Source organism: Mesitornis unicolor, unplaced genomic scaffold, assembly GCF_000695765.1.
Source record: "Mesitornis unicolor isolate BGI_N332 unplaced genomic scaffold, ASM69576v1 scaffold11582, whole genome shotgun sequence".
Lineage (NCBI taxonomy): Eukaryota > Metazoa > Chordata > Aves > Mesitornithiformes > Mesitornithidae > Mesitornis > Mesitornis unicolor.
In genome coordinates this window covers 1-50,811 of record NW_010167151.1, presented here as the reverse complement: position 1 = coordinate 50,811, position 50,811 = coordinate 1, and the positions used below count along the sequence as shown (strand labels likewise).

The following is a 50,811-nucleotide window of genomic DNA, read 5'->3' as shown; positions in this document are numbered from 1 at the left end:
GATACGTAATAATAAAATAATAAAGATAAATAATTAATAAATAAATAATAAACAATAATACCTTAACTGCATCTGCATCTCAGAAGCTCATGGTATGACACCCAAACGAGCTTCAGACCACCCAAGATGCCAGCAGGATTGTCAGCTCCTTTCAGAAAGGAAAGCAAACCAGAATTATGCTCACATATCCTCAGCATTCAGAAATCAGTAATTCAAAGTAAGACAAGCCTGAAAAGATGGATCATCCTTAACCTACTGCTTTGTGAATGCATATGCTAGAGACACAGAAGAGTTCTTTATCTTAACAAAAAAACCACATGATTTTCAACCAGGGATCTGTGGAGTGTGCATGTGTGTGTGTGAATGTATGTGTGCTTCTCAGGGCTCCTGAAATGATGACCAAGATGGGAAACCCATATATGTTATTTATCTCTTTACATATATATGACATTTCTAAGGGTCTGTACTCATTCAGAAAAAAGAATGTAAAGGTCTGTGCATTAAAACAGGCTGAAATAAAGGGACTGGCTGACTTCCCATTAGGGGAAAGGCCATGAGCTGGACAGGATTTCAAATGCCATCCAGTATTCACGGCTTTGCCTTGGTGTAGAACTGCTGGTCTGTAATTGGGCTTGCAACTTGAAAACTTCAATTCCTGATGGTTTATCTGTATCCCAGGGAAGTTCTGAGTACAGGAAAGTGCTACTGAGTGAAAGTGGAGGTCTTTTTGCTTTCCTATATTTTGTGGCTTGAACCCAAATCCCCATTGGGAGTTACTTTATCCTGCTATAACCACTGTAAGACCCATTGCCTTTCAACTTAGCTCAATACCAAACAGGTACAAAGAACAGCCTGTGAAATGATTGCACTGGATTAGGGCTCAACCATGTTGTTAAGTGTATTCAAAATATCCCTCTGCCAAGAACCATTCTTTATTTATTCTTTTGGTATATGTAAAACTTCACACTCCAGAGGCAGCCTGTAACATGCACTGCATCTAATGGAGAAGGCATGATTTGTGTGTATTGTTTTAATGAATTTTTTAAAGGCAGAGTTTAACTGTTTAATTTTCTGGTCTTTACTTAAGTTGAACCTTCTGTAGTATCTTAATCTATATGGCATATCTTCATACCATGCAGGTAGATTGAAAAATCATTGGATGCTTTCAGACACAGTACTATGAAATAACGCCTTCTCAAGTGTTATCCAGTGCTTTTTAAAAGTCATTAATTCCCTTTCCCCAAAGCTTTGATCTGAAGACACAACTATGCAACTGGATGACTCTTTAGAGAGTATGTTTGATATATATGCCAAGTCTCTACTTTACAGAAACTTTGCTTCAGAGATCATGGGAGTGATATGAACAAGTCTGAAGCTTCTTAAATCTTGATGTGGTATTTAGCCAATATTGAAGCAGGTCACAATGAGTTTAGTGTAACCAAATAAATGTATTTTTCAAAGGAAAGGAAAACAGCCTGTGTAAAGTATGTGTCAACTTCCAGCTGGCACCTTCATGCACAACCAGTGTTTTTTAATATATAGCATTTCATTTCATATAAACAAGAGTCCTTCAAAAACACAGCAATCTGAAATACTGGGTTTTTTCATGGGAAAAAGGACACTGTACCTTTTCCTACCATTCTGGAAAAAAATTGGGGTATTAAATGAACTACCAGATTCTGAAGACTTTGTGAGTCACCAGCTAGAAGTCATGTTGGCCTTTTGTAGGTCAGGATTTCTCTTTTCCACTTCAGATCTTCTGCTGGCCTACTTTATAGTGGCTAATTGTGAACCCAGGAGAAGCCTCCTTCCCCTGCCTGACTGCTGGCTGATACATTTTTTGAGTTGTCTGGTTTTTCTTTCAACTTCAGTAGTTATAATGTTTGACATCACACTGGTAGAAATTTGATTCACGTTATTTTATATTTATAAGGATTATTACTTTCATGCTTGCTATTTGTGCCATTGGAAGTGAATGATGCATATGTGGCAAGTAATATTAACCAAAACAACTATGCAGAAAGTTTGGATAATGTTATTACCTAAGCAAATTCAAACAGCAAACATTTCTGTGGCAGGAAACTGGAGCTAAACAAATATGCATGATAAATGAGGAACATCTCCTTTTTTTTTTAGCACTCCAGATGGTAAATGTCTGGAGGAAATTATCAGGAATGGAGATGTAATCGAAAGAAATGACATGCCCTGTCAGTTTCCTGACTCAGTTTCCTCACAGTAAGACAGAAATACTCATTGTCTACTTTCACATCCTACAGGATCTACAATCTTCCCAGTTCCTGAGCATGATGGCACACAGGCAGCTTCTGCTGTTGTGGCAAGATAAGGCCATAAGAGTCAGCCAGTGTTGATTTCTTCGTAGAACTGGGCCACAGCATGTGCAAAGCATTCGGCCAAACATCGTGGCCATACAAAAGTTCTCATGTGGGTAAGAGCCACAAAAATCAGGAGTACAAGTTGACAAGTGGCCATACCAGAGGAGAGGGATGTCCTGGAAGGGTTCTCAAGCAGAAACCACAGGCAGGGTCCTCAGCTGCTCAGATGCCTGGGTTGCAGTGTGGGACAGAGGCAAGCTGTGCTTCACTGTGCAGGGTGTGCTGCTGGACCAAGTGACGCTGGCCTCACCACATACCCAGCCTTGCTGCATCCTCAGGATTGCTTCTTCCCATTGCTGAGTACACCAGCATGGCCTCATAGCTGGGCATTCAACTGAGGTCTGGGTGGGAAACCAGTGAGTGAGAGCTGCCAGTGTAGACCTTCTTGTTCCACCAGAAGGGCTTCCTGTATTACCTGCTCAGTACCAGAAATATAAATAAATGTTTATCTTAGACATTAAAAATAGCAGACGCTGGATTCATTGAGTCATAAATGGAGAAAAATCCAGGAAGATGCATAGGTTAATGCGCAACGTGAAACAGATTTCCTTTCAGATTATGTTTTCTTTGCATGGTCTGGACTTTTAAGGTTATCTCCATTTGGAACACTGGATAATTCAATTATAAGATTCACTTTGACTCAAGACCTCATTTATCTTTTGAAGGTAGCATAATAAATCACAGCTTTGTGAGCTGCAGTACAAGACAGTTTGCTTTCCCCTCCACCTTGCTCATTGATCAGGCTGACAAGACCACATCTGTCTCCAAGATCTGGAGTTGATCTTTGTTCCCCTGGCAGTCTGGGTCCAGGAGTGTGAGCAAAAGCCAAGCAACTGAAGCTGAACACCAAGTAGGAAACAAGTCATTTCCATGTCATTGGAAATGTCTGTGCAGAGAGCGGCCATGTGTAGCCTGAAATCATGTCTGTGAATAAATATCTCAGTTACTGTTCTTAGTCTGAGTTTATTGCTGGCAATGATCCTGTGCTGAACAGTGGTGTCACTGAAGCTGAGCTTAGCATTCAAGCTCAGTTGAAAAATGACAGCAATGCACTTTTTCTGCCAATTTTAATACAAGCTTAGCAGTTGAGCAAGGCATTCTTTGCATACACTACATTTTGGGGATGAAGGGATTGTTTTGCAAAGCAAGTCAGGCAAATGGCATTGGCCCACAAAGCATCTCTATCAGCAAACAGGTTTTCTCTTACTGGGACTCCCCAAGGGACAACCCACTTGAATTTATGGCTTTCTGAACTGCTATGTCTCCATTGTCTTGTCATGTCCAAGACTTAGAGGGTGGCACAGAACTCAGCATCCATTTAGACAAATAGAGTGCTAACCAATAAATAAGATCCTGAATGGACACAGATGACTGAAAAGTAGACGCGCTATGTAGACTGAGGCTGAGAAGAGGTAAATCAAAAGAGATATTATAGACATTGATGATCTCATAGGTACCATGAAGATATTTGGGATTAGACTGTTTTATTTTCTAATATCTGCACAAAGTACTCACTGAGTCTCGCACCACAGGAACTTATGTATGCAAAAAAAATAACATACATTTAAGAAGAAAATCAACAAAATCATGACAGAGAAAGCGACCATGGGCTATTGAACAAAAACCCCATTGCTTTGATTCTGAAAATCTGCACATTGATGGGTATTATGTCCTTCCCCTCTACTCTGCCCTGGTGAGACCGCATTTGGAATATTGTGTTCAATTCTGTGCCCCGCAGTTCAAGAAGTACAGGGAATTGCTTGAAAGAGGGGCAATGGGTGCAAGCTGGAACATAGGAGGTTCAATGTGAACATGAGGAAAAACTTTTTTACTGTGAGGGTTACAGAGCACTGAACAGGCTGCCCAGAGAAGTTGTGGAGTCTCCTTCTTTGGAGACATTCAAAACCAACCTGGACGTGCTCCTGTGTGAGCTGGTCTTGGTGATCCTGCTCTGGCATGGGAGTTGGACTGGATGATCTTTCGAGGTCCCTTCCAACTCCTGAGATTCTGTGATTAGAAACATAAGAACAAATATTAGGTATGCATCCTGTCTTAATTAATGTTTTGGAAAAGTATGCAATATTGGCCACTGGTGGACACAGAATAATGGGTAGCTGAACCTCTGAACCAGTGTGGTGCTTGTTACAGATTTACCTTCTCAAATTGCTCCCAGAATTATCCCACTCTTCATAGGTATGCACTTGCTGTGGAACAGTGCTTCTTAATAAATTGGTGTTAACAGGGAACAAATGGCAATAATTTCTTATGCTAACAGTGGGAACTACACACTCAAATGTCTTAAAACTGTCACCCAAGTGAGAATTTTTTAAAACATGCTATGTCTCTGCCATATACAACACATTTTTCTATAAATGAGTCTGTCTACTCAGAAGGAAATAGGTCTAGACTAAGAAAGGCCTTGTGAATCTTACAGATAATGTGACTTCAGGGGAATATTTACACTTAAATGGAAGAGTCTGCTTTGTCAATTTGTGTAATGTTTGAAAATCAATATGTCACTTTGTCTTGATAAAGGCTAAGTGCAGATAATGGATTAACTGGATTACTGGGCTGTAATGAAAATGGTCCCAGGAGAGCACAGATGCATGCAAGATTTGGAACTACACAGCAACATTTGAAAATACTTTTACTTTTGACATGCAGTGCATCTGACATTTTAACACAGTGATCCAGCATATGGTTTACAGTGGAGTTTTGGAGGGATAACCACTATTGGTTGGTTATTTTCTTGAATGTCAAGGAAGATACATATCTTCTCCCAGTATCATTCAGTCTATGAATATTTTAGCCTTCCTGGATTAGCACCTTAGCTTTACTGGTGACAGATATGTCACATAAGCAATCTTTTCCTCATTTTATGCAATTCAGACATTGTGTCCTGCAGATGAAATGAGAGATGTAATTTAAAAGCATTTTCAAATGCTGTTTCCTGGTTTACTGTTTTTAATTTATGATATATGGACTATTGCTACGAGAGTCACAAGCAGCAATAGAAAAGTAAGCCAGTTTTCAGCAGGCTTAAATTCCCTCTAAATGAACTGTGTGTTCATGAGCTGCACTGGAAAAGACCAAGGAGATCTGCAAATAAAAAACTCAAGTAGGGTTGATTCATGCCATCTCAGATAGAACTTCTTAAACACTTAATTTTCTCCAAAAGCAGCCCCCTATTTTATAAAAGGGCTCAAGGAAGTGATTTACCAGTTGATTCAATACTACTGTATCTGCAGAGAAGCAGAAAAGGGTGAACTGTACTTTTGTTAAACATTGCTCAATATAGGTAACTGCATGCAGAAATTGATCCCTTCCCTGTATTTTAGCTGTTAATGCATAAACCAGCACAAACGTTCATGACCTAATGTCTGGACGAGGAACTTTCATGTTCTGTCACTTCTTTCTTTCAGTTTGGAAGTTGTGAGGTTTTTTTTGTTCACACTACCTCAAAATATCATAACGAAGAGAAGAAGGAGGAAGAAAAATAAATTTAGGCAGCCAGTGCAATATGAAAGATCCTTTTTCACATCTTTTGTCATACCAAATGTATGCAGGGCCAAATTCTAAACTTCTAGAAATTCTAAATTCTAAAATTCTAAATTTTTTATATACAGAGAAATGTCTACATTGGTTATCTGAATTATAATGAATAATTCATCTAGCTCCTTCAAATAATTTTAAATCATTGAAACCTTTGAAGCCAGGCTGCCCAGATGTCTCTTCTGAGGTTCTGCTCACTCTAACATTATTTGATCATCTGCAAGACTAGTTACGAATATTTAAAACATACTTTTAAAATTCTGTCCCTATTTAAGGACAGAATAGGCCAGTATGGAATCAGGATCTGCATGTAGATAAATCAGGCTCTTTCCACTGAGGTGAAATAATCTAAATTCTCCAGGAAGTGAAGAACTGTCTTAGGTTCTTCATTTTTACATGTGGGTCTGCATTTCTATCACCAGAACTGCTAGATCATAGTATGGACATACTTGGTCATTCAGTTCAGTTGCGTGCAGCTAAAACGTCAATCTTTCCTTGTTTCTTCAGGGCATCACCATGACTCCAGTCACCCTATCTACTCTCTTCTACCTGAGCAAAACTACCCTGGGAAGAATATTTAATACTCAGTCTGGCAGATTAATGGGCAGCTGGTTGAGAAGCTGAATTTAGTGTAGGCAGCCTCAACAGCACTTGTGATGTATGGCAACTGGTAGGATCAGGCCTTTTTTTTTATTTTGATCAGGAGACAAACTAATCCTGAGAATTACAGCATTTCATTTAAAAATGTACAAGAGCAAACTATTAGATTAATAAACAGTTCCTGTTTGCTGGCAAAGGAGTCTTTTCAAACTTACTCAGCATTTCGTGGTGAATGCTGAATGTCTGTGGTCATAATCTCAAATTTCTGTTTATTTTCAGTGATTCATCTGGTTTTTTTCTATTTGTTTTTCTTTTTTTTCCCCCATAAAACCAAGTAATTTTGCAGGACTCAGTTTCCTTAGACATGATATTTCTCACAAGCAACAGGCCATAAGTCGCTTCTTGTCTTCCTCAATGCTAAGGTCATGATAAGCACTCTGATCACTTTTTTGTCTCCTGTTTCCTTCATACTGAATGTCCTTTAGAGCATACCTGACTATTAATGGCTTACTAGACAAATATAAAAAGTGCAAAAAAGTGCAAAAGCCACTCCCTTCTTGTCTTGCAGAAGAAATCAGTGTGAAAGAAAGCAAGAAGCCATATAGTACATAGGAATGCATGAAAAGTTGCCTGGCACAATTCATTGAAGTAAGCTCTATATGACTGTGAACCCAGTGGGATTATATATTCTCCTATCATCCTCTATCAGTTTAAGCATTTTGTCTTTGTATTTTGCTGGTGTGAACAGTCTCTTCTCTTTTTTTGACAATGAACAGAGTCTTGGCTTGATATGAAGAAGCATCTCCCTGGGAACTTTGCAGGCCCACAGAAGATGAGGCTATTGTTCGGTGGGACATGACAATACTAGACCAGAGGAATACACAGCTGCGAGCCACAGGACACTGCTGTTTCTGTGTTGAAACCTTCTCCAGTGGTGTTTTCCAGTGCACAGGGGAAAAATCTTCCTTTCCAAAGAGGCTTAAGGTTTTGGAGCTTTGGTACTTACTTAAACATAGGGTCCAAAAACTCAAAAACTCCCAAAAAGGTTATGCGAAGTGGTTTTATTCATGCTGTACAAGCTGTGTATGGAGGCATTCAGGTCATGCTAGGTAGACCAGTGCTAACAAATTACTTAGTGCTGTGGGGTGAGCCTAGGCAGTGGTACTCAATGCTGTTAGATCATTAGAGTTGTTCTCAGCAAGGTTTTTGTCTAAGACAACAAATGAACTCGCCCGATCTCCTAGACATGGTAATTTCCAGTTGTGGCCATCATGTGTGGGAAGGCAAGTGGGATTCATAGGCTTTGGGCTCCCCTGAGAAGATCGGCCTCTGTGCCAGAAAAAGATCTCTGTTATGCTTTATTTACCAGCATAGATGTAATCACCAAGTTGAGCTCTTACCTCAGTGATTTCTGTGATTGTGATCTTCAGATTCTACAACTACAATAGCTGGTGTCTAGAAATGATACCATGGCCCCTTAAATCTGCTCTGGAGGATGCACAGCACAGTAGGTTAGAACCTATCACTGTAATGCCTTTCTGTCTGCAAGTCCCCTGACTTAACACTGGGTTAAACCCAACTTTTCCATCTTCCTTCTGAGGTTGACAGAAATTATGTGAGAACTTCTTTCTCCATCAGCACCTTGAAGTGGAACAGCAGAACTGATAACTGTGAACTGTGCAGGTGGGGCTTGGGAGCCCCAGCACACAGCCCTCTGGACAGCTAACACAGGAAAATGGAACTTGCCTTTGGAAAAAAAAACAGAAGCACTGACAACCTCTTGTGCTTTTGGAATGAAATTTAACACTCATTTTTCCTGTATGGGAAGAGAGAACAAATGCCATAAACACCAGCTCAATCCACAGAAACCAATAGGAGTTTTGTTGTTGATATTTTTATGAGCAGACTGCATATATGAAATAAACCACTTTTCTAAAAATTGGTTTGATGGTTGCTTTCTTTTCAGGTTTTTGCTTTTCTGATACAATTGTAGGAAACATGCTTTTAAAAACATACCTTATGTCAGAATATAGCAAAGGCGTGCAAGTTTCAGAAAAAGTGAATAGTGTGTAGGCAGTCATCTTTAGCCATTGCATCATTCACCTAAAACAATAAGGGTCCTGTAGAAATAAAAAACTTTAAAAAATAATGGAAAAATACTGCCCTTTTCTTCGTGCACTTTTCAGAATGTCTTGTGATTTAAACACTTGGGCAATGATCTTTCCTGATGTTTTCCACTCTCATTTTCCCCCTGTGTTTCCTTTCCATTCTTTAACCCTACATCAAACCATGGAAAAAGAAAATCAGAAAGGAGATGTGCCTGTGGAACAAAAAGGAAAACAAAACACAATGGCTGTGGAGAACAGAGGGAATCTGCAATGGTGGATCCAGCTGTAACTTAGTGCACTTTTTAGTCTTGTCTTTCCAGACTGCCCAGCAAGAGGCCACATTGCCCAACTCATCATGTTTCAATGAAAGAGAAGCTTATAACTAGTGCAATCAGGAAATGTTGACATAACGGAGTTACTAGGACAATATAGATATTAGTCTTTCTCCAGGTTAGACATATTGTAGGCAAGGTTGCACAAGCTTTATTCACATTAATACCACTGCTTTTTTGCCTTGGCAGGGTTGGTGACAATTCGTCAAAATGCACTTTTTTTTGTCAGTATACAAAATGAAACAGAATTTTCCACAAACAAATTGAAAAGAAACATGTTGAGCCAGTGGCATGGTTGTATCCTGTGAACCTGAATGGGTTTATTACAAGAACTGCCAGAAGGGCAGCTTCAGACACATGTGGATATCTTCCATCTCCAGTTGCTATCAGTACTACACTTCTAATGCCCACGAAGAGATATTAATTGTGTACTCAAGAATTCTCTCTTAATATTGAAAAAATAATCTGTGACACTACATCAGAAGTACACCACACTCCGAAGAAGTCATTACTGGAAGTAGCAGTAGCTGGATACATGGAAGATTGAACCAGTTAAATTCATTTAAAAGGAGTTACTATTTGTCCCTAAACCTCTACACTATTGTAAGTTGAGGGCTCTGTGGCATGAACCAAGGAGGAGAAAGGCAGAGTTATCTGTGTAATTTGAGCAGAATGAACAAGGCAAGAACAGAGATGGAAAAAGGCATGAGGAGGTGTGGGACGTCATAGATTGCGGTGGTAGGGGTGAGTTCTTCCCCCTGCAGTGGGAAAGGAGGGGGCGGGTGTCACTGCAGGCCACGGGATCATGGCCTGCTGCACGCCAGGGAGGTTTGCAGGAGAGGCAGTGAGAATCCGAGGGGCAAAGGCAGCACAGCTGAGCCCATACACCTGCCTTTGTACCCCAGGCTGCTGCTAAATCCCTTGCAGGGACCTTTGCTTTTAGACTAGTTTTTATTCTCATCCTCATGATCCCCTGTTAGCAGCAATTCACTTTCTACTATCTCTTGCTTTCCTAAGACTGGAATATGACTGAATACTGTTGCTTTATTCAAAATAAAGAACTACAAAATAATTTTAGAAACATGAATATACAAAACTTTTTTTCAGATCAGTGAAGAGGAAGATTATTGCTCAGAGTCGATAAATTTGAGGACAAACAGAAGTTAAGTCATGTTTATTTAGCCATTGTTTTTTGATACCTTCAATTTCAGGCTCTGAAGATGTGTGCAAATGGTTCCCCCATTAAAGCACTTCACCTAAAGACATTGACTAAATCAGTGGCAGTTAGGATTAGAAGCCAGGACTTCTAAAATCTTGACCTCCATATTTAGCTACCACTTACCCATTTCCTCTTTTTCAGAGCAAGTGATTACAGAGAAACCATAGATCTCCACATTTTTCAAATGATGTTGAAATTATAAAGATATTCAAGTTTATATTGAACTGATATGTGATAAGCGTATGGACAAAATTCAAGCTGCTTCACTCAAGGTTTCTGCTTGCTGCTAAGCTTGAATTCTAGAATATGAAATGTCTCTTTTGTTTAAGTCATTAGTACATCAAGTTCAACTGAAGTAAGCATGAATGAACAGAAGCTTATATTTCCCTGTGAAAGCAAGGGACCATCAGTAGCTTCTGGGTAACAAAAGGGGTAGGTTTCACGATGGAGACATCTCAGGCAGAACTAATCACAGCTATGTCATTCATTACTCACTATGAAGTTGAGAGGGGAATGTCTGCTTTCAAATTTGAAAGCTAAAGGTCATGCTCAAAATATTCTCAAGTTATTGGTAAAATTAAGGTTCCTACATCTGCTATAACCTTCCAAATGTATAAATACTCTGCTTTGAATATATACATCAAAATAAACAGTTCCTGCCATTGCCAATGTCATCCAAGTATTTCAAGGTGTAGAAAGACACCCCATTTGGAATTGCTTACCTTTCTAATTGAACTACGAACAGGTTTCTGCTGGGATGGCATTATTGTCTAATGACTTTTAAAAGGCATAAAACTACTGAATTACTAAATCTAATTTAAATTCCACTCAGAGAAAAGGTAGAAAACCCACTACAAATCTGTTGTTTCTCAAAATACTTTTGTTGTTAATTTGTGATTTAACAGTTCAAATAAATTTCTTAAACCTGATTTTATTTATTTTGCTGACAGATCATGCTTATTAAGATACTGCATATTTTTATCCTGGGAAAGGTTCAACTTTTTTACTTCTGAGGCTACAACCTAACAGTGTCCTTCCCCTGTTATTTCCCCTGTTGCAAAAATTTGCATTGTTTTCACTCTAACAGTTTAACTATCATAATTCAAAATAATAGTGTTATAGATAAGTAAGCTTTTTAAAAAGATATCAACTTAATTTTATTTGTATCTTGTCTCATTTAAATTGACAAGTGCAGTTATTTCCAGACTATGAATCTCAGGACAGACATACAGCACCTATAATGTGGGGCTTAATACTAGAAATACAGCAATATTGAAAACTTTACATTAGAGAGTCTCACAAGACTTTTGTCTGGGGAAAAAAACCAAAAACAAAACCAAAAACAAACCCAAACCAACCAACCAGAATCCCTCCACAGTTGAATGGTCTGAAAAATTAAAAGTCCATTCATTATGGAAAGGTTACTTAGGCTCAAAATTGTCCAGAGATTTTGGCCTCTTTACCAATTATTCTGGTAATTTCCAATGATGGACATCTGTTCTCTGGATACACAGCTCTGACTATCATCCTAATTTCATCATGGACACTAAACAGCAGCCAGATGGTTGCCTATTATAAACCTTTTAGAATTTTGAACCTTAAGTGAGAAACAAAGTGTGCTTTTCTCCATTTGCCAAGAGCGTTAACTGCATACATTCTGTGAAAATGCAGGACAAAACAGCTATAACACTTTCCTCCAGTGTCATAGACATTTCCTTGCCTTACTTTTTAAGGTCAGATGAGAAGTTAATTCAGGAACAAATGCCAGTGTCATTTCCTTTTGAAAAGGAACGTGAATTTCTTCCGTTTAGAAATGAGGAAGCACCTAAAGCACCTCAGCATTGAGCAGTAGATGTGTTGTGCTCTCAGAGCATGGCACTGTAAGGACTGCCCTTGCTGGGCTTTGCACAGGCAACCAGCTGCAGCCAGATATTACCTGACTTTTCCAGTTAATGCATTAGCTAACACAAGCCTAAGGAAGTATAAGACAACTCTTCCTGCTCTGCACTTTCCTTCCAACCCTATAACTCCCATCCCAAATCAAAGCCTCACTAGACTTCGAGAAAAACATCTGTGATGACACAGACTGAGTGCACTGGGGACAAACTGTAAAATCTAAGGTGTCTTTGGTTAGACTACAAAATGCTTAGCAGAATACTTATATAATACCCTAATCCAAAGAGGTGAAGAGTATACTATTGCTCTTTCATTATTTTAGGAGAAATTTAGGAACCAGCCTACCTGTCAGACTAGGATGTGAGACAGGCAAGAGCCTAGTGATCCTCTCACCTTCACAGAAGTCTCTGTATTCAGGCAGGCAGTACCTGCCTGGAGCCAGGGACTGGGGACTGCTGGGATGGGAGAAAGTACAAGCCAGGGATGAGAGAATCCATGTGTTGTGCAGGAGGATGTGGTTGAGCATCAAGATAGGCCAACATTTCCCCTTCCCCAAGGAGATGAAGTGGGTACAATCCCCTTTCTTGGCTGCTCGTGTTCCTTTTTTACCTCAGTCTTTTGCCAAGGCACCTATGCTTGAGAAGGCTTGGCTCTACTCTGAGTTCATAAATTCAGACTGTTTAAGCCTATAAATATCTTTGGCTTACAATATATGTTTAAGAATTACTTTCAGGCTTCATTTGAAGACTTCCAAATAAACAAAAGCATGATGATATTCCCAAGCAAGTTTTGCAATAGTTAAGCTGTGTATTCAGAAATGTTTCTTGTCATGTCTAAATTTCTTCACAGTCACCACCAAAGTTCACTCTGCCCTTTTTTGTTACCTGTGTTACATGTTATCCATTAACATTCCATAGGCCATCATCAAGCCAGATCTTGGTCATTCTTTTATAAAGCAAAATAATTGTGGCTTATCAGTCTTCTCATAAGAGGGAGAAGTTTGATTTCCTCAAATATCCCCCCCCAAACCTAATCAGTCTGGTTTAGGTTCCTTTCTTACTTCAACTACTTTTCCAAACACGGACAATCAGCACTGAAAAATCTGCTACTTTTTGCTCCCGTCAATGCAGTACCAAGATAATACTTGTTCCTTAAGGCACTAGAGGCAAGGGTTATCCTCTCTGATCTAAAGCACTGGACTCCAGATCAGGCTAAACTGGTTTTCTACTGTCATTTGTAGTAATTTCTAATTCTTGTTCAGTGCCACTGCTTTCTAGGAGGTTGCAAATCCCACTTTGACTTGCAGTTTTTTCCCTCTGATATAGTTGTGTCTGAACATTGTTGGGGGTTTTTCAGAAGCCCAGTCTCCCACTACGACTGAAGCACAGCAAAGAAAATAGGGGGTCAAAAGGACCAAAAAAAAAAAAAGCCAAATCACTAAAAGTACCAAAATGAAGAGGAGAGGGAGGAGAAACTGTGGCAGAGTGTTAATAACATTTATCTTTGACAATCACAGAACATGTTTTAAAACTGAATTCCTCATTCTTCAGTTATCTACAAAACATCATTGTACCAGATTGCTTCCGTGTAGCTGTTTTACACATTTCAGTCTGTCAGTATAGGCAACACTGAAAACATCTTTGAACTCTGACTTGTTTTTCTTCCTTTCTAGCCTGGTTTTCCAAGGCAACAACCCCTGTGCAACTATGCCATCTGCCTGCCTGCCTGCCTCCAGTTTCAGTGCAACAGCCATCTTTGAGAGGTGAGATGTTCTCAAAGATGCTAAGTTATTACAAGTTCATTGAAAATTGGCAGCCAAAAAGAGAGAAGAATCCAAATTTATCATCCCCTGGTGTGTGAAAGACAGGCCCAACTCAGCATCTCTCTATTTGAAGAGGCAGCAGCCATCTGGCCAGTGTGTAGACACATTCTGGCAGCTTTGTCTGGACATATATAGCTCTGAATCAGCTACAAGTCACACTGAAGCTGTTCTGTGTAAGATAAGCGGAAAGGCGCTGAAGGTGAACCTGAGGAAGGGCAGGACTGGGGCCTATAAAGCACAAATCTGAGGGAATTTAGTCTTCTTTCATCTTTCTGCTTCTCATTTCCTAGTAATTCCTTCAAAAGAAATTACCACCTTGTTAATGAGGACGATGAAAGGAGAACCACTGACAAATTTTGGGCTCAGTGTGAGATCATCAGTGGTATTAGCTAGGTATTTTACAACAATAAGGAGTATCCGCATAGCCGAGACAGTAGGAATGCAATGCAATGAAGAGATGACAACATTATACCAATATGCATTTTGTGCCATCTTGTCCCAATATGTAGTCATCACCGCACACCGTGCTTACCATATGTAATAGACAGCTGTGCAGACTGCAGGAAATATTTCAGCTGATAAAATTTTATACCAGCTTCCGATTAAATATTGTTCTCATTTATACCTGATGAGGGACCTTTCTTTCTGTTTAGCAATATTGGCCCTAACATGTTTGTAGCTTAGACATGTGCAGCTGTTTGTACCACTTTCAGATGAATACAAAACCAGCTTTTGAAATGCCCTGACCTGAGAAACCTGATGGTAAATCACAAGGGATTATAATGCTGAATCCCACACCATTATGTTATTATTCCTACACTCTAAAAAGCAGCATTTAATAAAAGTTCTGCAGCAAGTTCAGGCAGTGTTCTGTGAAGTCTGCCTCCTGCATTTTTAAACACAAGCCAAAATGCCTTCTTGTAAAATGGTTCCAAAACAGCATGGGTTATATGAAAGAGTATGATTTTGTGTTGCACACATCTGAGAAAGAGACTCTGCTGTGGCAGATTCACATCTGCTGCCAGCTGGGCTCTTTTATCAGTTGTTAGAACAGGAGAAGCTGGAGCAGCAATAGGGAAACAACTTGTCAAGACAGAGCAGACAGTGATGAACACAACTCATCAAAACTTTCGTTTTAAGTGAGCATTGTTGCAAAAGCAATGGGAACATGTGTCCATCGGGTAACTGCTGTGTGACAGTAAAATGTCAGAAAAACCACTTTGCCTGAGACTGCAGAGAAAGACGTGATATGATTTCTCTGGGACTGTTTATCTGAAAACAAACAGGGAAAAAAGGTTGTAAAACAATGTGGGGAAAAAAACCCTTGTCATTAACATCTAAGGGCAGTTCTCTGGAGAAGAAAATCTGTACAATGCCTTTGTCCTAGAATATTTGAATGCTTAGCACCACGCTGGGAGTCAGTGGTTTTATATAAGAAAATTAAAAATAAAAATTGCAACCTGGTGAGTTAGACACACAAACTTATCCACACAGTACAAAGGAGCACTGGATATCTGAGAAAGGTTTTCGTAGCAGCTAGCGAAATGTGCCTGGAGCTGCTCAAGCCAACCAGGAGGTAGGAACAAGGTCTGGATCATGGAGGAGGCTGGTTCCCGGCTGCAGGGCCAGTGCCCACTCAGGACAATCCCCCAGCACTCCTCGGTCAGTGACTCAGGTAATGGCTAAACTGGCTTGGCTGTTTTCCCCAGAAAGCCCAGAAGGTTCCCCTGCAGGGTAACATACCTTTCCCTTGCTCTTTGCACACAGTAGTGGAAAGGGCAGAACACTCGCCTTGCTTACTGCAGTCTAGTTCTCTGGAGAGCGCCCCAAATGATGGTTTATTATAAAACTGTTATTTGGTATTTTGGCAAAGAGCACTTATGCCTTACAGCTTTGGGCTCTCTCCTGGGAGTGAAGGGGGACACCTTTCTTAGTCAGAGTGGAAGAAGGTTTAACCTGGGTTTCCCCAATATTGTGTGAATGCCCCAATCACTATCTCTACCTGACACCACCAACCCTTTCCCAGAGTGTGGGGGGTCTGCAAACACAGTGGCAAGGAAAATGTAGCTTAGTTTATTAACCCAGCCAAGGCGTAGGCTAAAGACAACATTTGCTACCCTGAACTGTCAGTTCTAGGCTCCCTATTCCATCAGTGAGGAGAATGTAAATCCAAGCCTGAAAAATGGCCAGTCTGATTTAGGCATCTCCTGGTCAAACCAGACACTGCCAGGACTCCGGATACTGCCAGCGTTGAAGGTTTCGTGAATGCTGATACATGATGTATGTACCAACTACGCAGGTGCGGTGATACCCAGGTCCTTGTGATTTACCTAGAAGTGGAAGTGCTCACTAGATTTCCTTTTTATCCTTTTTATCAGTGGCTATGGCCAAGACACTGGATTTCAGATGCCGAGCAACATCCTGGTGTCAGCAGTGCTTGCTCCCATTTCACTCCCTGAGAGAGATCTTCTGAGCCAGGTTTGAAGGAGAAAATTGGCACAGAGAAGCCACTTCCAAGCAGCCAGACTACAGATCCGCTCTTTAACCATCTGCATTTCCAACACCTGTGCTATTTTTAAAGGATGTAGGAGATCCAGGATGTGTCTGTCCTGAAAGCTAGAGGGGCCGTGCAATCTCCTGCATCTGGGATGTCTTCAAAGGGAGAATTGCAGAGATCTGAGTCAAGCATCTCCCTCTCTCCAAATCACATGCCTGTGTGGAAGCTATGAGTCACTTGTGTCATCCATTCTAGCATGGGACAAAAAGTTGAGCTCAGTGCAGTACTTCGTAAATATAAATATCTCCTAATAGGAAAACAACTTCCATTCCTCTGTGGAAACTGTAAACAAAAAAATAAAATAGATTCTTTATATACTTGCTAGGTCCACATTTGGTATTTCTTAAGCATGTGCTATCAGTGCACCTAATTTTGACTTCATTTAAAAAAAAAATAAAAAAATCTTTGTTTTTTAAGAAACACAAATCGAGAACAAGAATATATAATCACACACATAAATCAGAGCAGGAGCAAATGCAACAGTTTAGTTGCAATTTAGTTGCAGTTCAGTTGCAAGAGAGGACCTCTCCCTGATGGCTGAAGCAGTGCAGAGGCCAGACAGAGTAAAGGCTCTCGCCCTCTGCAAAACTGCCTGGTATGGCACAAAATAGTCTGGCAAATTATCCATGTCTGCCCAGCACAGCCTGTGCTAGAGCCGCGCTTGGTGCTGGGGGAACAAGCAGCTGCTTCCTGAGTGTGGCATCACTGAGAAGAATCATGAACCTACCTTTATATGAACTCTCAGGCTTTCTGGCAAACCAGCGAAATGGAAATGAGTATAGTGTGTCATTAAGTGTAATCTGTGAGTTCAAATTAGAATAGGACACAACACAGATCATTGGTGACCAACCGTTACCACCCCACTGGCTCTTGAGCGGCACGTGTGAAAGTACTGTGCTTCTGAGGGCAGATCCCATATCAAGAATCAAGGACCACCAAAGAGACATCTCCAAATCCCAGAAATCAGCACAAAAGGGAAGACTAAATGAATGTAAGTCCTATAAGCAGGAACAGGGTGATTTAAGGAAGGAAAACTTGTCTTACTAATGGTTTTATTGCAGCATTCCTAGAAGTGTATATGATCTGGGATAGACAATACAGATAGACTAAGAGATCCTATGAAGTAGGCAGTTGTTTGTTCTTCCAGCTGATTCATTTCACTTCTGCTTATTTCTGCACCTGGTGAAATCTTAGTCCTAGAGCTGCTCTTCAACAGTATTTTGTGCAGCCATGTGTAAATGAGATCAGCCCCCAGTCTACTTTCATTTCTTTCAAGGACTAAACTCAGGTCTATCTTCATCTGCATTAGCTAGGTCAGTGCTCAAAATCAAGACACTGTTGCCTTAGTTATAAATACCTTTCAGCATCTGCAGAGAAGCAGATTTACCATTAATCATTAATTGTGATTACAATCATTCAAAAGCTTGAGTAAGTTCACTCTGTTCCTTTCTGCACTTTGACCAAGACACTAGGAACAATGCAGCTCTATTTTAAAGGCAATATTAATGTCAACAGGCTTTGACATCTGAGCTACACCCTGGGCAACTTGGCTCAGCCAGACTGGAGAATGGCTGTATAAGGAGGAATTTTGGTGATCTGATCTGATGAATGCCCACAACTGGACTTCCTGACAGCGGCAACCTTTTAGTCAGCATTCAAAATCTTCATGCCATATGAGATTACTTCTACTGGATCTCCTGCCAGCTGCAGAAGGAAGCAGAAGAAAAAGCAAACAGAGCTGCTAAGCCTTGCCACTCCCCGAAGCACAACTCTCCCCTCTAATAGGGACAAAACTCATCTTGATTCTCTGGTGTGGTGGATCACCGCCTGCTTCCCAAAGGCACAGCCTAGCACCTCACCTCTGACTTTCAAACAAGCCCATGGGTCTGCTTCCAAATGACCTTCCCTTGTTCTTAGAAACTCCATCTGACCCCAGAGAACTTGTGTCTGTCCCATCCTCCTCCCTGCCCCTGCCTCTCTCACCAATCTCTTCCTCAGCAGCCCCTGATAGCAAAGCAGCTTCTTCCATGGTGGCTTCGCATGTCTCAAACTAACTTTATACATGCCTCTCCCTTAGAGATTCAATTTCATTTATATATATATTTGAATATGTACTTACATATGAAATATGAACTCTTGATTCCTCTAATTATTTTTTATTCTCTTGAAAATTTCCTCATCAAAGTGCTTTCATGCACCACACATAAAAGTTGCCGTGCAAGACAAAGTGTAGTGCCTGGAGTAAATCACTGTGATCAGTCACACGCTATAAACTGCACATAATTATTCTGATCCATCACTTGTGTTCTTGCAGGAAGTTCTGACATTCAGTACCGTCCCATATCAGTGCTCAATTGGCTCAGTCTTCATTTTTCTCCCAAGAAGTTTATGAGACCTGGTGTCCCTCACACTGTGACGCCATGCAAAGGTTTTGCAGCTAAAACCTCAGTCTGCGAACAACTTCATGTCCAAGTAGTGGTTACTAGCACATACAGAGCATTACCACAAAAATAATGAAGCAGCAAGACTGAAAATGAGGAAATCATCACGTAAAGCAAGCATTTCCCCATACAGAATCTCCCTACAAACAGATGTGAAACTATGGATTTCACCAGTTGCAATGAAAAGAACATTTTGTTCTGGGATTGCATTTGGGAATGCAAGCTCTGGCAGGAATTATTTAGCTTGAAACGAGTGAAGACAAATTACTAGAGTTTCCACTGAATATGCCAGGACAATTATTTTTAGCCTGTATAAAAATATTCACAGAATGTACTTCAACATCACAAGGACTGACTTGAAGAAAATGGTGCACGCAGAAGGAGGCATGTAGCCCAGGACACATGTAAGCAGATTCATTGCTGAATTCAGCCTCGCAGGTAGTAGCCGCAGGCTACTGCAGCAACAGCTGTAGCTGGCCCTTACCAATATTGTCATAAAAGGAAAACCATAAGGGTTTATGACTCTTTCTTTCTCATTTTCTTTTCTTCCCAAACCAACATTTTCTGAGCTGCAGGAGGGGAACACACCCCCCTGACAGAGCACCGCTGCTGCTGACACAGATCTCTGTGCTCAGGATGCTGAGTCACGGCACAGGGGAAGCTGAGCACCCAGCATTCCTGACGTCTCAAGAAAAAAGTTCCTTATCTCCAGTTACAGGAACAACTACAAATCAGCTCTAAGTTCTGATTTACAAAAAATCAGAATCAGGTCAAACAACGTATTTGGCGTGAGGCTGGAGGGAGTGTGTATTTTCTATTGAGAATAAAAGATAATCTGACAGACTTCAGAGATTAAAAAAGTAAAAGATATTTTTATGACAAAACAGCCCTAATGTATTGACATTTAAGAATCTGGTATTTTAAAATCTTCTAAGTATATGCAGTTAAGTAAAACTCCCTGAAATAAACCCAGTGCAGTCCTGTTTGAGCAAGTCCAAATCAATGCATTTATTTTGATGTTACATTCATGCAAGTGCTGCAGCCAGCCAGGTGGATGCATCATGATACATCCCTCCTTTTCCAGCCACATGCATTATGTTAGGGGCACAACACAACAGCAACCTCAGCACATGTCTAGTTCAAAAAACAACCATCAGAAAACTCAGAACAACGCTGTTAGGGCAACAGGATGCTGTTGTGTTACTGTACCAATTGCAGCACTTCATAGGTCTTAAAAGAAAGCACAAAAACATGTGTGTGGATTATAAACAAAATAGTTTATTGAGTTTATATATGTTCTCAAGGCACTTTCATGCTGCAGTTTAGAACTCCATTTGGTAAGAAAGGGAATCCTTCAAAAACCGCATCTTCACCAAACAAAACACACAACTTCAAGGTTAAGTGAAACAACCAAAAAATTCAAATCAGAACCTAATCATAAAATATGTATGTTCCTGGAATCACAAAAAGAATCCATACAAAATGTTCTTCTTGGGGATTTTCTAGACTGACTGTTATTTAGGAAAGCCAGGATGAGATTCATCCCAGCCAGTTTTTACCATCTCACAGCTGGAGAGCTGTGCCAGTTGACACTAGCTCAGCCAGTTAACTCCTCTCACCCATATAAAATATCTATGCAATAACAAGCTTATAACGAGCAGTCCTCTGCCAAAGACTATTCTGTATTGTCCAAAGGGAAAGCTTACATTAAGGCAATCAGATTTTTTTTTTTACTGGGAATTCAGGGTAGGATATTAAAGCAAAATTCATCTGTAGTTATCCGTTACAATATTAACTTTGCCTTTTGTATGAAACCAAGTAATCACTGATATAACATAGCCATATAAAGTTCTCATCAACACATTCCATAAAATAGCCATTTTGGCACAGTCGTCTCACAGTAGCATCAACTGAGGGAGAAAACTGAATGCTGGCACACTTCTCTGATGAATTAGACATTTAGGCTGTCTTTATTTAAAAAAAAAAACACAAACAGAAAAAAAAGCCCAACAAAAAAGCACCTCAATGCTTTAAAAATTGAGCCCAATGCTCAAAATAAAATTCCATAATGTCGAATCTACTTGAAATGAACACCTCTTTTCAGCCAAAGCCATCCTGTAAACAGCAAGAGTTCAGCCCATTATGCTGAAGCCAAAAAAGCCAGCACAAATTCTGTGTTTTTCATGTACGATTTCTTGCTCAGAGCATGAAAATGCTGAAACTCAGTAACGCCCATTGGAGTTGTGGCGTTCTCATTGCACTGCTGCTTTTTTTGACCCAATTGCCATCATGTTGTGGTCTCATTTTTACCACTGCCAGCATAGCAGCAGCCCATCTCCACTGCACACTGAACACCGTTGTCTTCGGGCACACCTGTCTTTACAATGACATGTTCAGCAAAATCTCATTAAGCACACATTTCACTTTCGTACTTCTGTTCAGCTTGTCATCGGTCCACAGTGTGGATTTTATCACCAGACTCCAGCATCTTTCAGCGTTGCAGTACTTTGGTACAGAATCACAGGCATACCACTTGGTCTCCAGATAGGCAGTGGAGTATGACACCTCTTTTGCTGCTGACAGGAAGATCTCAGTGGTAAGGAAATGTGAGACAGGCTTCCATAAGTGTCAGGAAAGTGTTGCATTGTAATTCTTCACTCCTCCTTCAAGTGAGGCCTTGAAGAAGGTGTAAAGGGATCAGGTTCCTGCTACTGGCTAAGAGGCACTGGGGACAGACTGCAGCAAATGCTCTGATGACAGTTGGGCTCTGGACGACACTGCTGTCCGCTTGCTGTTAGCAGAAAAGGTATGAAGAAATGGCAGAAGTACAGCTGCATCTCCATCAAGGACGCTGGGGTGTCCCTGCAGTGGCCACCTTGGACACCTGAACACCCCAGCCTTTTGCACTGACCGCACTGCTTGAATTCAAACCTGCTCATGTGGGCATCAGGGAAAAACGGTAACAACAGAGAAATAAAAACTGTGTATCAGGGTTGAAATACATTTCAGTTTGAGTATATGGAGCATTCATATCTTTAGTCTCCAGTGTTCCACTAACTTGACCAGCTGAATATGTAGCGTGCATATTTTCCACTGATGTGCAACTACTCTCCTTGAAGTGGGCTCTGAAACATGCGCTGCTTCAAAATGCACAATCACAGCTGATCATGGCAGAGGTGGTAAAGACAAGAAAAGACTCTCCTCACTGCTCCTGTGTTTAGTTCCCAGAACACAGCAGTAAGCGAAGACTTAGTCTGGCTCTCCTCAGGGCTGAAAATTTCCGTAATTGAAATAGAAAAATTACAGAAACAAAGCTAATCATCAACAACAACAACAAAATATCCAAAACAAAGTAGTGGGAAATGAATAGCACCAAGGATGTTGAGGCCTATACATCTGCTCTATAAAAGTTCAAACAGCAGTATCTAGGCCCAAACAAAAACATTATTCCAGTGCTAACTAAATACAGTTCCAAGACTGCATCCTGACACTGAGCATGGTGTTTTTACAGAGGAGCTAACTGGAACCTGCAACAGTACAAAAATATAAAAATAGGTGAGAAGTTCAGTGGTTAGTAAGAGATTGGTCATCACAGCACCATTCCCTTGAAGTCAGTTTGTTCTCTGAAGTCAACAAGAATTTTGCTGTTGTCTTCAGTGGAAGAAAGACTGGACCTTAACAGGAGACAGCACACCCCTACTGAGCTTGGATTTCCACAAACACAAAAACATTCCCTTTGAAGAGAATTACTGCACATTTTACCACCAGAGCAAAATTAGAAGTAGGTAGCACTTGTCATATGTTGTGTGAGACACATGTGTTCAGTGTTCTGGGAGATGAAGGGTAAAATTGTGAAACTTCAGAAGGGGATACTATCTCCTGGCAAGACTGTTTCTGTCTGTAGCTCCACAACACATGATAGCATGCAGCAGAGGACTTGATTCTACTATCATCTGCTTGAACCCCTAGACTCCAGAGAGAGCTGTGCTTACTTCACTGAAGGCAGAATTCAGCCCTTCGTCAGGAGCAGAAAATGTTGATACGCACTTCCAGACATAACCTAAGCCTAAAGATAATTCAGCAGACAGGCTGACTGGCAGATACACAGTTTTTGCTATGGGGATTAGAGGTCAATGGATGCATTTTACCAGTTTGTAGACATTAAAGGCTAGAGTTCAGGATCAAATGAGGAAAAAGAACACCAAAGGAACCAACACCATCTCACAGTATTTTATCAGAATCCTTACATACTGTCACTGCTGTACTATTGTTGCTGAGTTGAATTCTATATTTCCAGTTCAGTGACCCAGATGAACACCTGTCAAAACAATCACAGTTTTGTTTCTTTAGTACTGGCCTTTGAAGTGCCTTCAGGTCAAAATGACATTATTGAGATTAGCACCTTGGCAATTATTTATAGAAACAGTTGAAAGTTCTTCAAACAGAAGTGTTGGTTCAGGAATCAATACAAGACCCTTATAGCAAACTTTGTTCTTCAAAAGAAGTCTTTACATTAAAAATATATGATCCATGACAGAACATTCTATTTTAGCCCTGTCATGAGAAACAAAAAATATTGCATAGCCAAGGTGCACTCTAAATCTATGGGGCCAAATTCTGCACTGAATAAAGTGCAGATTTTGCTGAAGTACCAACTGGAAATCCTGTTTTATGGCCACTGTAATCATCAAAATTCTTATTATTATTTCCACATGTATTTGGATTTCATCTAATGGTGCATCATTTGATCTATAATAAATAAGTGTATAAATGAGCAAGTTATGTGTCAACAATGTATACTCCCTTTTCCATGCTACATTAATTAGCATGACCAAAACTCACCATAACTACACCCAGTATTGATTGCGCTTCAAAGTTGGGTTTGTTTTTCGACAATACGGGATCATTTCAGGATCAAGATTTAACCAGCTCTTTTGCAGAGACCCTCCCACAGATGCAGAAACCACTGCAGGAAGCAGCTGTTCATGTCTTACTGACACGAATGCTGAGGCTGTACTTCTCTCACCCTCCTTCAGGAGAGGAGTCACAGTAACACTGGGTACAGTCACACTCCGTTCCAGACACTGATCTGGACTATCGAGAACTGCATCTATTTGACATTTGGCATGTGGTTCTGTCTTCTCTTTCTTCTGACACATTATCAAAACACACACAGAAATAACAGCAACGATGAGCAGCACAGTTACCAGGACCAGGGAGATAACGATGTACCAAGGGTTGCTGCTTTCACCTGCTTGTTCTCTGGGACTCCTGGCATTAACATGGGTCGTGGTCTTAGTCCCCAGAGATCCACTGGTTCCCACTGCCAGGTTTAGCAATGGACCGTCCTCATGTAGATGTCCCCAGTGATTCTGCCCTGGCCACATGGTTGGCTCAGTCTTCTGTGGTGCTGCTATGTGCTCTTCACTCTGAGACAAGGCTGCTGCCTCGTCCTTCGAGGTAGGGTGAATCCTTGAAGTGGTAGTGCGGGTTATGGAAAGTACTTCAGTTGTAAAACCCTGCCCAAGCAGAGGACTGTATGGCACGATGGAATACTGAAAACATCCAACAGCAGGCTGCACAGCATCTGCCCTGAGTATAAACGCGAATGAGTCATTTAACAGATCGGTGCCTGTCATATTCGTATCTATTTCTAGAAGCACAACTCCACTATCAATGTCAGCCTGGCTAAATGTCTGAGTATCTTCGAACAAATCTGCATCATTCACAAACCTTTTCTTTACAATCCTTCCATGAGATGGGGGCACTATCACTTCAAACGTAGGATTACTGTTTGTCAAATTAGCTAGCTCAGAAGCATCCAGGTCACTGCTTCTGAATTTATAAACTGCTTGATTTGAAATCTGCATGTCGGGTGCAACTTGTACTAAAGGCTTCACTGTGATGTTCAGCACTTGTCCTGTTAGGTTGCTTTCTGCAGTGAAGAGCATAAATTCCAGGACTTCTTTGGATGCAGTTAGATTTGTCAGGTGGTAAGACAGCCTTCCTAAGTACAAATCTGCCTGCTCAAATTTAGTAACCTGCCCATTTCCAATCATCAGGTGTCCATATTTGAGTGGCTGAGTTATCTCATACACAATATTAGTGCTTTTTCCATTTGTGACAGCTGAAAGCTCCACGTTAGTAATAGTGACAGATGTCTGGCCCTGAGGAAGTGCAACATTGGTAAGGTTGACCAGGACAAGTGCAATCGGTATGACTTCAAGACTGAATAGTTTGTATAAAGGGCGATGTTTACCATCAGTCACACTGAAATAAAACACCCCAGAAGATGAACTTCCATCTTGTACAAACCAAACTTTACCGCTGTCGACATCAGCCTGTGTGAAATCCTTTATAGAGACACTGAGATTGCTCTTCATTGCTAAATAACCATTATTGGGGTTGCTAATAATGGTGTATTTGAGCTCTGCTGGGTCGTTATCTAGGTCTTCAAAGTTCAGGTTCTCTGACCCCAGCATTGACACATCTCCCTGCAGGATTTTCAAGTGCAGCCTTTTGGTCTTCAGTTCTGGAGCGTGGTCATTCACTGGAAGAACAGTGATATTAAACATCTCCTCTAAAACTTCGCCATGGGGCTTCATTGCAGACTTGCTCTTTAGGTTTAACCAAACAGCAAAAGTGAAATTGTCATTAAGTGATTCAGAATTATCATGTACATACACAATTCCAAATTTGTACAGTATATACTGGGAGAAGTTCGGTTTTTCTTTGGTAACATTTCTTTCTCCAACAACAAGCATGCCATGTTGGGGTAGAGTTACAACTTGATACCAGACTTCATACATGGAGTGCTGTACCTCAGCTAGCTTAATCAATAGATTTGAAGCATCTAAATTTGTTTTGTTGATTAATACTCTACCTCCTTCCTGGACTACAGCACCTGGCAGAAAGGAAAAAAGGATCTTAGAAATTTACTATTTTATAGTTGCAAATCTATAGTTTCAGAAATTAGATATCAAACACTCATGATGCTCAGAAAAGCTTCTCCTTCATGGCATCCTTTATTTCCATATATCATGGCTAAAAATATATATTACCACTATTTTTAAAGCACAGTCACACATAAAAGATTTTCCATTGATGCATATATTAAAATTAAAGAAAAATCAGTATCTCAAAGCTTCTGTCAGTGTTTTCACCTATCATTACTGTAAAATGGAAAATACCCACTACAGCAGTAGGAAGGATCAATCATAGGTAGTAGAACTCATTCTTAAAGATGCAGTGATGCAGTTTTCCAACCTAATATCTACACTATGTAACAGAAGTATTCTGTCATTTGTTATTGAAGAGAAAGTAGCCTTCACATTTGTTTACTGGAACCCTGACAGACCCAAAACCATCTGGAGCCCAAACTGTAGAGTGCCATTACCTGTATTTGCCAGAAGGCGACTGTTCTGATCATGCCTGGTAATTTCATACGAAATGACAATATGGAACATTTGGAGGTCCAGAGCTGACGGTGAAGAGAAGACAGTAAATGTGAAGAAATCTTCTGCACTCCAGACAGCTGATTCAGCATGTAAGTGCTCATACATGATCAGACCTTCATCCACCTGGTTAGGGTAAAAAAAAAACATACGTATAAGAGGATAATAATTTTAAACACAAAAATGTAAAGAGTGAAAAAAGAAATCTTAAGAACATTGTTCAAGGGAGGTCTTTGCACCTTAGTCCATGCATAGTGTGCACGTAACTTGCATTGACATTATCTTGCATAACTCTTTCTGTGAAAATGGACTCTGTGTTGCCAGACAAGCATACTTGAAGGTAGGCAAAACATTACTGGGCATGAATGCTTAGTAAAGGCCTTATGTGAGTAATAGAGATATAAAGCATTGAGAAACTTATCTCAAACTGGTAACAGTAATGGTGAACAGGAGCTCAGCTGGACTGTATCTTCAGTGAAATCAGAATACCATAGTCCAGGGTTTTTTTCTTTATAAGGATACCAGTGAGGCTGGACTCATTGTCCTGAAAAAGCATATCAAAGACCAAAGGCTTGAAAAAGACTTTGATGAGGTGTTTCACAGTGAATAGCAAAAGACGCTTGGTAAGAGAAACAGAAACCAGAAGGAAGTGCAAGGGCCATTGAAATATATTCTCGTTTATAACCAAAGAGCTGATGGGATTTCTTAGTGGAAAATTTTTACATCAAGGCAAATTAGGAATTCCAAATAGACAGGAAGGAACCTAGCTTGCCCTACATCTGCTTTCTCTGACCTTGCAGATCATCACACTTAAGAGAACCCTATCAGTCCCACCATGAGGATTTAAGGTTCAAAGCAGAATACTGCAGAAACATGCAGTAACTTACTCCACACAGCTTGCAAACACCCTGAAGGCTGAAGGAATGCATTAGCACATGTTCCTGTCACATATGGTTGAAAGGTGTGAAAAAAGAAAACAGAAAAGCCCTGCTGCTATCACGGGTGAAGCGCTTCAGCACTACAGAATCTAAGCTGTGGCTACAGAGCATACTAATCCTGAAACTACTGTCACAGCCCACACCAACATCACTGGGGAAACAGGGCTTTCAGGGTTAGTTTTCTCAGGATCCTCAAAACCATCACATCTTACTATCTAAAAAATTCAGAATGATGTGATAAAATCCTATATGCCCAGCTCCAGGTTTATGCTTTCCCTATACTGATTTAATTCTTAATGACTGTTATAGGATAAAACAAACAAAATCGATAATGCAAGGATATGTTGATTCAGGATAACTTTCCAAAGCATGCCTCTAGGACTTCAAGTTGGAGAAAGCAAATTTTTGTTACAAGAACAGGCACAATATGCATCCTTTAAATTGAACAGCGTTTAGTATCAGTGTTTAGTAGCCTTACTAGAGCTATAATTTTTTTTCAATTGCAAGCTCATGCTAATATCTGGGCTAAGAAGAGAATGGAATTGGTAAGGATTTCTGTGTTCAACTCTGTAATGACTTTAAATATAATGAAGAAATTGTGGCTTGCTGCAAGATGAAAATACTTCTAAAACACAATATAAAGTACTGGCAAGGAAAAAAAACCCAAACTTCATGTTGAAAACTTCTGCATTATTCACGTGTGTTTAATGCGCAATTAATTTTCTTACATTGCCTGAACAACAACAGTCTGTGAATAAATTTCTTGAAATGCAATGATTTCTATTCCTTTTTTCTTTTTTTTCTTTAGCAATGAAGCACTAAAAACCATTTTCTCCATTACACAGACCATACAATGTTTGTAATATCAATGCCATTTTCTCACTGATACTTGATTTCATGTGGCTATGATGCGCTAAACAGTGAAAGTTTCTTTAGGCTCTATTTCATCTCCCTTATACCTCACTCTCTACCAGAATAAATAGCAAGCTGGCTAGGACACCTTAATTTGAACTGCATAAAGTCACTTAGTTCTACTTGTTTGAAGTGAAAATGGCCAAACCAAGTATTTCCAATAGAGAAGAAAAGCATACACATTATTACAGCTCAAACCCTTACACAATTTATAAAGTTCAAAGGAAAGTTAGCTATACATCATAAGAACTAAAGCTACAGAGAGTAAGTGGCATGTTCTGACCTGGAACCATCTGATAAACGTATGTAAAGATCACATCCATAGGCAAAAAGAGTAAAACTTCAAAGCCTTTGCTAAAAGCTTTTCTATCTGACATGCTCAACTGTTTCATCCAATGCTCATAAAACCCACACATTTCAGGAATAGAAGGGAACCGTGTCATTATACAGTACATCTCCCTCATAATGCAAGACAAAACTCAGCAACTACCACAAGAAGACCAGTAGCATAATGGGGTTAGAAACTGGTTTTAAGAGAAACATTGTGTTCATCTTGATTTATAAAGTTCAAGAGGAGATTCACTCCACCAGAGTCCTTGAGTCGAGTTGCTTCAAAAGTCTGATAATAACTAATAAAAATGTCAACATTTTTTTCAGTTTTTATTCGTCAAGTTTCAATTTCTGGCCAATATATTTCCTTATTCCTTCATACACTAAACAAAACAGTCACTTTTATATTCTATAAATGTAGATTAAGACCAAATTATCTCTTAATCTCTCCAGCAAAGTCATAAGATTGAGTTCCATTTATATCCCTCACTTAGATTCTCTGAGAATAACTTCATGCAGAGCACACATACTCAGATTCTGCACACAGACATAAGTAATTTCTTTTCAGTTGCAAAAGAATGTTTTCCAGCAAGCTACATGAACTGCCACGTTTCAGCCATTCAAGTGTGAGACCCTGTATCCCAGTTAAGATTCTTTAAACACTTAAGATCACAGCCAATCAAGTCAATAAAAGTCCACGAGGCCTGTGTACAGCTGAAATGAATCTGATACTTGGACCTTTCACAGAGCAAAAGGCTATTACTTTTGCCAAAAACTAAAGGCTTCCAACCTCAGACTGCTGGTTAATGGCACCAGAACAGCTCTTCTTGAAATATACAGTTAAAAGCAAAACAGTGGAAACTGCCAAGACCCTGCTAGTATTCAAGCAGAAGGGAACAAAGGCTCCTCTTGCACTCACACTAGATGCCAGATATTTAATGACACAGCAAATCTGGGTGATTATACTGATGGGTCACATATGCCTGGTTACTTAACAGATAAAAATGGATCAGACAAAGAGCAAACAACTGAGATGCCCTTTGAAGTAACACTCTAACCCTGGACTAGTTATTATAAAGAAAATGCTTACCATAGACTGCGTAAAACTGAGAATTTCCTGAGTGGTATTATCAGAATTTACTCTGACCAGCCTTCCAAGTTTTGGGGATGTTACAACCATAAAAGTTATAGTTCTGTTTCCTGCATTGGTCACATCATTGGTTACAGCTTTCAGATCATGTCGTGAAATAGGTTTCCTGGAACCTAAAAAACATCAATTATAAGCAACAGAATTGCAACAGCAATTTTTCCCAAAGGGTAAGTTTTGTATCACAACTCACCCTAGGTATTCTACTTAGCATTTTAATAACATTTTGTAAGATTAGCAGGTTTACCCATTTTCTAGTTACCTTCTGGTTAAAACACTTCCACAGCTTTTTCAATCAAAAAGCCCATCAGCAGGATGTACCTGTTTTACAGTAATGTAAGAAATGCAGTTTCCTTCAGCATGTGTAATCACTAAATACTAGCTTCTGCAAAAACAACCCAAAGTAAGGAGTGGGGCATGTATAAGACCCATTCCTGTATTCCATGTCTAGAACAGAATTCAAACTCCAGCTGAAGTCACCATTGTTAATGTTTTTGGTAATCCCAATTGCCCACAGAAGGCAGGGTGATTTGGCAGGGAAAAGCTCTAACACAGCAAAGTTTCCAGTGAACACACAAACCAAAATGGATTATTACCAGAAGCCTGAACCATACTTCATCGATATTAAAGATGATTTTCATTAAATGAAATTTAAAAATACTGAATTAAACTAATTAGGAAGAACACTACACAACAGAAATAACAGCCTGAATTGAAATAATGTATTAAGATGGATGGGAGACTGATTAAAATCCTTTTATTACATTGCATCACACTAACAAGTACCTTCTGGCTTAAATATGACAAAGATTTTAAAGAGCTTTCTGGCATTTAGTCAAATCAATACAATTTTTGACCTAGCTGTGACAAAAACCAAACCCAGTAATTTCCTAAAAGAAAAAAAGTTCTTCTTTTTGATGTACTGTTTCATGGTACACACTCAGCAAACTAAGTCTGATGTTTAATCATATTTTTGGAGGAGCAATAGACACCCATAATCCTATTCCTCCTGCCCCCACTTCTGCCTCCATTTTTAAATTTTCTTTTTTTCTTGACTAACAAGCTTTTATAGGTGTCAATACATAATTTCAGAAGTATATATCCTTGAAGCCTGAATTATCAGTCCATCTTCAGTAAGGCGTAATGTTTATACAGGAATAACACAAAGTAACATGTTCCTGCTATAATATTCAGAATAAAAAAATATATAGTATGCAAACTGAAGAATGCGGATGTTTTGCAAGGCATCAGTAACATCAAGATTCTGCCTGGTTCAAACCACATCTACTTTGAAACAGATTTGTTGCAATGAAATGACATCTTTTTTGATGCCTGTTTTCTCCTTTTTACCTACCCATGCCTCTGTGCCTTCATATTCCCTCGAAAAGTGAAGCAGTCCCTCAGGTCTAGAAAAATTCTGCCACAATACATCTAATTCAAGAAGTCTCCCTGCTCTTCCTCTCTCTTCTTTCCCCTTTTTTGCATGACAGGCAGAGAAGGAAGCACAGCCTTGTGTTTTGCACACTGCAGATGTGGTCAGGAATGTACAACTGAGAGTAACAGCGAATCGGATCGTATGTATCTGCAAATACAATTATTTCTCAGCAACTTCCTACTTAGGCAAATTAGGCCTCATTGCCCCGTAATAGTAACTCTCAAACATGGTCACACCGTAGTGATGGAAGTTCCAATTTTTCATAACCGCAACAGGTTATCCCACCACCACCATTACAGTGCAGTGACATGGGGACAGAGGATGTTGCCAGGTGTTCCTAATAGACCAGATCTCACTGCACAGCATGGCTGAAATACAGTCTAGGGACACAAACAATGGGATCTTCCCCCAGACATAACCTTCTCCTTCACCCACTTCTGTCCTGAGACTTGAGAACCAGCACCGGCAGCAGTTCTGCTCTGGTCAGACACCGCAGCAAGGCAAGGAAGGTCATTTGCCAACCACCAGACTGGGTGAAGGAAAGGGCAGTGAGAACACTGTCTGCTTGTTCCCAAATACGGGGACAGACAGTGCAAAACCAACCCCACCCAAACACAGGGGAAAGGAACAGAGATAGGCCAGGAAGAGGCATAGCAAGGACGGATGACACAGAGTAAGGCCAAGCTGATCCAAACAAGACTGCAACAGCGTAAGGCCATTACCAGTACCTAATAATTTTGGTATTCATTTTTACCGCTTACATGTAAGATATGGAAAGTGCTTTGGCTTAAGCCTTCTGCCTATCACTGCTGAACAGTTACGAATCACCTCATCTACCCGTTGCTTAGACAGCTCTGCTTCCAAATACCTACAAGTGAGGCTGTCTGTCCTTCTCAAAGAGCAACTCGGCTCATTCCTTCTTTGAGCAATTGCTTCCCTGAAAATAGCAAATCCTCACATTCTAGATACCTAGTGTAAGTAAGGAAAAACTCAGATATCTACCAGCCAATTTACTGAGCACACTGGGTAAAGCAAACTTCTGCTGCACAGAAAACAAGTCCATAAATTGTATAAACAGATCTGCCATATCCAACACAGAAGAAGACAGCGATACATGCTCTTAACAAACCGCAGAACAATATGCTTGAGAGAACAGTTTACATGCAGTCAAGAAGACATGGCAAGTTTTTCACAATATATTCAATTTTTAATTCCCTGGAGAGAAGATTCTTCAAGTTGTCTCAAAATTAACTTTTCCTGCAGTGCTATAAAATATAAAAGTACACTGGCTATTGTTTTTACGTGTATTAAGCATTTGACAGCATCGTTGTTGTAACAGTTATTCATGATGAGCAAGTACAGCTAAAACCCATACAGTTCCAGAACTTCTTTAAAAAGTATCATAAAAAGAACAAGTGAAAAAGCTTGTAATACTTTTTAACACCAAAAAGGAATTTTGCTAAACCAAAGTAAGCAAGAATTCACAAAAAACTGTGGTCTTAGATGAATACAGCTTGCAGTGCTGAAATAAATACTGTATTTTGCAAACTGAAGAACTGCTAGACAGTCTAAAGACTTTGCCTTCTACGGAAGTATCAGACACACTTTCCTTACAATTATCTTTGGCTTAAGATAGAATTATTGTAAATCCCTGTGCCTGAGGCAACCTTACACACTAAAATCACAGATTAATAAGCTTTGTAAGTGGATTTATGCGAATCCCATTTATATCAACTGAATTAGAACATGATGCTGCTACAATCTCATTTTTTGTTGCCTATGTTTAAGTGGCTTTTCTTACAAACCTCTGTATATGCAACTTATATTCAAGAAGTTTAAGAAACTAAATTGCTCCTCTTCCATATGAAATTAATAAATAGAGGCACAGATCAATACCTATAGAACATTACCAATTCTCTAGGTCTCTCTGGCTGTACAGATGATGTTCAGAGCAAAAAGACGGTAGTGCCAACAAAAATGTGATGCAAGACATTGCTAAGAGAAGACTAATTTTCACTTCTCCTTTAATCCTGCAATTAATGTTAGATTACTAACTCAATGAGGGATTACACTTGCCAATGCAAAGCAGAAAATGGCTCTTGTGATACTCTCTTATCACATCAACTCCTACAGGAGTAGGATTTCATTAAAAAAGTACTCAGCTGCCGATACAACTAGTTCCAAATGCACAAATACAAATCAAGGCTTTCAGTCCTTCCAATCTATCAGTGAGTCGCTGCTGCTCTCCATAACTCAGTTCAAACAGTAAGAAGCGGAACTATCAATCTGGCGAGCTTACATGTACTCTTCAGCATCTCACAGACACAAGCTTCACTCTGCTTTATCCAGGCAAAATCACAAACAGCTAAGACACCTCTAAGCACATTAATATAATATAGAGCTTTTAAACAAATCTGAATGGAAAATGATCAGAGCTTAGGCAGACAGCATTACTGTAACACAGTGCTTAAGTATTTCACTGCCAACTTCCACGACTCCAAGCACATGCGTATATCAAAAAGTTTAAGACTATAAATAAAGCAGTATGTTGTTTGAGAAAACATAACTGTTCTTCTAAAAATCAGACAGATAGATGTTCCCAGGTACAGTTGTCTATAGTTCAGCCAACTAGCTACCTGACAAATAACTGTGTATTATGCAACTTTTTCAAGTGGACAAAAGAATGATAATGCTTAAAAACAGACCTGGAAAGACTCCGAGTCCTTTGTTCACTTCAAGGCTAATGACTAGTGTCTGAGCTGTGATGCTAAAAACCTGACGAGGTGCGAAGTTCGAACCATCTGTTACCTGAAAGCTGAAGCCTCCTGACATTGCTCCTGTAGAAAACAAAAGTGTAAATTTAGTCTTGCACTATTCTGTTTGTCATCCAAAACACACTAACATACACTGGATACATTCTGCTCTTGGCTACAGTGAAATATACCCAAGTAGTTCTGAAGCACCTTTCTATCTTAGTTAGAATTGAATACCTAAATAATGCAGAGAACACCTTCCCAATGCAGAAATACTGGGTGTTGTTTACACTGAAGGCCAGACATCCCTTAGATGCACATCGGAGGAGTGCCCTCTCCTTCCTTTCTTCACTGACCTCAGTGGAGCTGAAACCAACTTAAACCTGAGGAGATGACTCCCGTATTTACTACTCCTTTTATATCTTAGGAGGGACCAAAGCACGTAAGCAGTCACATTTTGGCAAAGAAAGAATTTGGAAAGAAAAACAACTAGAACGTTCTTTCATTCTGATTTACATTAGGACTGAACCAACTCTCAGGTTGCTTCCTTTGCCTCTTGCCTCTGCTTCAGCTTTGCTGACAAGCGTATGTTGTCACAGCTTAAACTATTTCAGAGGTTATGTGTACTCATAATAAATGCACATTTTTTTCTTTAATCTTAGGACCTGTATGTACTTTGGCACAAGAGATAACAAAATAGCTCCAGGATGCTGAGTGGCTTCCTGTAAAAATACAATCTCTTGGAAGTGACTTACTGAGGTGTACAGAGCTTCACAAATCTTGCCTTAAGTAGAGGATCTCCAGATTGTTTAATGAGGTAGAAAAAGAGAATAAAAATTGAAACATTAACTGTTGCAAACAGTTACCGTTGCTCTTCTACTCGCTTTGTCCAATTTAACCATGAGATATTGCTACATGAATATATATCCTGAAAGTGAGAGGGTGACATGTAGCTTCACATAAAGATCAGCACTCCTTGCCTAACATATTAATATATTTAACAGATCAGAAAAATCAAATGTGGACTTTGAGACTCTAGTTAACAACTCCCCTAGGCAATGCTCTCATATCCAGCCAGGCACTAAAGCAAACTCTGGAAGATAAGTCATATTGTTTTTCTTTTAAAAGCTTTTATTCTCTGTTGTTTTCTCTTGATAAAAATGCACAAGCCATTGTGCATTTAAAAAGGCATTGAGGAGTCTACCATTTGTGTCCAGTTGGGGAAAAAAGGCTACTTAGCCTCAATTGCTTCTTTGGCTAATGCAGGTCAACTGCTCAATTGACACAGTCAGATATCTTTTGCCACTGGCAGAGTCTAAATCTAGAACTAAATCCCGAAGTGCTGCTTGGGTGGAGTATGTATTATTTTACTGCAATTAATTTTCGAAGGCATATCTGATCAGAGGTGATAAAAAGGACATCATAAAGAGGACTGCAAAAAACTGCACTGAAAAGACACTGAGACTTCAAAACCAAGAGTTCACTTCAGTACTGCCTAAGAAAACACTAGCAGGGTGTAAAGGCAGACTCCATACTGTGAAAGCAGGATGGGTGCACCTTCTAGTGAAGTGAAGGTTGACAAGGAATTGTCACACTGAAAGAGGAGCACAGAAGAGTTATGTTCTGGTTCTGCATTTATGCTGGTGACAGAACAGTCAGGGATTACAGAGGAGAAAAACCACAAAATTAAGGGGTAGGTATGAAAACAAAAAGTGAGATTTACAACTCAAGAGCACCGAATACGCAGCATAGTGTAACACGTAAGACTGAGCAAAGATGAAGGGAAAATTTTAGGAGCTCTAATGTTAGAGGCATAAAAGCAAAGTAAGGTAGTACTTTCTTTGCAGTACAAAAGATCCTAAGGATGGAGAGTCACTGCCATGTATAGATGTAAAAGATCTATGGTGCCATGAGAAGCAGCCAGGGGATGGAAAAGCTGTCTCAGCCAAGAAGATGCTGTTCTTCTCCTTGGAAAGGGCTAGAGTGAGTAGGAATTGTAGATGCCAGGCTGTGGAGAACATAAAGTGAGGGCACTTCCCAGCACAAGCCAAAGAAGCTAGCATACAATAGAAGACTGAAGATGAGGGATGGTGCAGCTGAAGAGAAAAGGGGTAAAGAGCTGAATGACAGCAACCAGACAAGGAAAGGCCCCAGAACAAGGCTGGGAGCAAGAAGTTGAGAGTAGTAAGTACACATCTAGCAACAGTGTGAGATGCAGGAGGGAAAAAAAAACATCATACTGAGAAAGGAAAAGAAGCAAAATGTCCAAACACTGGAGGCCACGAGGCTGAGCAGATGGCAGAGTCAGAGCAGCTGCAAGAGCTGACATATGACCTGGGCAATTTTACATTTCAAATTTAGAGTACAACCCACACTCCCACTCACTGGAAAATTAAATTTACTGTTCTTTGTACTTTTATTAATCAAGATTCATTTCCTAAGACTACAGATGTTCATCTGCCCTTTCTGAAACATAGAGTGGATTCATTTCCTCACACCGAGTCTACCACTGTCCTAGTGCAATAGAGATTTTTACAAGTCAAAGTCTCCCTTGGAACAATTTCAACAGCTTGGCTCACTTTTGCCATACTCTTGACCTTTCATTTCCTGACAAAATTATTTGAACAGGATACTTACAGCTCACCGGCAGCTGCTTGTAAAGCAATGTCAGCAACACATATGCACACTGCAAGACAGTGCATCGGAAGCCAGAGGACTTTAACCTGCACCAAGCCTCATGAAGACACAGCACAGACTCGGAGCGGCTGCCGAACATCCAAGGGAGCACTAGAAGTAATTCCAGCCTGCCTCAGCGCTAGCAAGGGAGTGCTGTAAATCTTCTACCTCCTTTCCCAAAACTGGTTTATTCCTTCTTTACAACCTCCTTTCTTCTCTCAGCTGAGGTAACATGTCAGTAGAGCTGAAGCAGAAGAAAAGCAGCTACCGCCCTGCAAAAGCCCCACCTCTTCCTCTGGCGGGAACCCTGGTGGGATGTTCATTCAAGGATGCACGAAGCAGACTTCAATTTTATTGCCCACATATTCTCCCTGTAGCAGCAGCAGAAATAACCCAATCTCTAGCTCTGGCCACTGGCAGAAAAAAGTCAATGGTTAAAGCTGAATTGCTTCACAGCCTGAAAGGGAGGTTGACACCACCCAGAGAAACCATAACCTCACTGCCCAGAGCTGCACAGGAACACAACTGAACTGTGGTGGGCATCTGAGAGACTGTTGGTCCATAAAGAGAGCTGCATTGTAGCAAGACAGAAAGGCTTCAGGAGATCCTCAATGACAATGGTAAAAAAAAAAAAAAATGATTTGGTGTCTCTGAAAGCCATATGGCATCATTCCCCTACTGCAAACCTGCATTCAGAAAGAAGGCTGCTACGAACTGAACCACTAATACACCAAGGTTTCCTGGTGAGCACACATTTAAGTATCCGTCAGACCCTTTCCTCTTTAGTATGTGAGATCATGCATCACATAAGCACTGCTCTGAGATTTTTGTGACATTACAAAGAGACCTCCAAAGGATTACAAACGCAAATATGCTGAAGACGACCAGTATTTTGGTAACAAGAGGTGGTATTTTTGAAACCACATACCATTGTGTACGAATACCAGCTGCTCTTCAATTATATGAGCCTGGGTAAAACTAAGGATGCTCTTGTTTGGAGAAGACTTCAGAGCCAAGTGTCCATTGCTAGGTGGAGTAATGGAATATATCAGTTCTGATGGTGAGGAGTCCTTGTCTTCTGCACAGAGGTCATCAATAGTTATTTCTGTGACTGAACCCGCCCAGACCTAGAAAAGCAAAGACAAAAAAATAATAGTAATAAAGAAAATGTATACAAAAGAAAATCAAGGTTGGGGGCCGGGGGGGACTCCTCAAAGAAAAACAAAGATTTGTGCAGTGTAACACTAGCAGCTATAACACATTTCCCTACGGTCCACGCAAATCTCTGATCATAGATTGAAACAGTTAATCTTGGCAAATGGTTTTCAAAAAACAAGACCACAAAATGATACAACCACACCTACACTAGTTTGAGTTTTAGATAGCTGCAGCACGAGTCCTCTGTTTGTCAGGCACTATCCAACCTCTTACAAACATAACAAATTTGTATTATGATAACTGAGTCAGGGAGCTCCTTTCCAACACACACACACATGAATATTAGTGTCACGTACTTCACAGCAGGCAAGGCATTCAAGACACTGCACTTTTCACCAGCAGAAAAGAAAAAACAGCCTGGAGGCAGCACAATCTCTAATACAAATGGAACAATTCTTGTAGCTGCATTACTTCCTTCTAACAACACAAACCAAGGTGTTTGGCTCTTTTTTAGTGCACCAAACAACTCACGGAGGTGCTCAGTCCAGTGAGGGATGAAGGAACCAACAACGCCAACAGTTGGTTAACACTTAGCAGGGTCACACTCCCAGACAAAACAGCTAACTAATTTTTAGAAAGATGGTATGAAATCCAATTTAAATGCCTTTATTTTAAGCTTAAGATATGCACAAACTGCAAGATCCTTCTTTCAAGCAAAAAAGGACTGTCGTCTGAGCTTCATTCATATATCTCTGGATAATTTCTTGTCTGGAACGACAACGAAGAGTCCACTTTATTTCTCATCTGTATTTATTTGGAATTACAGACAGAAGTACTCAGACTAACAAAGAACAATACATATTTTTCTCAACATGAAATGAAATTCCTAAACATTTAGTATGACAATACCAATTCTTCTCATGCAGGGTTTATATCACAGCATACAATCTTAAGAGCCTGAGCCTTTAAAAAGCCCAGTTTGAGCTTCAAAACACACACTGCATCATGCCTTCCTATCTTCCTAGGGTCTTAGTACACTTACGAAATATCTGCCAGGAACATCACACCAAATGGTGAGGAAATGTGATCCTTGACAACAGGCATTTTATCTCTGCTAGAACCAAAAATCAGCAACCACAGATTCTTCCGTAAGTATTAATTTTAATTTTTAATAAAAATTACTGAAGAAAACCTTTTAAAACTATTGGATTTTTGCCACAACACTTCAACAGAGGAAAGTCTTCAGACTACAGCGTGTTACAAAATATGTGCCACAGAAAAACAGACACTAGAATGAGATTTTACTATATTATTAATTTTCTAATTAAAAAAAGTTTGAAAAAAAGAAGCTGTGTTACATTTTATAGTAGCAAATATCTTGCAACCAGAAAATAGCTATTTTCTCCCTTGAAATATGTATTTCTGTAATGTATGTACTACAATCAAAGTTTAATAAAAGATGACATCTATGAAAATGCAGGATGATAACTAATAGCAAAAGCTATTACTGAGCAGAACCAAATAAGCACATCAGTGTCACTGGTTTTGTACCTAAGATCCTTTAACTCATCTCAGTAGCCGCTGATTCAGATTATTCTACATGGAAAATAAAAGGTCATGTATAGAATATGCAAAATCATACGAATGGACTATGCAAACCTCTTGCTACAAATGACTCATTGAATGCCCTAGAGTTTTGATTTTTTTTTCCTCTTAGTAAAGAAAAAAAATTATTTTATTGTATAAAGCCAGTGTTTATTTCTATTGTTTCAGCACACTAATACACAAGGCTTTCTGAAGTACTGTATATGACCTGTGACATGACTCTTGAGGAAGTAAAGGAGATCCAAGAGCTGAAAAGGGTTAGAGGGAAGTAGACAGTCAGAATACTGCAAATTCTGTAGACGTGTCTTATTTTGCACACCTGGGATCAAGCCTTCCTTGAAGAGCAACACAAAAACTATACCTGAGCTTCCAGAATGTAGCATTACACTAATTTTGCATGTTCCTAACACATTCTATGGGCATGGTCCAAAAAAGGTTCATGACTCCGCCTGATGGGAAATAATTCATTCTGCCTTACAGCATTCAGCTTATCCTTGCATGCTACATATCCTACTAGACACTCTATACTCACGGTCATTTTAATACTCTGGTAAGAGTTATTTAAAGAAAATAAACAAAAAAACCCCAGCAGTGTTTGAATTTGTTTTTTAAAAAATATCTAATTCTAGGAAAATACAGCCCCCTTGTGGCAACAGGAGGATACAGCTGTTTCACGGCATTGCTAGCCATAAATATATTTAAACACATACACAACTCCAGCAAATAATGCCAGGACAGCGATTTTCTTAAAAATATCCTATTTCCCTTCCTCATTCTCACCCCAGAAAAAAAAATTACCACAAAACCTGTGGAAATCTTAGGAAATTATACCTAAAATGCTGTATAGTTTCTAAATACTGATATTCCTTATGCACTTACTGTTCTAATGGAAGGGCTTTAAATTAAATGCAAGGATTATTGCAACATGTTACAGAAGCTCTCAGGACAGTAAAACTTTCTGCATCTCATACGTTATGTTAATGTAAATACTTCAGCATGTCATAAATTCTCAGCCAAAAAAGGTAAAACCAAACCCCTAAAAACTTCACTTACTTTGACTTCCTAGAGAAAAATCAGAAATGACACCCAAAATGTTTGTTTTTCCTCCTGAAACTCCCTCCACAGCATTCATTACCTTGGTAACGACAGACAAGGTAGTTTAAAGAAAGAATGTTATGGATACCTCAGAAGTGAGGAGCTAGAGCTGAAGGACTCATTCAGCATGTGTGCAGACACACAACAGCTTCTTGCATTTGGCCAGAAGCCTCATGACAAAGGCCAAAATTAACTTTCATCAATCCTTGCCAGTATCACTAGCCATGCAATGCAGCTCTGCAGATGCCACATGCTAGTCTGTTTTTTAATTGCTCAGCAGTTCATTCTAACTCTTTATACTGAGATCTCCAAAATTTCTGAGGTACTAAGCTTCAGCCAACTCAAATGGTCCTACTGGACTTAAGATTTCACAGTACTGGCGTCCATTTTACACTTTTGTACATTTTGCACATTTCCAACCTTTCGAAAGATATAGAAGAGCTGCTATCTTTTTAAAAGCAACAAAAAGCCTTTTAGTTTATTACTAAATATTCACTACACAATCATAGAATGGTTTAGGTTGGAAAGAACCTTAAAGCTCATTTAGTCCAACTCCCTGCCATGAGCAAGGACACCTCCCACCAGACCAGGTTTCCCAAAGCCCCGTCCAACCTGGCCTTGAACACTTCCAGGGTGGGGGCATCCACAACTTCCCTGGGCGACCTGTGACAATGTCCCACCACCCTCACAGTAAAGAATTTATTTCTAGTGTCCAATCTAAATCTACCCTCTCCCAGTTTGAAGCTATTCCCTCTCATTCTATCACTACCTGCCCTTGTAAAAATTAGCAGTGTCCTTGAGGAGCACAGCCGGCTTGGCTAGAACACGAAGCCAGCTAGTATCACAGTACACAGGAGTGTGTAGCTCATCTCAAAATTTAGCAGGACTAAGAAATTTTCCCCCACCTGCTTGGGATGTGTAGGTTTGCTCTGAAGAATGATCATCTCAGTGTATTTCTGCCAGTATATAACTTGAGTATCAGCTTTGTTTTAGTTTGCACATCAATCCAACCTATGTGTGCATATTAGTACCCACTAATGACAAAAATAAAGGTTATTTCTCAGCAATAGCTTAGGCACAACCAGCAAAACCACAGGCACAAAGGCAGCACCCTGGCTCTGTGTATCCAAACTGCCTCCCAGCAGGGAGGACCAACTTTGGCTAGGTTAAGGTCTGTTATCATTGTTCTTGGAAGCCTCGACTTACAGATTATTTTAGAGTAATCCATATGCCGCATTGCAGTGCACTGCACGGCCTCAGTTCTCTTAACAGACTGCAGTTCAGTGTCAGCAATGCACCAGAAGGGAGACACAGAAGAATTTCTGACTGGACACACATTGCTCTCGTCTGCGACTAGACAAACGTTACTGCATGCTGTGCTGATGTCTTTTAAAGAAAGGAACAGTCTGTTTTGCATCAGATATACCCAACAGGTGGTCAATTCTCCAATGAAGTGCCAGTGAGAATGCTGCTCTCTTCTCCTGTACTGCCCCAGTGAGGATTCAGAGAGGAGCAGGCAGCAGAATGCACCTCAGCAGGTCTGACCCTTTGGTACAGTTAATGGCAAGAACAGGGTCTAAGGATATGCAAAGACACCACTGAGATGTCTGCACCCTCATCATCATTACTCTTGGTACTTTTCTAAGTTATGCTGTTCACTATCAGCCCTCAAGATGCCCTAGCAAACAACAGTAAAACACGATGCAAAACAAGGTGCAAGCCATCCCACCCCAAAAGCCCTACGTCAGTCCAAGAGACTTCATATATCTTTACAATAAAAGAAAGCTCAGTCAGCCTTCTAGATAAACTTTACATTACAACAGCAGAAAATGTTCTTCATGATGACTAGAATCTCCCTAAATACACATATCCATCTACTGCGTCCCTTCATTAACACGAATCTATTTAAACTCCAGGACCACTATTTATTAGATTGACTATTCCACCAGATACAAACCTAATACTCTGTTAGTGAAGGTGCATTAAATGGTATCAGGTTAGAAATAATTTTAACATTTCAAAGTGTTGACAAACATACCTGAAGAATTCTGTTAGTTTTTATAACAGGAGCTTCATCATTTACTGCAGTAACTGTTACAAATACAGTTTGGGGCAAGCTTTGTTTCCACAGTTCCGTGTTATTTACTATCACAGTAAAATTGTCCATCAGTTCCTCACTGTCATCATGAACATAGTAGATTAATTCGTGTTCCATCTGAAAAACATAACAACCTAAAAAACTAAAGAGGCTAAAAGGAAATGAATGCCACATTAAAAAAAAAATCAAGCCTAGTCATGCCCCTCTGTATTTGCTTCAACTTTTTATGACTTCTCAGACTTTATTTATGCTCATATTTGATCTGTACTTCTATCTTTGTTCTGTCCACAGCAGCAAATTTTACAACTCATCTGTCCATTCCTCCAGCCAGAGTATCTCAGCTTGCCAGTCTCGGCACTCCCCCCTCCTCCTGAAGGGAAAATGGAAAATCCAATCCCAGTATACTCACCACGACGTTTCCTGGAATCTATAAACTGAACATAGTATTCATAGATGGTGACTTATGATACAGTTTTGCTTCTTAGAGATAAGACTGAAAATCAGCTTATCATGCATTTACTGGCTCTCTGTGAGCAAAGACATGACCTAAATGTTATTTTTTCCCACTTTCCTTCCTGTTCAATCTACACAACATTTCTTCTGGCATTTTCAAAATGTAGCCCCAGTCTGTCTGTCTTAGGTTTCCAGAGTATCAACTGTCTAAGTGTGACCAGTGGCACACCAGGAAGTGATGTGATTCACCACAAGGAGGCACCCTTCCTCCCCACCACAAGTGACCAGCCAGCAACTGCAGAAAGACCTTTGGTACAAGGCCAGAATAAAGCTCAAACTCACGCATCTCACTGCCTCTCACCACATCATCTTACTGCAGGCAAAAATTAGCTTTTAGCAATACACAGAATTAACTGTGACTACAGCAAAGGAGATTTAAATACATTACCTGTTTTCTGGTAAATGTGGTTAACTTTATCCCAGGCACATGAGAGTTTTCAACATACCCATGTTTTGGTTGCTTAATTAAAATAAATTCACAGCTGAGTCCTGCAAAGTGTCTACTGGAAATTTTTAGATAGTCTTCCACCAAGGCTTTTTTGCCGCCTTCAAGTACTGTGAAGTTCTGTACTTCCAGAGGAATCATTCTGGGGATGATGTCTACAGTGAAGTCTATTCCACTCACTGTTCGGACACCGTTGGTCACATCCAAAGAAAAACTGTCATCTGGTTGGTCAGAAACTGTGTGCACATACTGAACTTTGCCTTCATCAATATCTTGCTGTGTGAAGCTTAAAACCAGCCTTTGGTCAGCACCAAGGTAACTCTCTTCTGAGGAAAATTTCTGAATGTATCCATGTACTGGAAGTTGTCTTACTGTGAACACAATCTCAGATGGAGAACTGTTTTCATGAACAACCTTAAATTTAAAAACATATCCCAAAATTATTTAAGCAAAACCAGGAGAAATTCTATAATTATCTTCTGAATTTTTCACTTGTAACTGTTGCAATGTTTGCCTAATTAACTGACATTCCTTGTTTGGGTTACACGGTGTATCTGTAAATTCCTAATACAATACAGTAATACTTAAAGTAGACTTGTTAAATAATGTGGAGTATATAATTTTCGTGGCCCCAGATTTGTAAATTTTGGAAAGGAACACACTACTGAATTAACTAATAGCCTAAGCACTGCAGAACCCTCTCTGAAAGGATTTCAGCAGCGCAGTCTGATGCTGCTGTAGCTCCCTCACAGCAGTTACTGAAAGGAGGAGGAAGTACTAACCGAAGAGAAATTACCTCAGCTTTGTGACTTGATGTTGCTAAAATTTTGGATGCAATCCTCATACAGTGTTAATACAGCTAGCTCCAAACTGAGTGAAACAAAACCCTTTCTTCCTTGGCATTTCCCACCAGCTCAACTAAGAATGACACATGAACATTAAGCACAAACAATCGTCATAACTAAAACAAATATACAAGTGCAGCATCTCCAAATCTTAACTTTCTCAAACACCAGTAAGTAACGGAGTCAAAGACTATAGACAGTCTTTAACATAACTCATTTCCTTTCTAGAAATGCTAGTGTTAGTCTCTCCAGAATTAAGGATCCAGAATGCAGTCATGACAGTGAAAACCAAAAGGAGTTAAACAAGAGAAGAGAGAGACTAAGTCATTGCCATGGCTGAGAGAGCAGTGAAGAAAATTTGCTACAAGATTGGAGGAATGGACAACATAGTTAACTTACTTGCAGTTTTCCTTTACTGATTTTAACTGGTTTTCCTTCTTCAACTAGGAGAATGTTTTTGTTCACAATCCTCAGTGGCCACTGATGACTTTCAAAACATATGCGAACATGCACTACAGCATCCAGATGGACATCTCTAGCATGGACTCTAAGGTTAAACGTGTCAGTAAGGTTGTCACTGTCATCATGTTTGTAGGTCACATGCTCCTTTATCAGATCAAATTGAGTAAAGGAATCCATCAACAGATTATTTACATATATTCTTCCGTATTTTGGGAAAGATAATATCTCATATGTAATCTCATTATCATTTCTGATGTCTTGGTTTGTAATAGCACTTAGGTTAGCTGTTGTTACAGCTTCCTCTTTTCCCTTCTGAACCAACAAGCCTGTATTACTTTCCAACCTAACATAAGGATCAGTGGCACTAACTTCTAGAAGCGAAGAGGTATAGTGCTTGCCATCTGTCACAAAGAGCACAAAACGCCCCAAATCTGCACCACGGTGTATAAACAGGACTTGCTTTTGCTCCAGGTCTGCTTGTCTGAATTGGTAAAGTCTGTGCAAAGTATCATTTGTTAGCACCAAGTCCCCGTTGGAAATTCCACGTCTAGTGTATAGCAACTGTCCATCATTAAAATCTGTATCAGGATCATGATAGCAAAGATCTGCCAAAGTTAATAATCGCTGCCCATTTCTCACTATGTTAAATATCTTATCAATTACACGTACTGGTTTCTCATCATTCTTCAGTTGGACAGATATGTTGCATTTAATTTCTACAAACAAAGGTTCTACTTCTGGATCTAAGTTTGCCCACTCTCCTCCTGACTCTTCACTGGAAGCTCTGACAAGAAATTCATCAGAGGATGTCTCAGAATCATCATGCACATACATAAGGCGCTTATCAGTTATATCTTTGTTAGTGAAAGTGGTGAGGTTGTCATTGCTTTCAAATGAGCCTGAAAAATTAATGAGTTTTAACATCCCATGTTTAGGAAACTGTATAACTTTATACCGGAATGTTTTATTATCTGGTGTTTGCACAAACAATTTGTTCCTTGTTATTAGCTCTCCTTCACCTTCAGTAACAGTAAGGCCATTGTTAGTCAAAATAATGTTTCCAAAATCTGGTTTGATGTAGACTTCAAAATCATATAAATTTGATTCCAGATACTTTGTAGAAATGAGGAATCTAAATGAATCACGGCTGTCTTCATGGTATCTGCTAATTAATTCATATGCCACTTTTTGATCAGCAATATCTTTCTGGCTAAAGACTGAATATTTTTTCAAAGGCCAGTCATTAAGCAGTATTTGTCCATTCTTTGGTAGGGACAGCAATTTAAAATAAAGTTCATCTTTAGGTATTTCTAGATTCATAATCACAGCAAAAAGATTATTTGAATTCAAGTACTTCTTTTTTGATTTTTCAATTTCTAGAGGAGCATATCTCAATAAACTGTACCGTAACCATTTCAGTTTGACTGGAAACGTGTGCTCTTCACTGATTCTGTTTCCTATGCCAACTTTGAATTTAAATTGGTCAGTAACATTTTCCAGCTGAACTTGTTTAAAAGTGCTAGAGTACCTCACACGGCTGCGCTGAACAGTGCATGGAGAAAAAGAGTTGACTCGCTTCCATTCCCCCTTTGAATGCTGCCTTTGGATTTCCCCAAACTGGGGTGGCTCTGTGATCTCGTACCGTATCTCCAGCTCCTGGAGGTTGACATTTGTTTCAACTGCCAGATGCCTAGATGTGATCAGAGCCGTAACACCTTGGACTAGTTCTATTCCTGAATTGTTGACAACTCTGTAATCCAAGGGAACTGCCATGACACGTAACACAATAATGTTGCTCACCTTCTCACCATCGCTTGCCCTCAGAACAATCCTTGAGTTCTTTACACCTGTGTGGACAAAGAAAACAGTGCCTTCTCTTAAGTCCTCATTAGAAAAGGTAGTAATAGCTTTTCCAGGATGCTCTGAATTTTCTAAAAATCCTGCATCGGCATTCAGATTTCCAAGCACTGAAAGACTGAGACCCACAGGATCCGTATCCTTATCCAGCACTTTTATCAGATCACTAGTCAAACGTTTCTTTGAGTTCTCTAAGAGAAGCAGCAAGTTTCCCTTGGGAAGTGTGATCTCAGGTGCATCATTTACTGGAGTGACAGTAAAGCCAAATACATGCTGCTCATTTCCTTGCAAATATGGTGGCACAACCTTATCACTGCTGGTGGAAACGGAAAAATTAAAATAATCGTAAGAGTCCTCAGAGCCATCATGGACATAAAGAATCTTCCCTTGACACAACTCCTGCATAGTAAATGTATTTACCTCCTGTGCTGGTTCCCCATCTAGTTTCAAGTCTCCATGAGAGGGTGGTTCCTTTATTTCAAAAAGAATTTGTGATTCATTAATCCCTAATTTCTGGAAGTCTAAGTTGATTTTAATATGTTTAGATTCAAGTGAAGCTTGTCCACCCTCCAGCACAATCAAGTTACTTAGAACTAAAAGGTGGCTTTTGTCATCCTTGCCCAGAGAGATAGAACTTTCAGGGGAAATGGCAAATGTTGGGGCTGCTTTCACAGTAGGGTTCTTTACAGCGATCTCTAAGGAAAAATTCATAGGAAAAGCACTTTCTGTTTCACATCCAGCCGAAATGTCCTTTGTTACTAGAACATTCTTCAGTGATTTCTTTTCTGAATTGACTTTCAAATCTCTTAAGCAACCTTTGAAGGATCCTCCTCTGGCATACTTCCCAGACACTGAGTTTAGCTCTAACTTAATCACTTCTGATCGTGTCCTGTCATCTACACCACCTACAAAGAGAAACCCCTTCAGAAGCAGCAGCTTACTGTGAGGAGGCAATGATTTTTTCACAGTTTCTTCATCCAGTGTCAGCTGCAAATATTCTGCAGTAACTTTCAGCTCGATGTAGTGCCAGCGACTATCATTGACTGACCTACGAGAGGAAAGCTGGGTTTTACTTGTATGTTTTCTAACATAGGCTTTAATTAAACCATCTTCCATTTCCATTGCAACAAAATCTCCCGCTTGCCCAGGATGGTAAAGCAGCAAGCCATGTGCAGCTGAGGTTTGCAGCGTATACTCCAAGGTTCCCACATCATCAACATTCCATGGTGGGAAAGAAACATATGATCTGGAACTGAAGAAACTAATAGATTCATCTTCACCTGCAAAGAATTCATCACTGCATCCCACCAAAACTTCATGGACCTTTTTAAAGCCAGCAGAAGGTCTCAGAGGCATCAGAATGTCTAGCTCATTGAACGAAACATCATCAATACATCCTCGGAAGCCGGGTACTGTTCCAACAATGTAGGGAACATCAAGCGTACTAGTACCACCTATGTAGAATCCATAATCAATATTTAATTCATAGAGAATTCCAGGCATTTTTGCACTAGTTCTATCATGTTTATCAATTACCAATGTGACATTATCATGTTCATGATGGACTTCAACCAGATGCCAAGCTAAATCATTCAGCTGGGATCTCTGCTGAGAATGCAGCACTCGTTCCCCCATGCCAAAGTTAATTCTCAGCTGCAAGAGACAGAATTTTAACTATCAAAATCCAAAGTGGTATTTTTCACAATCATATATTTAGTTAATGCATTAATTTTAATAAATTTTCATATCAAGCACATAATTTACAAAATATAATTGAAAAAATAAAATTCCACTAAATTTTTATGTAGGTTTACTTGTCATCACACATATGACTTCAATAATTGCAGAAGAGGGAATGGACTCCTCTGCAGTTCTGCTCGGAAGTGACAACAACCTTTCAAGAATTTACCTTGCAGGAAAATTATTACTTGGATCCAAACATTTTCCTATTTCTATCATTAAATCTGAAATTTTGCCTTTACTGAACCTCATGCTTTGAACACAATTATATTGATTTTGAGATCCAGAGATCTCAAAGACTTTTAGATGCCAATTTTAATAACTATCATTGTAAGAAAAAAATACCATATTTTGAAATTATCAATTATGTTATTTTTCCCCTTTTTTTTCAACATAAACTTTGAGAATTATTATAGATAACAGCCTAAAGAAAACCACTAAACAATACAGGCTACACATACCTTTTTAGGTATAGTTATAAACCATACCTGTAAATTTCCTGAGCATAGCTCCATTAAACAATAATCCTTCTTCCCAGCTGCAAGAAAAATCAACCCATGTGGCTTGCTTGTTTGAAACCGAAACCGTAAGGATGTCTGAGAGGATGTTTCTGCCATGTTCAGCTCCACAAAGCTATCACCATAAAACGATACTGAAAAAAATGAAAGCATACAGGAGATTTAGTCACACAAAAAATATTTTTCTTATCTACAGCCATATATGTATATATAAAAAACTTGTATTAACTCTCAATAGACTTATTTATGTATGAATTAAAATAGATTTCAGATATTAAATCCACCAGTCCAAGCAACTACCCAATGGCTATACCGGTAAAGACAAGGAATGAATATAGTCCAGTATTCTATCTCCAACAGTGACAACAGGAATCATAAGAACAGCACAACCATATTTAATACATTCTTTCAAATACTCTTCCAAATAATTTTTTTCAGTTGTTTTCCTGAGCTTGTCACAGTCAGTCTATTTCATAACTGCCAAAGAACTTCTCTCTGAAGTACGCCCCTAGTTTCTCTAGAAATATCTTCCCCTACAGCATGCTCTTACGTCTCCGTCAGAGACATCCTCTCTCATCTCTGATGAGAAGACCCACAGGCCTTGTGCCGTCTGTGTGATTCTTTCATGTGTCTTTCATCCATCTTTTTTCCACGCTGAAGTTCCCTCTTGTTTCCAGTATGCAGCTAATCACATTTGCTGCCCTGCTAGCCAGTCACTCAGTTCTGTTCACGCCTCCTGTACTCTCTTCTTCCCTCTTTTCTGCCTTGAAGAGGAGTAACACGAGCAAACTTTCTCATTTGACTACTCACTGCCTTTACTATCTCTGTTAGTACTGTACTGAACAGCACAGATCACAAGACCAAATCCTCAAAAACTGCTTGTAACTTCCCTTCAATGCAAAAAAAAAAGTCTAAAAAAAAATCATTTACCCCTTCTCCTACCTTTTATTCCATTACTTAATATACAAAGGCTATCCAATGGCTGCTCAAAAGCCTCTGACGTTAAACTTTACCAAAAGCCTTTTGGGAATCTAAATCTTACCCACCTTTCCCGCTCCCATCAAGAAAAATCCAAGATGTTTGTAAAGCAGAACTTATCTTTAAAGAAATCTTTCATCCTTTGTTACAATATCTATAAATTTGAATGGTATGGCTGCCAGGTTTACAGTTCCCTGGTCATTCTTGTTCTAAGCACTGGCATAAAATCTGCCGCCCTCCAAGCTGCCTCTACCCAGGGAGTTAAAAGCATGAGATCAGATACTATCCTTAGCAAGCAAGCAATTTCATCCATGAGGGTTTATTTAGGTCAACCCCTCTCGTTCTCCTCAGAAGAAAAGGAATTTTGTATTGTGAATCTTCCCATTTAGCAGTAAACCCCATTTAATTTGGCTTCTCTGCAGCTGCCATGCCCTTTTTGAGTGCTTCTTTTATACTGGTAACTTAATCAACTGTTTGCACAGACCATTTGTAGGGGTTTTGTTCTTGATGTATTTAAGAAGGATTTAGTAAAAGCTTTGGTTCCTTCAGCTAGCTGATCTTTAGCTTTTTTTTTTTCCCCCCAGACATGTCTGTTTTCACATTACACCTGCCAGGGTTTATGATGCTTTCATCTGTGTTTGGACACAACTCTTTAAGGATGCCACCAGTTTTAATATTTTGCAGCTTTTAGCTTCACTCTGAGACAACTTTCTCATTTTAACACAGTTCTTTTTAAAATTAGGTATAACCGCAAGAGTCTTCTGAGGTTTAATTGTTCCTGTCTCCACATCAGCTGTCCCTCTGTTGAACCCAACACACTCTGATGACTCTTACAAAGTGTGCTTTAATGCAGACTCTGAACTGGATTCTGCACATTACAGAGTATGATATCAAAGGTTTCGTTAGCCAGCTGTAATCATATATAAAATAAT

At 39.7% G+C, this 50,811-nt stretch overlaps 1 protein-coding gene across 1 annotated transcript; it reads right to left on the bottom strand.

Annotated features, from left to right (window-relative positions):
* Positions 1-23,767: 23,767 nt before the first annotated feature.
* Positions 23,768-49,035, bottom strand: LOC104536066 (chondroitin sulfate proteoglycan 4-like; the record flags this gene model as incomplete). The annotated part of the gene is made up of 9 exons (XM_010178589.1): positions 23,768-25,824; positions 26,317-26,500; positions 29,645-29,817; positions 33,842-33,973; positions 37,494-37,692; positions 42,462-42,638; positions 43,423-43,893; positions 44,724-48,296; positions 48,872-49,035. Coding segments are annotated over 9 exons (7,130 nt in total), but the record flags the coding sequence as incomplete, so codon positions are not given.
* Between the last annotated feature and the right edge of the window lie 1,776 nt (positions 49,036-50,811).